The 71558-nt window shown below is 31.9% G+C and overlaps 8 protein-coding genes and 1 long non-coding RNA gene across 11 annotated transcripts in view; 5 read left to right on the plus strand and 4 right to left on the minus strand.

Moving 5' to 3' along the window:
• Positions 1-14046: 14046 nt before the first annotated feature.
• Positions 14047-16704, minus strand: LOC107014142 (galactinol--sucrose galactosyltransferase-like). The gene is made up of 4 exons (XM_015213998.2): positions 15448-16704; positions 15168-15345; positions 14721-15088; positions 14047-14621 (listed from the first exon to the last, which is right to left on the minus strand). Exons 1-4 carry the CDS (start codon positions 16669-16671, stop codon positions 14055-14057), a joined length of 2337 nt encoding a protein of 778 aa, XP_015069484.1. The 5' UTR covers positions 16672-16704; the 3' UTR covers positions 14047-14054.
• A 2361-nt stretch (positions 16705-19065) lies between these two features.
• Positions 19066-24259, plus strand: LOC107015004. Of its 2 annotated transcripts, none has more exons than XM_015215149.2 (10): positions 19066-19331; positions 19492-19597; positions 19707-19848; positions 20564-20624; positions 20707-20831; positions 20910-21002; positions 21534-21806; positions 22462-22682; positions 23335-23553; positions 24019-24259. In XM_015215149.2, exons 1-10 carry the CDS (start codon positions 19240-19242, stop codon positions 24145-24147), a joined length of 1461 nt encoding a protein of 486 aa, XP_015070635.1. In that variant the 5' UTR covers positions 19066-19239; the 3' UTR covers positions 24148-24259. The 2 variants fall into 2 exon arrangements, with proteins under 2 accessions (XP_015070635.1, XP_015070637.1); XM_015215151.2 differs by having other exon boundaries at positions 20567-20624.
• Positions 24260-24332: 73 nt separating this feature from the next.
• Positions 24333-32786, minus strand: LOC107015005 (FKBP12-interacting protein of 37 kDa). Its single transcript, XM_015215152.2, has 14 exons — positions 32622-32786; positions 32478-32520; positions 32342-32403; positions 31956-32026; positions 31820-31856; positions 29882-29969; positions 29375-29439; positions 29200-29277; positions 28489-28536; positions 26624-26677; positions 26102-26263; positions 25824-25893; positions 24983-25038; positions 24333-24883 (listed from the first exon to the last, which is right to left on the minus strand). The coding sequence occupies exons 1-14, from the start codon at positions 32646-32648 to the stop codon at positions 24716-24718; spliced, it is 1029 nt and encodes a 342-aa protein (XP_015070638.1). The 5' UTR covers positions 32649-32786; the 3' UTR covers positions 24333-24715.
• Positions 32787-33529: 743 nt separating this feature from the next.
• Positions 33530-41390, minus strand: LOC107012332 (notchless protein homolog). Its single transcript, XM_015212145.2, has 13 exons — positions 41050-41390; positions 40706-40787; positions 40511-40600; positions 39298-39423; positions 38515-38642; positions 36766-36965; positions 36405-36468; positions 35831-35941; positions 34476-34613; positions 34214-34356; positions 34080-34134; positions 33948-34004; positions 33530-33867 (listed from the first exon to the last, which is right to left on the minus strand). Exons 1-13 carry the CDS (start codon positions 41227-41229, stop codon positions 33784-33786), a joined length of 1458 nt encoding a protein of 485 aa, XP_015067631.1. The 5' UTR covers positions 41230-41390; the 3' UTR covers positions 33530-33783.
• LOC114076572 lies at positions 33726-35753 on the plus strand. The gene is made up of 2 exons (XR_003577587.1): positions 33726-35308; positions 35447-35753. It is a non-coding gene; the product is annotated as an uncharacterized LOC114076572 (long non-coding RNA).
• A 7907-nt stretch (positions 41391-49297) lies between the features above and the next one.
• LOC107012883 (short-chain dehydrogenase TIC 32, chloroplastic) lies at positions 49298-53523 on the plus strand. The gene is made up of 8 exons (XM_015212845.2): positions 49298-49505; positions 50520-50751; positions 50836-50915; positions 51387-51543; positions 51723-51801; positions 52591-52678; positions 52920-52966; positions 53146-53523. The coding sequence occupies exons 1-8, from the start codon at positions 49376-49378 to the stop codon at positions 53329-53331; spliced, it is 999 nt and encodes a 332-aa protein (XP_015068331.1). The 5' UTR covers positions 49298-49375; the 3' UTR covers positions 53332-53523.
• A 615-nt stretch (positions 53524-54138) lies between these two features.
• LOC107012558 (kinetochore protein SPC25 homolog) lies at positions 54139-60701 on the minus strand. Of its 2 annotated transcripts, none has more exons than XM_027915168.1 (8): positions 60386-60701; positions 60133-60201; positions 58428-58574; positions 57305-57418; positions 57032-57121; positions 56830-56952; positions 56139-56368; positions 54139-54639 (listed from the first exon to the last, which is right to left on the minus strand). In XM_027915168.1, the coding sequence occupies exons 1-8, from the start codon at positions 60558-60560 to the stop codon at positions 54628-54630; spliced, it is 960 nt and encodes a 319-aa protein (XP_027770969.1). In that variant the 5' UTR covers positions 60561-60701; the 3' UTR covers positions 54139-54627. The 2 variants fall into 2 exon arrangements, with proteins under 2 accessions (XP_027770969.1, XP_015067916.1); XM_015212430.2 differs by having other exon boundaries at positions 60133-60198; positions 60386-60700.
• Positions 60702-63135: 2434 nt separating this feature from the next.
• LOC107012156 (pentatricopeptide repeat-containing protein At1g80550, mitochondrial) lies at positions 63136-66820 on the plus strand. The gene is made up of 2 exons (XM_015211920.2): positions 63136-63255; positions 64654-66820. Exon 2 carries the CDS (start codon positions 64736-64738, stop codon positions 66137-66139), a length of 1404 nt encoding a protein of 467 aa, XP_015067406.1. The 5' UTR covers positions 63136-63255; positions 64654-64735; the 3' UTR covers positions 66140-66820.
• Positions 66821-68536: 1716 nt separating this feature from the next.
• LOC107012157 overlaps positions 68537-71558 on the plus strand; it is an 8687-nt gene continuing 5665 nt past the window's right edge. The window contains exon 1 of the mRNA XM_015211921.2: positions 68537-68719. Coding sequence (XP_015067407.1) covers positions 68717-68719 — 3 coding nt within the window. The 5' untranslated portion in view covers positions 68537-68716. The remainder of the gene's footprint in view (positions 68720-71558) is intronic.

Here is a 71558-nt window from a genome sequence, read left to right on the forward strand (position 1 = left end):
GACCCGCCCAATTTTATTTTGTGCTCAAATGGGCTAAAAACGGGGGTGGATCTTGACCTGCCCAATTTGACCCGATTAATCTCAATAATTTAACATATTGATATTTAACTTTTATAATCACAATTTGAATTTCAGCTTAAGTTTTTATTTTTAAAGTAACAAATGGATAGATAAACCTAAAAGATGTTAAATAGATAATAATTCATACCTTAAATATAGAAATATATCTTAATAAAAAATTTTAAAAATTGAGTCCAATCTTTAAAATTCTGGATGGGGTTGGGCGGGTTACTATGTTTGGGTTCAATTTTAACACCGCTAATGACATGTATTATCAAATATATGTAATTGTCTATCTATATAAAAGGAGAAGAAAAGCCACATATGATCGCCAACTTTAAATAATAAATAGATAAATATTATATAAATATTTGAATATTATAAATTCAAAGTTTGAAGTAAAATATACATATATCATCAAATAACTGTTATCATTTAAAAAAAAAAAACAGGTTTAATATAATTTTAAAATCCGATTTATAAATTAGAAAAAAATAATTTATTTTATTAGATTATTATGAGGGGGTGGGGGATAAAAAAGGCTTGTGTATTCTTACTCAAAATCATGCACTTAATGAAGAGTATCTGTAGATACGAAGATCTTGTTATCAACAAAGATACATAATGGATATTCTTTATTTTCCCTAGTTTTTGTTAAAAAAATGAGAAAAAAATATATTGAACAAAAAATAATGCCATAGACAAAATTTTAATAATTTAGAACACAATGAATTCTATCCAAATGACAAAAACTACTCTTTATTTTTCCTAATTTCTTAAAAAAAAGGTATTAGAAATTTAATATGACATTTACGAAAATATATTACACAAAAAATAATGTCATGGATAATTGCTTCTTTCTCTTTTTATCGTATAATGCATGTATTTTTGGATCATAAAAACGAGCGATTTTTTTTTTGTAGTTACTGAAATTTAAATGAAGTTGATGGCAATGGTAATGACAATGAAAAGTATGAGATCATAACATGTAATTTATTTTTTAACCTGAAAGTGAAAAATTTATAAATAAATTAGAATTAATTCAACCTCAATATTGAACATGAAAATAAAATTGGAACACTTTTTATAAATATTCATCAAATCATGTAATTTTTATATATACGCAAATTTAGAACAAGAAGAATTCCTAATTTTGTTTTTTAGTAATCATATAAGACAACTTTGTCATCATATTAATCGTGATATTACATCTTTTCACCTTAAAGTGAATAATTCATAAGCAAATTAGAATTAATTCAACCTCAAGTGGATATTGAACATGAATGTTAAATTGAAAACACTTTTTATAAATATTTATCGAATCACATCATTTTAAATATATACACAAATTTAAAATAAGAATAATCCCTAAATTTTTTTGGTAATATATAAAATAATTTGTCATTATATTAAATCGTGATATTACATTTTTTTATCCCTCATAAATGAAAAAGATTTTTTTTAAAGCTAAAATGAATTGTAACATAAAAATGAAAAATATTTGACTTATTAACTTGTAACTATTAAAATTAAAGATCATACAGGTTTATGTAGAAAATGTGATAGCACCACAATAAGTTAACACCACAAAATAAGATAATTTTTATCATTTTAAAATATAAAAATCTTTTATTTATGAAAATATGTTTAAAGGATAAGGAGTATATTCATTTTATGAAAAAAATAAGATAAGAAAAGGAACAAAAAAATATATCATTTTTATTAAAAAAAGATTAAATAAAAAAGGGACCAAAAAAATATTAACTAATAAGAAATATGTAGCTGAAAATGAAATACTGCTTCTTGCATAATAAAGTCTTCCGAAAACAAAATATATTCAATTAGCAAAATTAATTTTAAATTAAAAACGATAACATTAGGAAAAAAACTTGAAACGATTTTGCTCAAACATGTAATCCTCCTTTACGATTTAATTCTTATAATAAACCTAATTACTTATTCATTTGATACCTTTATTCTACGAATTACAATTACATATTATCTATGATAGTAATTTTTTTTTTATAAAAAATAAGTTGTCAAGAAAGATAAATAGTATGTTTAGTAAATTCTGGTGAAATAATAACAATTCAGATACAAATGCATTCAATTTTGTAACCTTACATTGATAAAAGTTGATGTTATCATATGACTATACTATTAATATAATCAATATATTTTTGACAATTTAAATTAGGACAAGAAAAGTAAATAATATAATAAATAATTAGTTATAAAATTTTGTTTATGATCACAATAAACATACTTTATAATATAAAATAGACAAAAAGTCTTTTAGCAACGATGCGAAAGTTATTATCACAATTTTGATAGATTCAATAAATCATAAATAATTTTCAAGAGATCATTATACATATTGGTGTATTGATTGAAATTGAGATGAATATTTGTCATTTATTCAAACATAGATAGAGCCAATAGAGGTTTTTGCTAAAATAATAATATATATTTGATTATTACTCTCTCACGTTATTATTTATTTTGAAGTCATATTACATTTTAATTGTTTTATATTACTAATGGGATTGACATATAAAATAAATTTTTGAAAATTTTGTTTTACATAAAATTAAATTTTATTGCATATATTATAAAATCTTACGATAATTTTAAGTCAAGTGAATGTTTTTTGTTTCTTCTATTATTTTTTAGATTATGACAATCTTTCGATAAAAGCGAAAGATTAAGTCTTCTTTCAGTTAATTTTATCAAGGAACTCAAAAAGATTTTTCACTCATTTGATTTATTATCAAACTGTATTTTGCAACATGATACGCCTCTAATGTCAATTAAAAAAGGGTAAACCAAGAAATAAGAAAAATAATTTTATTTTATGATTTTTCTTGTTTGTATTTTTTTTTATCAGATCTAAGATTTTACTAAATTGAATTTTCTGACAAGCCAGGCGACTAAACAACATTATAGTGAACAACGAAAGCATTGGAGACTACTAGTGATACATGCAAACACAGTAAAGAAACTTAGCATATGAGTAGAACACTCCACTAAATAAAGAAAAAGAAAAAACACATTACTTTACGTCTACATGCACTTATTTAAATTTTCTTAAACTTCAAAGAGTCGTTTGACTATTAGTTGTTTCCGCCGCGGATGTGGAAGGCCATCCTAACAATAAGGTCTTCCCTGTCTCGGAAAAGGGCCCTCCTTTCTTCTTCTAGGGTTTGAATTTGGTTAAGGAGTCGTTGAATGATTTGTTCCACCAACTCCGAAAAAATAGCAGGCACATGCTCTGAAAAAGCATGAAGAGATTGTTGACGTTCGCGCGTTTCATTTTCAACAATTAAAATCCTTTGATTAATTTGAGAAAGTCTTTCGGTGATAGCTGGATCCATATCTTCCTTTACTTTGTCAAATCTTCCATTAATAAGTTCATACATACATTTTTCTTTTTAGTCTTTTGATACCAAATGAATTCCAAATATTGATATTTATATAGACACATGACAAGCGAAAGTGAGAGAAGAGCAATCAACATGTGGCACATACATTTTAAAGTATTTATTACGTTGATGTAAAGTAAACATAATTAAATAATAATAAATAGTTATTATATTTTTCAATATTCTTTTTTTCAAAAGAAACTTATGAAATTTAATACAATAGAAAAATTCACCATTCATTAATTTCTTAAATTTAAAACGAATAAAGTGCAAATGTATTTAAGAATACCAATCATTAATATAGATAATAACTCACTAATAAAATTTAAATTCATTGTGTAACCACATTAATTTCAATTTCTATTGTTGATACAATGAGATTATATATTTAAGAAAGAGAGCAAACACTTTTGAGTTGCTTTTTGTTAATTTTTGAAACTTAGAATATATTTTGTGTAATAAAGAAGTTAAAAAGAAATGTTTGTAAATTAAACATAGCAGTCACTGCACTTGATAATTTTGTCTGATCCAAGATCACTATAATCTTTGACTGACTAATTGTTAAATTTGACATATTAATTTTTCGTTCAAATTATTTGAAAAAAGAAGGTGGAAATATGCAATTACTTTTAATTAAATTCAAAGTGTAAAATAATCTTCATATTGTAAATTATTTCAGCTTATTATTAATGTAAAATTGACGAATAATAAAAATATCTTGACAAGTCCTTCTAGTATAATTAATTTGGAAGAGATAAAGTTAATTGAGATTTATCGTCATAAATATGTAAAAGAAACTCATATGTTTGTCCATTGATATGAAAGAAAACAATCAACTTACTCATATAATTATCAACTTCATTATTATTCGCAGAATACAAATTACACATCGCCTATCATCACACTCATCATGTCATAAATATTTCACCAGCCATAACACCACCACCAATGGATCAACAAATAATATTAAATAATATCATTTTCGATTCCGTTGATCAATCACCCAATTCATGGCTAATCATTAAATGACATTTGCCTTTTGTATGAACAATAATGATTTACTAATGAAAAAATGCCTACTTATTTTATTTTAATTTACATATCACTTAATTTATTCTAAGAGATGTTGAAGTCATTTCATTTACATATATCCAATTATAACTTACAAAAATGTAAATCAATTGAATTATTTAATTTTAAATATTGATATGATGTTTTACGTTAAACAAACTCTTTAGACATATTGTATTACTCCTCTGTACTCCATTTTATCAATCGTGATTGCAATTTATGATTCTAGATATTTTATGATAAGTTCATAGTTATAAAAGTATGTCATTAAAATCGTTAAGTATTTATTGAACTGATAATTAAAAAAAATAGTGTATTCTTTCAATTTAAGTCTTCTTTTAATCAATTATTTTCAAGCAATTAAATAGTTTTTCCACCCATTGATTTATTGCAAAACTACATTTTGCAGCATAATATGTTCCTTATGTCAATTAAAGTAGATTAAATTAAGAAATAACATAAACAACTTTCACTAAATCAACTATTTTTTAGACCTTTTCCTTTTAGTCTTTTGATAACAAATAAAATTCAACCATAATTTTATCTAAACACATGATAAGAAGGAACAAAAAGAGATCAACTTAATGGCTGACATATAATTTAAATCATTTATTATGTTGATGTGAAGTAAACACATAAAAATAATAATAAGTAACTCTTCTATTTCACTTTTTTTTTAAAAACTTGTGAAATATAATACACTAGAAAAATTCACAGCTAATTTATTTAAGTTAAGCGAGTAAAACTCGAATGTGTTTGAGTATATTGGTTATTATTAGAGATAGTAACTCATTGATGAAACTCAAATTCATTGTGCAACCACACAATTTCAAATCCTATTATTGAATCAATGAGATTATTTATGTTATTGTCGATGGACTTGCAATGAATAACGAAGAGATACATTGCACCATTAAAATGCATTGATTTTATTTTATGTTATTTATGTTAATGAAATTTTGAAGTTATTTTTATGTTAGTGCAATTATAATATTAGGTACCTTTTTTCTTTGAAACAATTTAATAAATTTTGTTTTTTATGCTAGACTTTTTTATGAAACTTAATGCTTGGGTTAATAAGCCACTACATAATAAGTAGTCGGGCTTACACATTTTGAAACAATTTACTAATAAATACTTTTCATAACTTATTCATTCAAGAATAAATGAGAGCTCCAAAATCAACTTGTAGATATTCAATACTTCATTCATTGCACAATCAACTTCTTTTAATAATAACTGATCAAAGTTCAAGTTGAATTTAGTTATATATTAATGAAAGAGGACTTTTGAAAAATAAAGTGTAGAATTCAAATGTTTTTTTAATGACAATATTATTTTACCTATTCATTCTTTAATATCGCTCAAAAAAGTAGTGAAAATTAATATTGATATTACAATGCATATCAATGTAAAGTAGACAATAATAAATAACTCTTGCATTCTAAACATAAAAAAAAAAACTTGTGAAATATAACCAGAAAAGTTCATAATTAATTGCTTAAATATAAAACAAACACAACACATATAATGTGTTTGAAAATATTAGTCATGAATAGATAGTGCAACAATATTAATTCAAATCTTTTTAAGAAATCATTTATTTAAGAAAGAGAGAAAAGAAGAGTTTAGAGGTTTGATTCTTTTGCAATTTCATTAAACTTGAGAGTACATTTAAAGTAATAATAAAAGAAGTTGCAAGAATATTTGTAAACTAAACAAAAGAGAGTCATTGCATTTAGCAATTTTTTCTGATCGAAGATCACTGTTATCCTTGATTTACCTGTTGCTAAATTTGGCATATTAGTTAAAATTTTCTTTAAAATTAATTATTTTCTAAAGAAAGGTGGAAACATGTCTTGATAAATTTGGCATACTAGTTAAAATTAATTTTCTTTAAAAGGTGGGAATATGCCATGCTAAATTTGGCATATTAGTTAAAATTTGCTTTGAAATTATTTTCTAAAAAAGGCAGAAATATGCTATATCTAGGTAAATTCAAAGAGTAAAATATCAGCCTCTTAAATTTAATTAAATATTTTATATTAGACATTCAAACGAAATTATATTCCAATTGAACATCTTAACTTCTAATAAAATGTTCTAATTAGACACTTTCAATTCAAATTTTAAAAGAATGATTGGGTGTATTTTCATTCGTCAATTAGACATTTGAGTTAACCAAATTAAACATATCATCTCTTTTAATTATACACATCAATCTAAGTAGAAAATTTTTGGAATTTTACGGTTTATTGGAAATTAAGATATTTAATTAACATATGACTTAATTCAGATATTTAAATAAAATAAACTGACAAATTTAAGGGCTCATTATTGTAAAATTGAAAAAAATCTTCACCTTAGTCATATATTTTAAAAGAGGATAATAATAATCCACATATACAACAAAAAATGTATGTTCTCAACTCCGTGAAATCCTTCATCGTAGAGGAGGAATACATAAAAAAGGAGGAATACATATACAAGTGCACCATGGATATCGGATATATGCTTTTGTCATTATTGTTATTTTGTGCAAGACTTTCATGAAATTTTAATACTAATTGGGCTAAATAGTAAGTACTTATATATGAACTTTTCTTTCAGTATTGTCACTCAACTTTGATTTTATCTCAAGTCACTCAAGTACTGTGAACTTTTCTCTCAAAAAGTTGCTCAATTTTAATTTTAACCCCAAAATCACTCAACTATGCAAACACTCCTCATCGAAACGACTATACCATGTCTGTAGAATATAAGTTGATTAGCATAGAATTCTAGATGTTAGACTTAGTCCTATGGAGTATAAATCCGTGTAGTTTATTCATGTTTCATCTACAAGCACAGAGATATAATTCATGGAAATGCAAGTCATATATAATAAGAGAATGAGTTATTTTAAAAGTTAGCAAAATGGGAGGGCTTAATGAACTAATGATCATTTAATAGGATCGAAAATTATCAAGTTCTACATCAAGATTAATTAATATTTAACCTAATTAATGAGTATACATAAAAAGAATATGATGAAAGCAACAATTATTTTTGTTATTACTTTTTAGATAAAATTACATAATTCAATGAGTGTATTAGATTAGTAAATAGTCACATTTATTTACTTTGGGTATAAGATGTAGTAGGTTTGATAAATCGATGTTAAGATAGTTCTTTCGAATAAAATAATTTTAATAAGGAAATAATAAAGATTTTAGTGATGCTCCACTAATTTTGGTAAATTTAAAGGGCGAAGATCATCCTAACTCAAGAGCTTAAAAGACTTAAGTGATATGAAGAGTTTCTTTGTTCAGGTCAAAGCATTTTTTGACAAGAAATGATTTTTTATCTATCAAAGTTAAGTTTTGATACGATACTTATGAAAACGATTAAAGTGTGTCGATAATCACGTTATAAATTTTTGTTAGAAGTTTTTTTTTTAAAAAATACTGAAGAACTCGGCGAATCAATATTTATATTATGAATTTGATTTTCACTATATAAATATTTATATTATGAATTTGATCTAGTCATAACACCAATAATAATTTTCATTATTCTTACGATAGCGAATAGGTGAAAAAATTTAGTGTTAGCATCACCGTCATTAAGACATATATAATTTCTAATTTTTATGTATGAGAAGATCTTCATTCATATAGATAGTAATTCATTAATGAAACTCATGTTTATCGTGTAACTATACAAATTCAAATTCTATTATTAAATCATTGAATTATTTACTTAAAAAAGAGATAAAATATAGTTTAGAAGTATTTTTACGCTTTTTAAAACTTGAGAGTATATTTAGTATAAATGTAAAAGAGTATTGGTGATTCATTGCACTTGACCTTTTTTTCTTTGTTCAAGATTACTATAATCATTGACTAATCTATTGCTACATTAGACACATTAATTAAAATTTGCCAAAGCGGAAATATGCCATATGCAAGTAAATTCAAAGCCCAAAAAATCTTTATGGTCAATTCATTCTTAGAAAGTTGACCAATAAAATAATATATTTGGTCAATTTTATTCATGGAATGGAATTCAAAAGAAATAAATATTATTTAGGTAGACAAGTTATGGCTATAAATAAGTAGCAGAAGCTCATATTTTTCTCCACTGAATTATAAGAGAAAAACAAAACATCTCTCACATACAATTACCAGTTTTATTTGTACTTAATCATGGCTCGTCTACCACCACGATCACGCTCATCACGCCGTCGTCGTCGACATTTTACCACCATTCCACCACCACCACCGCCACCAGCATCACTGTCACCACCACCACCAGCATCACTGCCGCCATCACCACCACCAGCATCACCACCAGCATCACCACCAATGCCTCAATCGCTTGAATATGAATATACCATTTCCGATTCCACCACCCCAGTATCACCACCATCACCACCACCACCACCACCACCACCAGCATCACCACCAATGCCTCAATCGCTTGCAAATGACGATACCATTTTCGATTTCACCACCCCAGTAGCACCACCACCACCATCAATTCCTCAACCACTCATACTCAACGGTACCATTTCTGATTCCATCACATCCTAAACACATGCATTACCGATTCAAAAAGTAATTTTATAATATTATTTTTATGCAAGGGCAATTATTCATGTATTAGCAGCTAGTTTTATGATTAGTTCATGAAGATTGTTATTTTCTGCTGTTTATGTTGATGCTTATTGTTATTTCCTATGTTTAAGTTCAATGAAATTTTAATATTTGTGGTGGTTAGCCTCTTAATAATAAGTTCTCAGGACTAACAGATTTACTTTTATTAATTATCATGTCATGCATTTCCATATTATTAATTTTTATCTATAAATAAAACAAAGAACAAACTAATTATCCTTTTATCTTTTTAGAATGTGTATGAAATTGCTTAATTATTCATTCTATCGGATTAGTAATTTGTTAAAATTCTTTTATATGAGAAGACTATTCCAACATCGATTAACCAAACATATTACATTTCATACTCAAAATAAATAAAAGAAAAATAGTCAAAAATATCCCTAACATATAGGAAATTGTTTAAAAATACTCTCCGTCCATTTTTTAGGCTAAAATAAGCTTTACTTTTATTTTTGGTCCGAAGATATCCCTAACTTATAGGAAAATGTTTAAAAATACTCTCAGTCCATTTTTTTTAGGCTAAAATATGCTCTACTTTTATTTTTGGTTCAAAAATATCCCTTTTTTCACCTTTTGGTCTACAAATACTCTCTACCCAAATTAATTGATATGGATTCTTTTCTAATTAATTAATTCTTTTATTTCTAAAAGATAATTTTTAATTTGCTCAAATTTTTAATATTAGCTCATCTCAAAATATTTAAGTTTATTATAAAATAACATAAATCATTTATTTTGGAAAAATGAATGACAGAAAATTCTTATTTTTATTATTAAAACAAAAAAAATACTGTACAATGAAACCCGATCTTAATTTAGTCATTAAATTATTGAAATTTAAGCATTCTGTCTCATTTATATATATTGTGGTGCAAACACGACGATCATATAAAATTTTGTCATATTTGTTAGAGTATTGTATCAGCTAATAGAAGTTTAGATCATTGTCCATGGGTAATGGGTTGATTAAAGTTTGTCAACAACCATTAAATGTTTATGTTAAGATTTAATTATATCAATAATTTATTATTATATGTTATTTATTAAAAAGTAAACTAAAAATATAAAAATTATTGATGATTTGAATGTAATTAAAAAATAAATCCAAATACATTAAAAGAAATTTCACAAATTAAAACATAAAAAACAATGTATACATAGTAAAATAAAATAGAGAATTTATTGTGTAAAAATTAATAATGGACTTGCCTTGTCGCACCTATTTTCAGCAGATGACATAATTTTACTATTAAACCTAAACACAGAAAGTTATAATGCGATAAAGAATCTTCATTTTCACAAATTTTAATTAGTACGATGACCAAAATATTCAATATCGTTCTATCATTCGTAACTAATAATAATTTAAATTCATTATAGTATTTAATTTTAGATAAATACATTTTATTGTTGGTCAACTTTATAAGAATGAGTTGAAATAATTTAGACAACATAAAGATTTTAGCAAACTTTGAATTTACTTGCATATTGCATATTCTTCCCTTCCTTTTTAAAATAATTTAAAGGCAAATTTTAATTAATATAACCGATTTACAAATAGATTAGTCAATATTTATAATAATCTAAAACTCTGAAGGTAATAAGAATAAAAGAATTTCCTCATTTAGGTTGTGTTAATTATTTCAACTCATTCTTATCCTCGTTATGAAATTTTTATTTTTTTTCTATTAGTGAACACCATTAGGCAAATATTGTAAAATCAATTATATCTTGTCAGTAAATTTTTACAATGTTACGAAGCATTAAAAGTTTCAAGACGACATTATGGTTTGATTAGTATATCTAAAGACCACTTCATTTGATATTAATGTAAATTATTATACAATTTAGTTAATTTATTTTTGACTATTTAATTATTGTATAGAAATTATGTAGCTGAACAATTAAATCAGATGTCCGAAAGTTTTTCTTGCAGTTACTGACATTATTTTTTTTATTTTATTTTTTTTGCTTTCTTTATTTTGGTTAAAATTGTTTTTCCTTTTCAATCTTTTGATCACAAATAAATCCTAACTATCAATATTTATCCTTAGACACATAACCAGCGGGAGAGGACGAATATCAACTCAGCATATTTACATATACATTTTAAGTATTTATTACATTAATATATAGTAAACATATGAAAAAATTACAAATAAATCGAATATTATTTTTATAAAAAAATTACTTAGTGAAATATAATACACTAATGGAAAATGAATAAAGCTTATATGTGTATGAGAATATCAATCATTCATATAAATAGTAATTCATTAATGAAACTTGGGTTTTGCAACAACACAAATTAAAATTCTATTAATAGATCAGTATATTATTTATTTAGGAAAGAGGCAACACAGAGTTTAGAGGTATTTTTGTAATTTTTTAAAACTTGATAATATATTTAATTTAATGAAAGAAGTTACAAGAAATATTTCTAAATCTAAACTAAATATAAAAGAGTATTTGTGATTTATTGCACTTAACCTTTTTTTAATTCAAGATTACTATAATTATTGACTAATAAATAGCTAACTGGTCATATTAATTAAATTTGCCTTAAAATTATTTGGAAAAGAAGGGAGGAATATGCTATACGCAAGTACAGTGCCGGCTCTTGCCTTAGAAATTTTAGGCCATTGCCTAAGGCCCCCGATTTTTGGGGTCTCAAATTTCTATAATAAATAATAATATATAATTTTTTCATGAAAAAAATAATTATTTATAATAAAAAGTATATATATATATTTTATTTTTTTTAACTCTTTATGCACTCTATTTTTTCAAATTTTTAATAATTAGAGTAATAATCTGTCAAAAATATGAATAAATAGTCGAAAAGTGTTGAACAAAGTAAATTATAACTATTCTTTTTATTTTTTTGTAACTTTTCATATTAAAGTAGGATATACCCAGTTATCAATTTTTTGAATCAGATTATATTATATGATTCTAACTCTTATCTTTATTTAAAATTTATCAACTTATTATTTATAGAACTATATTATCGATTCATATAATAATTGTTTCAATAACATGATGTTTTCAATGTTAAATTGACCAAATCTTGCTTTAAAATAATAATTAAAAAAAGTATTTGAAAAACTCATTTATAACAAAGATATTAAGTACCATTTCCGGTTCCATCACTCCATGGTAGCACCAACAACATCAACAGTTGCATTCCCCAATCAAGAATAACATTAATTATCATATTATATTATACTCAGCTAGTGCAAATATAGTATTAGCTACTAGTTTTATGATTAGTTATTCAATATTGTTATTTTCTCCAATTTATACCAAAGTTTATTGTTATTTTCTGCAATTTATGTTAATTTTTCGTGGATTGTTGATGCTTCTTATGTTAAGTTTATTGTTATTTCTCCCTATCTTTTTAGTATGTGTATAAAATTGCTTAATAATTCATTCTATTGAACAAGCAATAACTAATAGAAATTGGGCTCCCACCATATTGACATGTCTTTGGATGATACAAATATATATCTAATAGAAATTGGGCTCCCATCATATTAACATCTAGTTGTATGCTTTCAAATCACAATGTATAATAGAAATTGGGCTCCCGTCATATTGACATGTCTTTGGATGATACAAATATATATCTAATAGAAATTGGGCTCCCATCATATTAACATCTAGTTGTATGCTTTCAAATCACAATGTACATTCTACTATTGATATTTTTTTATGGTCGAACTTCTAAAATCATCTACTGAACGAAGAATTCATTATGTACTCCAATTATTAGGTTTTTTAAAGTCTCGAGTTTGTGTTGAATCCATTTCATTTTTTGGTCAACTTTAGCTATTCAATTGTTATAAGCAATTGTTAAAAAGGAATAGTATTTGGAGTTAAAATAGAAGATTTGGTGGTTGGTAAATTGGTAAGATTTGCAACCATTTTTGATTTTGCTATATTTACGTATGTCATTAGTGACATATGCATGATTTTATCCTTCTATAAATAGAGCATTCTTGCTCATTTGTACAACACACCAAATTAGAGGGAAAAAACCATTTTGAGAGCAAAGTGAAGTATTCCATAGACTATACAAGAAAAATAGTTTGTAAAGAAAAATAGAGTGTGAGCGATATTTTAGTAAGGAGGAAACCAAAAGAGTGTTGTTCCTTTTGAGTGTGTAGTTGAGTATTGTATTCGTAATTACACTGTGTAAAATTCCTTACTACAGTGATATCAGTTGCTTCTCTTGGCCCGTGATTTTTTCCCTTATTGAGAAGGATTTTCACGTAAATTTCTTGGTGTAGCTATTTTTCCATTTTATTTTCATTACTTTTACCATATATATTTTTGTGTTTATCCGTGTTTTCCCTACAGTTTGAGAGGTCTTCCTTCACCTTTACTTTTACCAAAATTAGTGGAACATCGTCAAGGTCTCCGTTATGTCTTTGTTAAAATTATTTTATCCGAAAGAACTATCCAACATCAATTAATTAACCAAACCTAATACATCTTATACCTAAAATAAATAAATGTGCTATTTCACGACAATAGAACAACGCATTAAATTATATATTTATATCTAAAAAGTGATTACAAAAATAATTGTTGCTCGCATCAAAACCTTCCTAAATACACTCATTAATTAGTCCAACGTAATATAGCTTCCTTAAAAATCATCATGTCTCGAACAATGCAATTATAGTTCAAGAAATATTGGACTAACTTCAAAAGGAAAAAAAAGTTGCCTTGCATCAAATATTAATTGAACTTGATGTAGAAAAATCATGATGCCTCAGCCAAAAAAATCATACTTCTATAGTATTAAAGCTTTTAATTTTCCTGATCTGTTAATTCAAAAGACATACTTAATTCCAGACAATCCTGAAGAATTAGGCCAAGGAACTTGAACTATGACCATATGATCTTCGTAACTAAAATCAACAGAGACTCCATCGATCATACACGATGACGGCTTCTCAGAGGCAAACACCCTCATTTCACCACTCCCTCTCACTCCAATGCTTACTGAACTTTCTTCCTCCTCATCGTAGACGAGAGAGTCGATTGCACCACCAGAATTGAGCATGTTCGCCAATCCAATTGGGGCAAACTGCACTGATTTTTTCGACAACATAGCTACAGGAGTGACTGTTAAGAGCTCATACTCGAAAAGCTGAAGAGTAATCTCCACACTTTCAGATAATTTTAAGAGCTTTAGTTTCTTCTGTCTATACATGTACACCGCGAAAATGTTCACTCCTTCCACACTTACTGGATTTGTTCCATTGCTCCATTCAACATCTTTGGGACTAGCCAAACATGTCACTGCTACTGAATACTTATTCGCGCTTTTATTTTTCCTTGAAACAGGGCACCATCCTCCTCCTTGACAGTTAAATGCTCCAAGAACTCCGGCAAACTATAGTCATTACAACCAGAATAACACAATAAGATAAAATTTTGATCGTACAAATTATCATAATGCATGCATTGCATTGGTAATAAGATTGATGCTTACTTTATTAAGGTTCCAAATCTTGAGCATGGTTTTTCCATCGTGTAAAGGGTCTTCAAACAGGCAATCTTTAGTTGGTAGTGCATAATGTTGGCAACGAAGAATCGAACCATCAGGCAAGGCCAATGTCTTCAGCAACTGGAAGTTGTGTTTCCCAACTGAGTCGCTAACATATACTGGTCCTCCTGAGATGGCTCGAGAGGCGGCATGAAACTCAGCACAAGGGTGAGTAGATTGAAACATGTCCCAATCAGGGTGGATGAAATTTCCCATCCACAGACTATTGTAAGCACAATGTACCATGTGACATCCTTGCAGCCAAAATGTCCCATTGGGATCCCCAGATGGATCGGTGCACCAAAAATCATCTCCTGCAAGCATCAAAAATCATGTTTAGATCAATCAAACAATTTAACTGTAAGAGTTACAAAATTAAGGCTCGAGACATACCTACGCGTCCAAGAGCAATAGTCTCTGTCCCAAGGTACATAAAGTCATTGCAATGTTCCATGCTAGCAATCACACCGTTCCCTTTAAAATGTTTCCTTATTGAATCAGTTAAGGCTTTATAGTATGCTTTAGCAAGTTCCACTCTTCCTCCATAATCTTCTGATAACATCTCCAGCAACTGCTTCGACAAGAAATTGAATATGAACTTCTTAACATTAAATGAAAAGACAAAAGAAAATCATCAATATTTTTTCGAATTTATGAAGTTTCCAGAACTTACATGAATTACATCCACCTTGACTCCATCAATTCCAGCTGATTCAAGATGCGAATGCAATCCTTCATACATTTCATGAACCTTTTCCGGTGGAACCAGTCCAACTCCATTGTTCACAATCTTGTCCACAGCCAAATCCTCCATAGTCATCTGCAAATCTGGTGACAGCTTAGGACTAATTACCTTACAATCCGGCATGTTTGGTATATTAGGCCTAATCCCACCCCAGTACCCACACAACGCGTGCCACACGTAAACATGCTCAATGCTCTTAAATTCGTCCTTTAAGTCCTTCACAAATGCCTTCATCCCCTTCCCCTTTCCCTTTGGAGTACTCTCATACTTCCTAAATTTATAATTCTCTTCAAATTTTATTAACCTACATGGCATCTGTTCACCAGCATCAGTCCTGTTGATTCCTTCTTGATCATCAGTTACCGGATCATCATCGTGACAAATCGATTGCCATCCATCATCAATTAAGACTAATCCTGGAGGGCAACCACCCTCTACTAGGTCCTTAACCCCTTCCATTACCCCTTGTGGATTTACCTTAAGGTAAAAAGCATCCCAAGTACACCAACCAAATTTATCTACTATACCTGGAAGTGACTTCTCTTCAAGCAACTTGAAACTCCCTAAATGTAATCTTATAATCTTCATAGCATTCTTCACCATTTCGTAGGGGTCATTCCCTACGTGCATATAAATGCTAGTCCGAAACCTGGTTTCGCGAACTTTACTTGATCCACTCTCCACACAGACGTCCAAATAGTCGTCGTTTCCAGGCTGGAACGAGGCTCTGAAGGAACCTTCTAGAATAGGAAGTATTAGAACATAAGGACGAAGTCCGTTTTCGGATTTGTCTAAGATTAACATTTGAGTCTCATGTTGGATATCTCTACCGTTTTTGCCTACCCAATGTGTGGTCCACCATACTTTAAATCTGAATAGGCTCATGAATTTTATGTCCCTGAGCTTTCCAATTGGAACCACATGATGGCTTCGGGCCTCGTCGGAGTCAAATCCGACGAAGCAACCGAAGGTAAAATCTTTGGAAATGAATTGTGATGGAGTGAAAATGATGTTAGCAGGAACATGAGTAAGTATAGGATAGCCATTGGCTAAAAACTCAGAGCCCTGAAGCGTTATGGATAAAGGCTTTGTGTTATCATCTATTAGCCCAGCTATCACTTGTGAGGCATTCTTGTTCAAGCTTGGAGCCATTAGAAACAGAGTAAACAGAGGAATTTAAAGGAGTTTTTAGGATACGAAGCAAGTGAGATGATAAAGGCTTATATACAAAACTGTATATATAGACAATTTTCTCACCCACTTTTGCTCCAGAAGTGTGTGTAAGAGTGGAAAAATTAAAGATAATACTGGAAAAGAAATGAAAAATAGTTGGAGCGCTAGTTATTAAGTTATGTTTGGGAACAGTTGGTTAATGAACTGAAAATTTGGCATGTAATATCACATATTAAAAAAAAAATCCGTTCTTTCGAGACCTTTTATTTGATTTCTCTAGATGTTTCAATGGGCCATCACTTGCTTTTAGTGGACAATTATGTTTCTTTTGCATTTTCTGATATAATTGCATCATCAAATGAAGTCAAAAATAAGTGAACACAAGACAAAAGGCATGCAATCATGCATGGTTCCTCTAGAGAGAGAACAAATCAAACTTTTTTCAAGATTTTATTCGTCTTATAACCAAACAAAAAACTAGCACCTAATTTAGCGAAAATATGCAACAATTTAATTTGTATCTATAGAACCTGTTTGATATTATTGCTAAAACTAGTACTTATTTTTAACATAGAGATGTCAATGATCTGTTACACAACTTTTCGGTTCTACTGTATTACTCCCTCCATACTTCATTCTTGTTAGTCAGTAGATTGTTATTGCATTAGGATTGATAAGATAAGTTCCAGTCTCCATTGCTTGCATTTATTCCTATTGAGAATTTATTTCTAATAAAAGGCGCTAGACACTTTGTTTAGTGGTAAATTTGAAAAAGAAAAGTAAAAATTTAAGGAATCCCATAGTGTAATTCAATAATTACACTCTGTCCCGACAAATTTAGTATTTACTAAAAATCCCTTAAAATTGTTGTGTCGTGATACTTTAGACTCTAGTGATACATGGTAAATGATACATGGTAAGTTTAAACTGTTAAGAAAAAAATGGTACATTTAATCTTGTTAACTAAAACAGCTTAATTTACGGTAATAGATCATTAATCAGCATTAAATCAGCACGTAATTGGATATTAATTTCAAATTTTGAAAATCAAAGATTATATCATCTATTTTGAATACATTTTTTATGAACAATCTGTTAAATTTCGAACTGCAGTAATTTTATTGTTGTTACTGTGGATTTTTCAAGATGAATACATCAATTTTGATGAGACATTCCGGAATTTGGGTGAACGAATTGCAGTATGAAAGTTACAAAATCGACGGAATCGTTGTTGGAAATTCAATTTCGTTTTCTAATCTCAAAGCAGCAATTGCAGCTGAGTTGGATATTGATGTATCAGTGCATTGACTAAACATTATAACATGTGTTACATATCTAATACATGTATCAGTGCATCGACTAAACACTGTACACACTGATTCTATATGTATCATCAAGCACAGTTGATGACGCAGTTATTAAACTTAGTTAATGATACATTATAACAATTTTCAAAACCTCATGATACATAGAAAATATTATGATACACAACAAATTCATGTATCAATGCATCATCTAAAACACTATACACACTGATTCAAAATGTATCAGCAAACGCACTTGATGGCGCACTGATACATGATAAAAAATTTAAAAAACCCTTGATACATAGGAAATCATATGATACACATCTAGTTCATGTGTCAAAGCATATGTATTATATGATACACATCTAGTTACATTGAAAATCAACGAAGGCATTATACATTAGTTTAAGAAACAAAATCAACTAGATACATTAAATATGAAATCATATGTATTATAAAGGATGAACTACAAAAATAGAAAAAAAAATCAACAATTGATCTGTTGAAAGCAAAAAGAAACAAATGACCAAGAAATCCCCCTACACTTTTATCTTTGCTCTATACCAACTTCTGTATCTTTGTCTCACTGTCAACAATGGAAAATGATTTCATCAGCAAAAGAGGATCCCTGGAAACGATGATGTTGCAAGGAGCAATGAGGATACATCATCTCTTTCACTTTTTCCTTATATATTTTGTAAATGTGGAAAGGGAGGAGATCTGGTAGTTCTTCGGAAAAAATTGTGAAGCGAAAACTTACTTGGTTCTTGAAAAATCTTATGGAGAGAGAATAAATCTGAAAATTAAAAAATGAAGGAAGTAAAAATTGAGGGAGTGAAAATAGGAAGAGGTTAAAGGGAGTGAAATAGGGAGGGATTAAGGGAGTGAAATTAGGAATAGAAACGTGTGCTTGAATGTGAAACTTAATGTATCTAGAACAATGGAATTTAAAAGGAAAAGAAGGGATTTTGGAGATATTTTAAAATAGTAGGGAATAATGAAAATTATAAAAAATAAAGGTGTGTATTTAAGTAATTTATCCAAGTCCGTCCAACTTATTATTCCACGGACCTTTTATGGGCCTGAAACAGTATTCCCTTTTGCTGTTGCTCCTATGGCAGAACCCCCAAAAGTGTGGTTATTTACAACTAGAATTCAAACTTTTTAACCATTGAAACTCCATTGTTTTTGTAGATTCTGAAGTTAACAAATTCACCATATTGATCTGCAAAGGTTAGTGATGGCGGGAACCGAGAAAGAGAAACTGGAGCTGCACGAATCCGATAATCAGTTCGTTTGGGATGAAACTTCTGAGCTTTACTACCATGCTCGGTGCGATTTTCTTTGTTAATTTAATTTACTTGCTTGACATTTTCTGTGTTCCTCTTTTCGCGGAATTAGGGCTTGAATTTAATCTGAGTTTTTCATAAAATTTGGAGTTCTTTCAGCAATTATATTAATTACTTATTTGAGATCAATCGTTCTTTTGTAGCACTGGATTTTATCATGATCCTAAAGCAGGCTGGTACTACAGCTGTAATGATGGCCTTTATTACAAATTTGATAATGGTACTTATGTACCAATGGAGTCTTCTCAGGTAGAGGGTTTTTTTTTTTTTTTTTGCTTTCAAATTTACAGCATTTAAATGTTAGCTTAGTTGATTTTTGGTTTGATTTATGTTAAGCTAGTTTATTATTGTACGTCAGGATGGTGGTTGTCGTGAAATGAATAGTTGTGAGAGCGTTGCGCCTGTGGAGTCTAACAAAGATGAGGTAGATGCAGACATAAGTATGTCAGGTGAAAATGTGGCTCAAGCAGTGGAACCACTTTGTACTGAGTTCTCTGAAGGTGAATAAGTTTACCAGCCTGTCTATTGTTATAGAAGATAGGATGTGTTTGTGATGAAGTTGTTGCTGCAGTATATATATTTTGTTTCCCCCTTAGAGTTCTATCCAGACCTAATCCTTTTAGCTTTGGGTGATCGAAACATTTTGTTGTAACTTGATGGGTCAAGTAATCTAAACAAAAGTGGATCCAAGATTCTATGTTTATGGCTTGGACAAAAGCTATTAGGTTCTAGTGAACCCATAACTTTAATGGTAGGTCTGACATTCTATCTAAAATATATAGATGTGGAACCATTCTTCTGTTCCCTATATTTTGGTTGGTGAAATACTTTTCATGTCCATCTGGATTTAAATGAATTGCAGCAGTTTCTTGTGAGTTTAGCTGGTTGAGTAATTATCGAATCAGTTTTGCTCATGTTTGCTGATCTATTTAACTTGTGTAAACTGAGAAGTGTTTCATCATGGATGTAAGATGTTTATTCATGCAATTTCTTCACTTATGATATCCATTATTTATTATCTCATTATTGAGCCCCTCTAGCTGTCAGTCTTTTGTCACCGCCAGTAATGTTCTCACCCCAAGTATAATGGTTGTCCTTCGAATTGCTTCATACTTTCAGTAGAGAAATACTTGGGTGTAGTAATTGTTATTTTGATAATTCAGAAGTCATTTGCTCTTGACATTCGCTTACTTTCTCTTTCTATTTTACTCTTAGTAGAGCACTTGGAGGATACCAGTTGCAAGCTTCCAGAAAACCCACCACCACCTTCAGAGTGGTAAAGACTGTGTTTAGTTATCTTGTACTTTTGTTCTTGTAGTTATTTTTCTTTTCCAACGCTGTAATACATCTACTTTCAGGCTCGAAGATACTCTCATTGAACTTTATCTGGCAAATTATACCACTCAAGTTGCCAATACTACTTCAGACATAACAGTGGCTCCGGAAATAAATGACACAGATCACACACATTTGTCAGCAGTTGGTTGGTTTAAAGTTCCTATTTTTCTTATAATATGATTAGATTTACAGCATTGCAAGTCATTCTACCTTGACGGTGCAGGGAATGACAACACATATGAACTCGAGGAAGGTGAATGGATACCAGACGACTGGACGGATTCTGCTGATCCAATTGCAGATGTCATGGATGATGGTTAGTATTGATTATGATACTTGTCTCACTTGGCATTAAGACGTTAGTGTTGAAAATATTGATATGACACCAGAAAGGCAGAAAGCATATGGACATTTCACCAAACTATTAGGAGTTCAAATGGGAAAAATCCTTGTACTGTAATTGCTTCCTTTTCTTTTCTCTTCATCTAGCATATTGTCTACTGATTTTTCTAGTTTTTGTTGTTGCTATCACACCTCTACCCTCCCCAGACCCTACTTAGTGGGACTACACTGGGAATGTTGTTGTTGCTGCCTCTCTCTTATTTTCTTTTGGTAGTTCGAATAAAGTGGGAATTAAGTTGAAGAAAAATCTTTCTTTGACTACCTCATGAATTCCTCTATTCTGTAACTCATTCTAAAAAGATGGAATAGGCTCCTAGCTCAGTGATAAAAGGAAGAAGAGATTAAAGATTTGGCGATTTTGAAATACATATGCTCCTTATTTTGAATGTTTTCATTTTCATGTTTTTTTGGATGCATAAAATTGACTGAAGTTCCCTCACAACAGGCATTTGTTTGGAGGAAGAGAACTGGCGAGCCCAGTATGGTCAAGTTGAACGACCAGTTGAGGATTCTCTGTCACATATTCAGGCTGTTGATTTGTGGGACTGGTCAATGGTTAAAAAGATCAGAAAAGGTCGAAAAAGAAGGGTGGCCAGGCTGGTAGGACGACTGGTGAAGCCCACTGCTAAGCTGCACCCATCAATGCCCTCGAGTGGCCATCTTCTTAAAACTGCCCCAGTATGTGAAGTCCATCTTGATCTGGTACGAGTTACATCAGGTTTGCATTGTCAAACTTTCATTTACAGGGGAACTTCTGCATCCTATCTGTTTACACAGATCAGTTATTGTTAACATGATCCGTTTTAGTTGAGGTTTATAAAATGCTCAGTGAACTGTTGTGACTTACTGTAAAAAAATAAATTTGCGTAATTCCCTTTACTATGTCTATCTATTCAATCCGTGATCTTTTCATTACATATGCCAGAAACTTCCTTCTCTATTTGTTACAACTGAGCAAACTCATGCCTCCCTGGTGACTTCCCTGCAAACCTAAATGGCCAATACTTTCTTTGCATGTTTTGGCCGTCAGCATGTATGCATTCACATTCATTCATGGTCAGACCTACTCAGAATACTGCCAGATTAGACATGCATATTTTGAGATGAAGTCATGTAAGCTACAGTATGTGTATAGACAGTAACAGAGATGTAATGAGGCAAAACATTAGAGGAACAGGGATTTCCAACTTCTTATGAAACATCCATAACTCTCTTTATTCCGTTCAATCCTCCGCATCAGAATATTGTAGAACCTCAATGGCTTATACATGAGAAGATGTTAGTTTCATTTTTTGAGTATGAGATTTTAGTTTGCATCGGCCATCCGTATTCTATCCTTGTTGGCATTCATTTAAAATGTTTACTTACTACAGGTCAGGTGTACAGGTTGAAAAATCCTAGCACACAATATTTGGCTTCTTTGTCAAATTATGATTCTTCCAATCCAACGAAAAATTGGCGCTTTCCTCAAATGTCAATCAACAGAGAAATCCAGACATGCTCACCGGTCACTGAAAGATATAAACCCATAAGCACAACACTTCCTGGTGAGGAGGATGTATCTCTGCAATCGGAGATCAGTGCACCTGAAAAGGTAGTCTACGTCCACTTTATGTTTCAAGAACTTATACAATTTTTGTACTTGGAGATGATTTGGGTTATTGGTCATTAGCGATAAAGTTTCTATATGCAGTCAATTAGGGTGAGTTCTTTAGCAGATTTAGTATCTTAACACTTCTCTGAAAGCTTCACTAGAAAATTTGCTAACTGGGAAATGTAACAAATTGTGTTGAAGTATTTAGAAGGTGAACACAACTAAAAGATAAAGATAAAAAGGCATGCCAGTTTAGCAAACAAACAGCATAGATTGAACCATCTTAGACAATACTGCTAGTTGTGCGCTGTGTTTGGATCTGTGATTATTTCGTTCTCTTAAGTGATAAATTAATCAATCGAAGACAATGGAAGGATAGTCTAGTGGTAAGGACCCTCCACCTCCAGCATAAGGTTATATGCTCGAGTCACGAGGGAACAAAGTGGGAAGGGCCACTATTGAGCTTCTGGATGGAGGAGCTTTTGTTCAGGTTTGGAGGAATTCTACCATGTAAGGGAAAAACAATTGAATCATCTCTAAAGAAAACTTTTTTAATTTTATTGGAGAGATGCTTTCTCCTATTTAGATGGACATGCACAAGGATCTACAATCTCTTACCTATCTATTAAATTGTGTGATTATGCCATTCCAGGACAGAGACCATCTGTACAGGGACAGAGCTGCAGAAAGAAGAGCATTGCATGGTGGGTTTGGCGTTGGTCCAGGTCAAAAAATTTCATCCAACTCTGATGATTCTGTTTCTTTGGAGGCATCTGCTGGTCCAGAGGAAGCTCTTTCCGAATCCTTGAGCAATTCATTTGGAGCTGGTAGCTATGCCAGAAGAATGTTGGAAAACATGGGCTGGAAGGAGGTACAGTTTAAACTTTCACGACTTTAAGAATTATAGTTTTAGCTATAAGTGTCACCGAGGAGGTTTTAGGTAATCTTAAAATGCCTTATCTTTGGATCTCAAGAAAAAGTAGAGACCTATCTAGACTTGTAAAACTCTGAATATTTCCATATTGATGGCCCATCTCTAGGTGTCCATTGGATCTTTTCACTCAGGTGTGAAGGGAAATTTGTCCTCCTTTCATTACTAGATCGTTGTAATAGTTTTAAGTTATTAGAATCCATCTTTTCTCGAGAAGGAAACGTTCACCCCATCTATACTCGGACATTCTTAGATTATCTTATACGAGTAATTTCATGGTTGTGTTGTTTTGAAAGATTAGTTCACCTAGCGATTACATGAGGACCTCTGTGAATGATACTACTTAAGTGAAACTTGGAAATGTAATGACCATATTGTAACCTGATGATTTGGGTGTTTGCACAGGGAGAGGCACTTGGCTGCAGCAACAAGGGGTTAATTGAACCTTTACAGGCTACGGGAAACAAAGGTTCAGCTGGGCTGGGTTGGAACGATGAGCGAAGAAAGCAGTCCATGTACAGTTCTAAAAAATGAGAGATGTAGCTACTTTTTTTGGCAATTTGATAGAATGTGATAAATCTAATGTCACTTGTTTACTATTTGTTGCCTCTTTTACTAGTCATATATCTGCTTCTGACCTACTTTATACACCATATGCTTAAAGGGTACTACCTACATCATGCACTTAACCACATATAAACTAGCTACACTCCACAAGATAAATTACAATTCTACATGATAAATCTTCGGCAAAATTGCAAGAGCATAGTTGATAAAAAGTTCTACGAATCAAAAGAGGCCATAGATCATATTGGTGCAGCAGACATGGATAGGAAACTAAATACACCATGTAATACCCAAAGAAATGGATATACAAATCTAACACGGATTGCAGTTACAAGTACATCGAATGCCTGTCTACAGCTAGTAAAGTTAAGAAAGATATGGCCGTGCTTGTTGCTTTACAAACTGATAGCTCTTGCTTCCAGATCCACAGGCTTATCTTCTGCTTGCTTTACTGTTGTACCATATAAGGATAAAGAGCAGCTTCATGTATGAAGGTAAGGCCTCGAACGTGCTGACCAACTCCAGAAACCTCCCTCTACTCATTCTCTGCCTGAGCTTCTGTACTTGTCATTTCCTCATCATTGGTAGTTTTATCAGGAGTTAATTCGGTTTTCTCCACAACAGTGTTTTTCTCATTCAACTCTTCATTCAGCTTACTGATCTCTTCATCCTTCTCCGCAACTCTATCTTGCAAGATTAGTACCTAGGACAAATACGATTAAAACGTGAAACTACATCTTTCCAAAGTCATCCTAATGTTTGATTTCACTCTAAACAAGAATGGAAACTGTGTGAAAAGCACCATTTCATTTGATCTTTCTACATCGTTCGTCAGTCCCTCTATCTGTTTGCACAGGCCTGCAAGTGGGAATAAAAATTGTTAGAAAGTGAGTGAAACCAAACTACTCATCATTGCAGTTCTGAATAACAATGGCAAGGCAACAGAATTCGGTGAGAACTAAAAGGTAAAATGAACACATGTAATGAAAGATCTATATCAAAATTAGCACAAATATGGATTGCTTATGCAATGAGGGTGCTAACTTTATAGTTATGTCATACCCAACACCCCCCACCCCCCAAAAAAATGTGAAATTAAATACTACAATTCACCATAGTACAAGAAGAAACTACTTTGTTCTACAAACAAATCATGAACTCTGGAGAGAGCAGGCTAATGGGTGAATCAGTGTAGGAATTAACAGTTCCACAGTTTGGGATGGTGTAGGTTTCGCTGACGATGATGAATCAATTCTAATAAAAGCATGCCTTATGTCTGGCATGATTTCACTGTCGTAAGAAGAAGGGCATGCAGATATATGGTAACCACACACAGATCAGGCGACAGCAACTGATTCCTCGAGCACAGACTAGATATGTATTTTAAAATGTAGTATAATTCCTTGTCAACAGCTTTCTTAAGCTAAAAACCCTACCAAAAAGCAAATTATATCTAAGAGTGACTATGTCTTTCTTTACTCAAGAGGATATGCATATATTACCAAAAGTTTCAACATATACGCAAAGCTAAATATCCTCAACAAATATCAATCACTCATCATATCTAGAATGACCAAAACGACCTAGCCCAATCAAAAAGAAAACAGAGGTGTATTTGTAAAACAACTTGAGAGAACATTAACCTTCAAAATGACTTTTGAGTTCAGCATTCTGAGACCTCTGCAAAGCCAGTTTCATTGTTAATTCATGTATCTGCAAGTAAGGAAAGAAACAGAACTTCTGTAACATCTCACATTTATCACCTATAAAGCAACCATCATATTAAAACCAACCTGGAAGAAATAAGCTAGATAACTGAGTAACTTATGAATAAATCACTTTTCCATTTCTAAATTCAGTTTTGAACTAAAAGAGTTTTATAATTTTACACACTTCACTGATCAAGAAAATTGTCTACTACCTTTCCTTCATTAGCCTGGTTTCCAATCTCTTCATTTTCCTCCTGCAGTGTCCTACATTTAGCCATTAACATCTTGCCCATTTTGCTTTGTGGGGTAAAATTGACAGCAGCAATGTTATCATGCAACTCCTTCACTTTCTTATCCTTCTCCTCAACCAAATTCTGTCAATGAAAAACAAGAAAAGATGTAAGCAAGAATGCAATCAGGGCCAGCAAGGCCATAAAGGAACAATGAAAAAGTCAAATAAACTACACACGAGAAGCATCCAAGAATTTAAGCACCAAGCATGCTATATTCATTGGCAACGGGATGCATCATCTGAGCTCATTGAGCAATTCAAAAGGTAACCTGGAATGACTTCACTAACAGTGTGCCTCCCCCATTAAATAAAGAATTCCAGCGAACCATCAAAGAGGCTTGAAAGCACAGTAAAATTAAAGTATGGAACCACTAGATAAGTGTATCAATCTCCTCTCCAGACATTTCAGCTTAAAATTAAAATCAATGTCTAGATAAGTTACCTTCAGCCTAGTGAACTCTTCATGAATAGCTGGATCTAGTAATAGCTTCCGTGCCTGTTAATTTACCCCCAAAAGAAAGGAAAATGAGCAAAATGTGAACAAAGACATTAAAAACAAATGTTAACCCAAAAAAGAAATTAGGAATAGCTACGGTATAAGATGACATTCTCCAGGGAAAAAGGGGAGAGGGGCTCACTGCAGATGCATATTATTGCAGAAAAGAACAAAATGCTACAAAGGTTTGATTATTCAGTGAATCATAGTGCTGTTCTCAGAAAAAAAAAAAGGAAATAAAGAGAAAAAAAACAGAAAGCTTTTAATTCCATAACTCTGGTTGTAACTTCTAAATTTCTGGATTTTTAAAAAAAATTGATAATGTTGTATTCCTCAGCATCAAGGACATGCTGGAGACCTTCAAAAAGAAGCAAAAAGAGAGCAGAAGGAAGCTGTTTCTAAAAAATTAATGGAACTATATGCATTCCTTGAAACTTTGTTCTTAGTATCATCTGTTCTCACCTAACATGAAGATCTCTTAGGCCATTCATTGAGCAAACTTGAACCAAAATCTTAGAGAACTAGTTAAGGGGGCATAAGCATTTACGCATAATACAAACTTGGTAAATTCAACTAGGAATGAATATAAACTTTGAAAAATAGGATATGGGAATAGAAAATAGGAGGAAAAATTTATGATGCTGATGCGGACTGTGAGCATACCCGTCAAAGGAGAGTTGAACTACAAGGAAATCACCACCCATCAAATGCAGTAACAATTCTATCATCTCTCTTTTTGATAATTGTGTGATTATGAATGAGGGTGTTGTTGGAAAATAGTGCAGGCTTCATAAATTAATTACAATAAAAACAGATCTGCCCCTTAATTAGTACCATAGATAGTAAGAAACAAGTAGCCACTGAAGACTCAATCTTTTCGTAAAGACTAAAGACCCAAATCCAGCTGGTAGGATATACATTAGGGTTAAGCAGAATGATTCAAGCAGAGAAGAGGTACAGGCCACCATATGCAGTTCCTAAGGGGATTTATCTTATCAGCCAGTTTGATGGTAGTAAATGCTGCTCTTACCCTTTCGTTATCTTTCCTCCATTAGTCTGGAAGCGAAAAGCTGAACTTGCATCAAAAGTATCAACAAAATAGAAACACAAATGAAACCATTCCGTTTCTTGATTCCCTTGCTAACTTACATTTAACTATAACCAAAAACTGCAGCCTTTGAAACTCAAGGGTGAGGGGGCCACCCCTCTACCTTCTACACTTAAATACTGGAGTAAGTTCACTTGGCACAGCTCAAACTTGTGACCTAAGAAACAAGTCCCTCAACCTTCGTCAATTGAGCTCCCCCCCACCCCCACCCCAAGATACTAACTTACAATTTACAACCCTAACAATATGTCATGTGGTTTTCTAGCATAATGAGTATACTGGGAATTGGTAGGTATTCTAGAACCTTGAGATCAGCACTAGAGTTACAAGTGTTAAAACTAGAATTAGATTCTCAGGCCAATATGTGTGCATAAGGTTGATAGCGGGTTGGAGTAGGAAGTAAGATTCCTTAACTAGAACTAGCACCAGCTAACAATTTTATTATTTAAGCAGAATGCATAAAATTAGCAAAGCAACAACCAAATGACCAGAATGAGCAACTTACTGTGTGAAACAAAAAAAAGCTACATACAACACATAGAGATTACACACATACAACTCCTTTTTAAAGGAGCAAATTGGAAAAATTCACCAAAACAATTGAACAACAGCAGGGAATAGCACATACACACTCTCACAGTCTCTCTCTCTCCCTCCTTTTTTTGGGTTTTATACAATGAGTAAGCAAAGATACTACTACTACCTGCATAGATGGCGGCTTGAGTTGAGCTCTAAGGTCCCGAACTGCAGACTAAAACATTCACCAGTAAAAAGTAAGAAGAAAGAATTGATCAGCACAACGTAAAGAGAAAACAATGAATTGGATATATACATTTTAAAACAAAGGCAACTAAAGATGAAGGAAAGAGCACCCAATACTATATGCTTTACAAGAAAGGATTTAAAAAAAAAAACATTCCATTGCCTTCTTACTCGCCTCACCCCAAGAGAAGAAAGACATGACATCTGATCAGAGGTTCTGTCGAGGAAAAAACTAGATGTATAACATAAGGGCATCTCTAGTATTGATTAGATCACAGATCTCTTCAATTGACAAAAATAAAAAATGAAAGATTATCTGACTAGCAGTAGGCTTTTGTTTACCCTAATATGTAGGTCGCAAGCTTCATTGCACACCATAAAGATGAGACATTTTCTCAGAGTAAAGTACAACATACAGTTGGCAACTTGGATAGCATCTACAAACTCAAAGTTCAATTTCTTAGTGAAATCATTATCTTTTGCTCCATATAGTTTTCTTGCATGGTTGCACCATATAGTAAGATAACATGTTCAAATATCCTGCTCAATTTTGTTGAGATAGCCGCAAAGAAAAACAAATTGTATACAAGATAGTTCAAAATTAATCTGCTATAGAGGCAATCTATCATTTGATGTACATGGACAAGTTTACCTTCAACTCTGCTATCTCCTGCTCTCTTTTGGCAAAAGTAACAATAAATGCAGCCTCCTTTTTCTTTGCTCTTTCCAACTACAGATTGCAAAGATGAGATAATGATTAGAAAAAACTTCAATAATATTTTAGCAATGAACAAACAAAGAGGAATAATCAAAAAAAAAAAAAACACCTGTTCACGCAATGACTCCTCAGATGATCTGAGGTTCTGAAGATAACTGACCACAAACTTGGGTTCTGCAAATAAGCACAGAGTTAATACTCTTCAGAATTAAAGAAACCACTCCGTCTAAATTAACATGAAGATCTTTCCATTTAAAGGGTGGCCCGAAATGTTGAACATGAATGATATCTCGCTCTCTTTTTTAAAAAAAAATAATAATAACACATGGAATTTAAACAATTCAACTTTAAGCAGTGATGTGATGGTGGAAGCCTCACACTAGTCTACTAAGTATTATTTAAAGAACAAGTCAAACTTTCCCATATAACTCCAAACCCTTTCAGAACCATATCATCTAACAAATGGGAGAGGGAACTAAAATACGCTTCTTCTTTTTTCAATGATGTAGGACTCTCAAATATACAGCATCAATTGGGGAAAACACGAAGATAAAAAAAAAAACAAGAAGAAAGGAACAGGATTTTGACTGTGCAGAGATGCTGAAAAGGACAATACCAGGTGTCATGCCAGGAGGTATGAATGGTTCCTTTTCAAACGCAGAGCGCCACTTTAGTATTTCAGATTTTGCAGATTCAAGTTCTGTCTGAAACAAGATAGACAGTTAAGTCAGTAATTAGTTTTAAGAGATTTAAATCAGAATGTTGGTCATTCAACAGCATGATTCAGGCTCCATTAAGTGTGGTGCAGTTCCAAAAGGCCCCCACACAAAGTTTGAACAAACTAGTGAATGCATAAGAATCAAGGAAGGGCCGTAAAACATCAAAGGAAGATTACAAACTGTGAAATTAGACATATTAGCCCCTCGGACATTTTAAGACATGAGTAGCAGAGTCAACTCGAAGGTTGGAAAGGGAAGATAAATTTATGCTGATGCAAGATAGGTAATCAGTAAATCATCACCATCCAGCCAACATGTTAGTTAAAGCATATTATTATCTGAAAGCAAGGGAAGAAAGAGATTTTATCCTATACCACCACAAAAGTATCTAAAATGAATTTTTGAATGATTTGAGTGAAGTATCAGAGAAAACACAAAACAACTTCCCATGAAAGATACTATATGTGCTTACTTCTGCAACTCATGTGGTATTAAACAAGTCCATGGACAACTTAGGATGTCAGCTATTAACTGGTGGAATGTGAAAGGTAAGAATGAGGCTCATGACTGCATACTAAAGTTCCTTCCAATTGCAATATGTTGGGAAATTTGGAAAAATAGATGTAAGCCAGATTTGATGATAAAATGATGCCAACTTGGTACATCATTCAGCAAGTTAAACAACCTCATCAATTTCCAAAATTAACCCTCCCTGATTCTTGGATTGGAAAATGTTATATGATAGACAAGGTGAAACCAATCATCATTCCAAGGCTGTTTGTTCGATTAAACCTCCTCATTTTTGGATAAAACTCAATGTTAATGGTTGTAGCAGGGGAATCCCGGGATCAGCAGGTGGGTGCTATAATCAGGGATCAGACAGGGGCTATGATTCAGGCCTTTGTTGATTACTATGGGCATTGCAGTAACAATACGGCTGAAGCCAAGGCCATGTTGAAAGGGGTGAACATTTGTTGGAGGCTGGACTTACTAATGTTATAGTTGAATCTGATTCTCTCCTTATTATTGACATTCTCAATGGAACCCTGGAAAATCAAGCAGATTACTGAGAAAATAGCTAATTCATCTCGTGCTGGAAACTTTGTTTTTAAGCATATTTTACAGAAGGCAACTCTACTGCTGACCTCCTTGCTAACATGGAGAAGAATCTAAAACTTTTCTAATCTTTACTGAAACTACTTTCGTACCTTTAAAGGTTAGAGCTTCACTGGAGATTGAATTTGATGGACTCCCAAATTTCAGATTTAAGAAGAACAAGTTCGCCATTGATGTCTGCTGACTATTATGAGCCTTTTTTGGTGATTAGCAATAGGTATATAGTATCTAGCTACTTAGATGAGTCTCATACCATCAGTAGCAATGATACTCAACACAATACTCTTTTTTGTTGTACTCAAATGTCTTTAAAGGTCTTTATCAACCTTCACAATGCTACAGAGGCTAAGGTTTATGCCCTCCTACGTGTAATTATTATTTTTGGTACATATACACGTTAGGAGTCTTGCCTAAACTCCTCCATCAGTTAAATGGACCTTCAGGAAAAAAAATTTAAAATCCCTATATAAACATTGAATATTAACTGAGAGAAAGTAAGATAATCAAGCATACCATTCTTAATAAAAACAAAAACAAAATTATAATCCAACATACCATAATAAAAAAAAAATAGAACATCTAAACTTCTAGGCTCTGATAATTATATAATATTTTAAAAAATCATACAGCATGAATACATAATGCTGAAAAAGAGGATGATAGATAATTCTGGATATAACCATGGAAAACAAAAAACAAAAATGAAAGATGATAAAAACCTGAGTTGATGCTAGGTTATCCTTACAGTCCTGTAGACTGCAATAACGAAGCACAAAAGACAGTGAGAAAGTGAAAACATAAGCAATTAAATCCAAAAATGTTCACAGATGTGCAACAAGCATCTAACTACCATACCTCTCGCGAAGAGACAAGATCATCCCTGTTGCTGCACCAGGTGCTGTTTCTTCTACTTTCAACAAATTACCCTAGTATTGAAACATATAAATGATAAATATTGACTTGAGATTGCCATGCTAATAGTCCTTATGACTCCTATTAGTCTAGTTGAAAAGAATCACAGATCAGTCAAGTTAAATATTCTTGAAGGATTTTCAATCCTTGACAGTATCAAAAAGTGCATTTAATTATGTTAAACAATTTATGATGTCTCAAAAGAAGCATATCACATAAATTTTAATTAAGAGAGTGCTTATGAGCAACCCACTAACCTTGTATCCCATGATTGGTTTGCAAGTATGGTTTACAAGACAAACTTAAATAAGAACAAGTAAACAAAACACCTTTTTAGAGCCAAAAATATCGTCCTCATCATCGTCAAGGTCTCCAAAGCTTCTTTTGGTACCTAAAATCACTTGCAATCAAATAATATACTCAAAAGCTTGCAGTAAAGATGACAATGGCGGAGAATTAGCAAACCTGAACGTCCAGTGGCGGCGAAATCTCCACCAAAATCGAGGTCCTGAGAATTCCCCCAAAACGAAAATTCTTCAACATTATAGTATAAAGGAAGTACAAGTTATAAACAACAACTAGAAATTGAAAAGGAAAAAAAGAACTTACATCGTCCATGTGATTATGAGACGCCATTGATAGAATCAATTCAACAAGCTTAAAGTTAAATTTGGAACCCTAAATTTGTTGAAGAATGAGGAGGCTTCAGTGAAAAGAAAGCGGGGAAGGAAGAAAAATGTTTTGTTACATCCGGGTGGGTTTAATTCCTAAGTTTGTAAAACCGAATTTATTTCATTAGACAAATAAAATCAATTGACCTAATTTGAGCAACATAATCTAAAATTCTTTTTTATACTTTATTACTATTTTTTATTATTATTTCGAAATTAATAAGGCATTAAAACATTGCTTTAACCATGGTAGATTAAATCATTTTTTGGCTTCAAAATATGATTCATTCAAATATGATGAAAAAACCTATACATAGAGAAATAAACATTTAACTATAAAAATTAGGAAAAACAAAAGCTAAGTCAAGTTTCTTTTTCACTTCAAAATATATAAATGTGAAATCAATGTGTATACATTTTTGACATTCTTTTTAGTTGTAAAAATTAAGATTTGCTAGAGATGACAATTGGAAGAAAGAAAAAATACTATGATAACCTTGAATACTTCTTTAAAAATTTAAAAATGTACAGAACTTCATTACAAGTATATTATAATCTGATTTTTTTTTTATTAATCCAAAATCATTAGGTTATCAAAAGTTGTTGGGCATTTTTAACTCAGAAAATTAACGTTAAAAGAGGCAACTGGAACTCGATAAGTGAAGTTGGTATTCCAGCTTGTATTTTTCTCCTTAACACTTTTAATTCCAATCTAGATTGTCACCATTTGATTAGACTGAAACAACTCTATTGTGATACACTGTACGAAGAAACTCTTTATAGCCAAACTTAAAAACAAATTGATTAAATTAAAGTTCCGGAGAAAACAAGAGGAAAACTACTTTGTAATGACCTTAACTATCTACCACTCTCATCTATAATTACCACAACCAAATCCCTAAAATACAATATAAAGTAAGAATTATGTGATTAATGGCTGGTAAAAGACTCACGTATATCATTAATATTAATAATAATAAGAATGGCGATTACTACTTGAATTACATATTTTATATCTAATAAATAAAAGTAGGGGCCTTGAATTTTCCAGGGCTAAAAACAAGAGCTTCATTGGTATAGGGCTGGAGTCACCCTTGTTTCTATCCCATCCATAGCTTCAGAACTCTATCTTTACCACCAGATGCTACTTTTTCGCCGTCTGGACTCCAGTCGACCGCGAAAACCTTCCAAGTTCAGAGATAGACAAAGTTATCTAAAAGTTATGTAGAGAAAGAGACTGAAAATGCCTGTGGCAGAAGCTTACCTCGTCAGCATGGCCGGGAAGGTCTTGTTTCAATTTTTTTGTCCGGATATCCCAAACCTAATACAGACATAAATGGTTTTCTTAACGACTTGTTTTTAACAGGACAAGACCAAGAGTAATGCAAACACATACCTTCAAGGTTGAATCTTTGCTCCCGCTCAAAAGTAGCCTACTGTCGGCTGACCAGCTGTGCAAAACAAAAGGATAGTAACTAACAGTTGACTGTTGAAGTAATGGAAGATTTGAGTTTTATGGCAAATTTTAACCTTATCTGATATACAGGTCCAACATGACCTCTGAATGCAGCAACAAATTTTCCTGTGGTTCCATTCCATAATTTTACTGATTTATCGAATGAGGCACTTGCTATCCATTGACCATCCGGAGAAAAATAAACGTGATTAACCAGCTGCAAAAATTGAAATTCATGGTTCGATGCTCAGAACAAAAAATGAAGGCCGTGTTCACCGTCAAAGCACACATGCACACGGAGAAAACCATCCTTTACAGCACAGAAAGATTGTTAACCTGTTGATGACCTGTCATGCGAGTTTTTGGGTGCTTGCTGACAGCAGGCTCCCATAGAAACATTGTGAAATCATCTGATCCTGATACCAACCTCTCAGGGGCATTACCTCTCATTTTGTTGTACCTTTCAAGTGCTACCTGGCAATGAAACAAGAGCAATGTTAAGTACTGTGTGGATGGAGAAATTACAATTTGGAGCAACTAAATAGCATCAAAGATTCTTGTTCTTCATTTGCTCTTTGCCTCTCGTTGGTGTATACTGTTGCCCTGTCACCTGCTAAATGAGAATATGGGATGCTTCGAGATCCACAAGATATAGGCATGCATAATCTCAGTAGTTAAGGAAAGCATAAGGCAAAAGATAGAAGAAGCCCTAAGTTTTAGGTTTAGACCCAGTTCAGTGAAAGACACCAGATTTTGTTAACTTCCATCTGAGTTCCAAGAGTCAAAACAGTGAGGTTCTTTTTCTCTATATGTTAGAGAGGCCCCCAGCTTTTGTACCTTTCTATTTGTTGCCATCGGTTTCCTCACAAATCCTCATATAGTATATGCAGCTTATGTTTTTGTTGATCAACAAAACTGAAAAGATAGATTTATCCTTTTTCTAGCTGGCATCTCTATTGAGGATCTCTTCGGTCACCCTAGCTTTTTAGCAAAATGTAAAAGGTAAAACACAAGGAGGCAAACAATCTTGTACGAGTTGCTTAATTGAGATAAAATCTCACCTCTGCAACTGTTTCAAGTACTGAGCTGGCACTCACTCAAAAAGGATACAAACAATCTTGTACGAGCTGAGATATCTCACCTTTGCAAATGTTTCTAAGGACTAAGCTGTGAGTTCCAAAATTATACAGCCTGCTATTGCTCTAAAAGATTACTACGTTCACTATTGTGTCAACATCTAGTCTCACAAGAAAACCGAAAAAATTGTTGCTAGTTATTATCTGCCATTGAAATTTTTTTTTTTGTAGGAATGAAATGAGTTCAAATGGATAGCTAGGATCATATAGCAGACACCAACGCGGAATTGAGGAGTATTCATCAATGTCATACTGCAGCACTCCCAGACTGAGGAGGTCGTTGAAACTAGCCTACTGGATCATGGATGAGATGAGCTCAGCTTGTATATTTTTGAACATCAAACCTTCCTGTGACTTCTCACTCTCACCATAAGTTTTGAGTTATTATACATAAACATTTCACGCTTCCACAGCAGAGTATCTTCATAAGGATGTATGAGGATGAAGTCTTAATTTAATCCAACTAAAGTTGATATAAGTGAATCCTTGCAATATTGAGGGCAAATTAAATTAAGCACATAAGAAGCTTTCGGACTAGGAATACCAAAAGATTACCTTTTTCATTTCCTCAGGAGATGCGAAGTGTTTATTGGTGTGATCAAAAGCTCCACTTCGAAGAACATATTCAGTGCTCAATGCTAGAGAATTTACCCAATGTCCATGACCCTGCATATCATTAAATGGTAGGAGCATAAATAAGAAACTACCCATCTAGTCATAATTTCCAAGACATCTTACTCCATGGGAGGCGAGAAACTCCAATTTTCATATATGCACATCCACTAGCTTCAAAATCTATAGGAGTACACTTATTCCACCGTAGACAGAGTGTTTCTTAAAATGAAATACAAAGATGCTCAAAAATTGCCCACATGTCAGAATGGACTACAAAGACAAATGATAATATATCACAAGCCTCACTTTTGAGCAATCAGAAAATTTCCTTTCTACTTCAAATGTAAATTGAAAGAAAGCTTCACAGGGATCTCAAGGAAATATAGAAAACCCACCAAGCACATACCAACCTCACTGAATACACTATACAGGTGATGAATAATAAAACAAAGTCACAGCACATGCATCGGAGCAGTTGAAAAGTCCCACAATAATCAAAAGTTATAGACTTCACCTTCAATTCACGTATCAGCTTCCCTTGCGTGGTTTCCCATACCTTGATTGTACAGTCTTGAGATCTGGAATATGAACTAGCAAATGTTACTAACACCATATCAAAGATATCATAAACTAATGTCTGGGTTCAACAGCTCGTTCTCTCTCTGTATACACACACACACACCCCTTCAACGGCTCGTTCTCTCTCTGTGTGTACACACAAAAAAAAGAGAGAACTATGCACCAAAGGAAACAGCAAAGTTCAAGTAATAGATACATCAAGTGGCCCATCACAGTAAGTTGATGCTCGCCACAGAGATCAATATACTACACAAATGACAACAATCTGTAAAATGAAATGCTATAAAGAACTATACCCCGTGTATATAACTCCATCTCCACCCCATTTTACACATGTTATTGCAAGTGTATGGCCAGTGAGACAAATGAGACACTTCCTTGTGGTAACATCCCATATCCGTGCATCGCCATCTTTACTTGCACTTACAAAGCGGCGACATGGAGCACTGAGGTGTACAGGTTCCCAAGAAATACCAGTTATCCATTTCTTGTGGCCCTGCAACATGATAAGGTCAATCAGACTCTTCAAAGAGTTTCTCTTGAACAGTTCACAAAGCACTACACCAAGTCAAAAGGAGCCAACTATTTTGGTATCAGGGACAATTACTTTGACAAAAGCAACAAAGGGAAGATGTGCATGTCACAAAAAGCCACGACTTAAGTCAAGAAAGAAAGAATAGAGGACCTAGGTGTTGTTTCTTAACTCAAGGGCTCTTTACTTGAAAATCTTCATAGGGGTATATGTAGGTATTATGAAATAAGAATAGAAGATAATGTCAAAATTAAAAAGGAAGGAAAGATGAAAAGTTTGAACTGAGCCACTTGGGCAGCATTTAGCAACCATAATTTGACATTGCAGACACTCATAGTCTATAGATACAACTAAAGTAATCAATGATTGATCAAATTATGCATATGCATCCTGTGACATCTACTTTGCATGGTTCAATTGAGGAGTCACCTACACTCCGAATTCTAGCTACCAACAAACATAAGCACATTAGCCAATAATACAGCCTATAGTGGGCAATAATTCTCAATTCATGATAACTCTCAAGCTGGCAGTCATGAGCGTGAAGACCTTCAAACAACTTTCAAGAGCTCGAGGAACTTTTAAGAGAGCCATCTAAGAGGATTTGAAGGCCAACAATATGCTTAAACAGTTATTTACAAGGCGCAAACAAAAACTTATGGGATTTACAACGCAAGAACAAGGCCCAGCTTCTATATGGGATGGTAGTACAAATGTTGGGATAACATAATCCCAGGATCAGTTAACACCTTAAACCGAAACTGGGATAAAGTTAATCACAGATTAATATCCTTATCCCACTACTAAAAATCCCATTAGTATAAATAGTTGTCATAAGGATTTAGTTCATTAACTATGTTTGAATTTGAATTTAGATGATTGAACCTTGTGAGCGTCAAAGGGAAGAACCCTAGTATCTCTCCATTGAACCCCTCCTTACATTCCCCTAGCCCCTAGGTAAGGATTTCCATGAATGAGTTCATTTCTCTTCTCCTACGGATTAAATCTAGTAATTGACTGTTAACTTAAATAATTAGATAGTCCTTTTTTCTTTTTTTAAATAAAAAGAACAGATATTCCTTTCTTTCTTCAATCTATTCCAATTAAAATCTTTTCTCCCTAATTTTCAACAAAGCTCTTGTATGTTTATTTGAGTTCCTTACTTCCAAGACTTTGGTTGCTATCACTTCATACAATATTCAACCTGACTAATAAGTTTCCTTACTTAGCAGAAAAGAAAAATAGAGCCCTTCCACAGATACACTATTTGCACAGACAGTAATTAAACTTTAATAACACTGGTTGCTAGTAGATTATCTGGATTCTATCTTCATCCGGTAAAAAGAAAGATTATCAGGATTTATTGTAACTGAGGCACAATAGACGGCAGTTAACAAGGAAAATGCTGTTTTAGCAGGGATCTTGACCCATAAAGCCCAGCAGGCAAAAACACATAAAATCCATAGTTCTACAATCTCAATAACTACACAAAAACAAGTCTGAGATGACTTACTGTAAGCGGATTCCCTAAAGGCTTCCCAGTCTGAAGGTCCCAACAGATAAGTTCTCCAGCCTTGCTTCCACTAACAAGATGCTTACCATCTGGCGACCATGCAACAGAAAGAACCCAATTTCTGTGCCCTGGAACAAAGAGGATATATAGAGTCACTATTCATTCATGGACATTATTAAACACATAAAGGAAATGTTGGTAAGACCATGATTCGGAAACTTTGGCAAAGGGAACAAGAAGCATTGGCAGAATTATACGCTTTAGAACATAAAACCTGTTTCTTTTCACTTTTCTTTTTGTTGCGTAGCAACTGCAATATATTTGGTTATACAGGTAGCTTGCAGACTCATAACTAGTATTTGATGCTGAAATTTCAAAAGGAAAGAACAGGCAATCCCTGCAGCATTTGTGGCATAAGAATAGAATAAGCAGAACTTTATAGAAAAATAAATGACCTCACAGTCCAATGTTAAAACCACTGTGGAAAGTTAACATACAATATCATCTGACCAGATGCATGATAAATGACCAGTGCCTAAAATGCATTCAAAGTAGCCAAACTAGGATTTAAACAAGAGTATGAGAATGTTGAGGGAGGTACAATATCCAAGTATTAATCCCAGCATATTAAGAAGTTATCATTCGCAAAAGTGGTAATCAGCTAAATAAATTTTGTAAGAGGATACACTTAAAGACCTTTATCATTCAGTTACTATATTTTACGTAAGATAATAAATGAAAAACTGAGACTGCAACTCATGCCTATGAAACTTAGATTCAAACCTTGACATGTAAACAACGGTGTCTGGGTATTTAAATCCCACAAACGAACTGTAGTGTCACCAGATCCACTTGCTAACTGTCGTCCATCAGGACTGAAAGCAACTGAAAGAACAGCTTCAGTATGACCTGCAAGCACAAAACTCAAACGGATTAAAGCAAATGTGAAGGTTCCAGGGTGAAACAGAAAACTAGACAAAGATATACAGAACAAAGATAACGACATGCCGAGAATGTTAGTCAGTACAAAAAACAGAAGTGCATATGAATTGGTTGTAGATCACCGACAAACAAGATTAATAGCTATTTGCATGAACCAAATGCCTCTCGGGTGGAAAATAAAATCCTGACTGTAGAACATATCAAGCATAGAAGTTCATGCAAGGGGGGTTTCACATTCTCTCATAAACATATTAAAACTCCATTGTTTTGGCAACTACCCACCAGCAACACCATTTATTTTTTAATCTTCAATACCTTCCCAAAAATAATGGAAATGTGAAAGGGTAGGTAAAGAGGAGGATTTTTTTTTTGTGAAGCCAAACCAGATGTTTCTTCCGTGATATGTTTCTCCACCCTGCATTATATCCCTCTTCTGGTATTATTGTTCATGCTTTATTATCCCCCCACCCCCTGTTTCTGTTGAGCCGAGGGTCTATCGGATGCAACCCCTCTACCTGAGGTAAGGGTTGTGCACACTTTACCCTCCCCAGACTTCGATCCCTTATGAAACGATCATAGCCATTGAAATTCTGGTAATGTCTGTAGGCTCGGATCCCTCACCCCACCCAAATAGTCTACATAAATTCCCTCTCACCAACAAAGCTTGTTGGAGCTACTCGCAAACTCATTTGAGATTCTCCTCATCGATCTTTAGTTTGCTCATAAAGAGCCTACTGCTTTCAACAAATAAGAACCATCTATTGATGCTCACACTAATGTCTATTAAGTCCAAGGGTGGAAGAACAATCTGTTTTCCATAAAAGCAGATTAAATCAGAATAAAAAATGCACATTTTTCTTTCCATCTTGGAATCAAACACAGTGTTAATTCTCAGATTAGCAACTGGTCAAAGTATTCAATCCGCACTGCCGTTCCACCAACACTAACCCACAGCATAAATTCTTTAAGCCGCACTATCAATTGCCAGAGTAAAAGGATCACAGGGAGAAAATGCTCAGTAGCATAACAACAAGAGAAGTGAATAATTTTGTACCAGCAATTGTGGCCGAACAACGAGTGACAGGGCGGATTCGAAACACTGCTTGTGGTTGATAAACTATTGTCAAGACTTTTTCCACAGACACTGCAATGAAACTCATCAAAGTATCTCCATCAATAATTAGCAAAATAAACATTTCGATAATCACTTATAAGCTCCATAGCATTACAACTCTACTACACAATTTACCTTTATTCTTCTCTAAGTATGATCCAAGCTGCACCACAAGCTCTTCATCTGAGATATAAAATGCATAAGGCAACTTTTCCTCCTGAAAAACTCCAAAAATTTCCTTAGTTACAAGTCAGCATGAAAATTGACACTTATGAAATGATATCTAATACACCATGATTCCTCGTAGTAGTAATTCTCTAGAATCTACTTGTTAACTAATCATTCTGATTCAATTTAAACCATGAAAGCAGTTTAGCTTATAGAATTGTTTATTCTTTAATTTCCTTGGTAATAATTTCAATCTAAATAGGTTGAACTCAAATAAAAATAGAAAGAACATTGAAGTTCTTATTGCTTACATTGCTGAGAAGCTTATTGACAACTTGATTAAGCTCTTTTGGACTAGCGTTTTCAGGGAGGTACAAGGCGGCACCCAACGGATTCCCTTCTGGGTCTGCCAACTGACATATGACACTATTGGTTGCTTCTCTCTCTGCCGCCGCCGCAGCTTCCACTTCCACTTCCATCGTTTCTGCCATTAATCTCCGCTTACGAATTTTTGGTTAAGACTACTTTTGACTCTTTAAGAGGAAAAACAGAGGTTTTAGTAGGGTTTTGAATTTGTTCAGCTTTGCGAAGATTATCAAACTGTCAAAACTGAAAAAGACACACCTTAAGCTTTGTGAAATTTGCACTTCCACCCCTAAGATATATGATCAATATTTTGTTAAAACTTATAATAAGCTTTATCAATTTATAAAAATAGATATTATTGGTATATATACTTTTTATATTGTTTTTTATTATATTTTTTAAATAACATAAAGACTTCACTACTAGAGAAAATAACATTGCCGCACATTTGGCAAAAAGTATGAGAAAATTTTTGCAATGTTATATGAGCTTTTGCGAATTTATTTTATATTTAAAATTAATTATTTATAATTATCTAACTCATCTGACCTCAAAAGAAAGGATTACAATAAATAAAAATAGTAAGCTAATATATCTTGAGATTTCGATATTTTCAGTTATTGGACATATCCATAATTTTTCAGATTTAATTTTAAGGTATGATCGTCCAAATGATGTCTTTGTATTAAAAAAAACATGACTGAAATTTAATTAGCCATAAAACTCAAAATAATGTTTGATTAGTTGAAAGAGGCCTCAAAATAGGCTATATGATACAAAGAGTCCCTCCAGTTCTGGCCCAATTCAAGCTGTGTCAAATATGGGCTTTCTTAGTCCAGTTAAGACTTATATGGCCCATTTCTCACCTATGAGTCTCTTGATCATCTTTAATTCTTTATATTTAGGATGTTTGAATATGACTATTAAGATCTTTCTATTTGTGTAAAAAATTATCTTTTTTTTTGAGAAAAAAATGAACAATGTTAAATTTAATATGAAATGGATATCAAAAATCATAACTTTTATAATATTGTGACAATTTTTTTCTCGCTTCAAAAATCGGCGACAATAATAACTGGTATTGGTTGTTTTTAATAATGATGATTATGGAAGGTAGGTGGTCGTAGATGGTAGACTTGTAATGATTGGGTATAGTTATTGATGGGGGTTGTTCGTGGCGACTGCCTATTAATAGATGATAGTGATGATTTTAAGTTTCGACATTAAAGTGAGAATATTAAAAAACAAAATGAAAATAGAAAGTTAGCTTCACTTTACATAATTTTTTTTAGTAATAACGTTTTATTAAATTTCAAATTATATATCGAAACGACGGAACATTTGTATCTAAAATTATATTTACTAGCTTCATCTAGAAAAATCAAGAATAAAGACGGGCCTCACACAATACAATTATTATGATATATAGACTCGTAGTTCTTGGAATACAATCATTGTATGTTGCAATATTTTTGAATTAAGATTGACAAGCACTACAAAGGAAATCTCTTTATATGACTATCAAAAGATCTATATTTGTACCAATGTCTCAAACTTCATAGCCTATTTACCTTTAGCACATGTTAGAATAGTTCCCTATTTGTTTCCCTTTTAATAGATGCAAAATTATGTATAAATTGACACAAATGGAGCCTTAGTGTCTGAAATCATATATATATATATTACTATAAGCATGGATTTCTTTGGACCAAACAAATGTCGTAAGAAAGCACATACAAGAAACGAGATACATGAGAATTATCTAAATACATTATTATAAGGGTATGACCTGACTTGTTATCTTTCAACCTTGAGGAACAATCAATCATAATAATTTACATCCCTATCGAACTACCCTTCATTCAGAAAATCAAGAATAAAGATTTGACCATTATATATATCCAATTATGATTTTCCATGAAACTCCATCTTCGCCTTATTTATGTGTTCTTTGGAGCATTTAAAATGACTAAGTAAACTATTTAAAGTCATTCATGAAGCTACATGTGTTGGTTCAACAAGGACACAAAACTTCAAATGATCAAATTTTTTATATGTTTATGACCCGATTTATCTCTAGATTTGTATATATTTCATGTTAATCAAGATATTGTACATGCATATTCAATTTAAACTTCCACACAAGCTAGCTATATGCCACCTAAAGATTTGTTCCTAACGTATATATAGACTCATACGTAATTCCAAAAATACAATCATTATAGTCTACAATTTTGAATTAAGTTTCATGAGAACAAGATTAGCAAAGTCCACCATATCCAACACCTAAAGAAACAACAAGAGAAAAGCTTATACATATTTATAATATGTCCACCATTTAGATTGACAAACACTATAAATAAAATCTTTTTATAAAGATTGCCAAAAGATCTTACATTTGTACCAATGTCTCAATTTCACCACTCAAACTCCATAGCCTATTTACCTTTAGCACATGTTAGAATAGTTCCCTATTTGTTTCTCTTTTTATCTTATGACATTAAATGTTGGTCATTAGGAGGTACTTAATATTCAATTTTTCATGGGTTTAATTTTAATTTTTTTTTTTGATAAACCTCTCTTTACTTTTTCATGTTGGATAGAGATGGAATACCACATAAAGACAGAAATTATATTCTCTAATAGTAGTCTAATAATATATATGTAAAGTAAATACAGGACCACCAAATTAAACACTAGTAGCTAATTAAGGTGTTAATTATATTCCTTTCATTGGAAGCTAATTAGTGTGAAAAACTAATCATTTGTATATGTCCCGCTAATTCTCCGTAATTAACTCCTTCTGACACGTGTCATTCAATGGTTGGTTGTGGTCACGTGAGCTAGTAGAAAAAGTTTTAATTTATTTTATGTTTATGGATGTCAATTTTTGTTAGTGTGTTATCATTATTATTTAGTATTAATTAGGAAAAAAGAAAAAAAAATTGTAGCTTTGTCGGCAGTTTTGTCTTTTAACTTTTACTAATGGCATCAAGTCAGGTGGTAAATTTCATTGCTAAAGGGAGACAAAGTAGTACTCTTTGGCCCATGATAGGTTTCATAGTCTCTGTCTTTATTTTTTTTACATTTAATATTTTGTATTTTCACCTTCTTCTTTTTTTGCAAAAAATTTGGAACATTTTCATATTTAATTTCTATTTAGGAGAACTAAGTCTCTTGATTGGATATATATCTTTAGATTATTGCTACTTTTTTTTTATAGCTTTGACTAATTTGAATTTGCGGTGCATCAAGTTTATTAAAGGAAGAAATTGATAAAAAATTGATCTTAAATTTTCTCGATTTCACAAGTTAGCTAATAGATATATAGAAATTATTCAAGATGATATAAAGAGGTCATGTGTATATCCACTCCACAAATGAGGTGGACTCCAATACCCCAAACATCCAATAAATTGATATAGCGCTTGACTCTATTATTACGATAAAGTAATGAATTTTGTACCTGACTCAATTTTTAAAACTAGTTCATGAAGCTAAGAAAAAATATCTCAAGACCATATAAGGAATCCATGTCTTAATTCCACAAACGACGTGGGACTCCAGCGTAAATGTTCTCCATAGGAATTTTTTCGGCTCGAAATCGAAATCTATAGTTAAAAGAAAAAAAATAAAATTGGAAGGACCTTATTTATTCCACTATAAATCTTCATAATTTATATAATTAATATTCACTTATAATTATTAGTGTAAAACTTACTCGCACAGAGTATTACACCAAATTAATGACTATATGTATATATGATTGAGTGATATATATTTTTATTCTGATTCATTAATTTTAAGATTAGTTATTTAGTTAGATATAAATACTCTATGCATAAGTTTTTTATAACCTAATGTGTTCTACTCAAATGAAAAAAAAATTTTGTCCCCTATATTAGTGTATATGCATGTCTTTTGTCAAAAAGTAGCCTAAGAAGATGATGCACAAAAGAGTAATAGGGGATTTGAAATATTTATTTTCCACAATTAAAGTTCAAATATTTAAGTGTGAATGATTTCCAATATCTTTTAGTTTGTCATGCAGTTTTGTCAATATCCCCCAAAACATTCAAAAATGTTTAAAAAGTATGCTTAAATCTTCAAAAATATTAGGAGACAATAAAAAATGAAAATATTAGATTGGAATGTATCTTGGGAATCCACCTTTTCCTCTAAGCATACCCACTTGTTTGGAGGATTACGTATTGCTTCATAATATATATAACATTCTATTATATTATTTTATTATTAAATAATATCACATATTAATAATTAAAAAGATAAACTTATTAGAAAAGTATTACGGTGTAAAATTAGTATAAAAAGTTAAGTTAAATGATACAATAGAATTAATAAATAAGAAACAAAAAAAGAGGAATTAAAATAACGATATGATCATACTAAAATGATCCTTACATAAAATGATTTTTTTCATCGTTACGTAATGATAAATCTAACAACACGATACAGTAAAAGATTAAATGACAATATACAAATATTATATTTAAACTGATTGATATAATACAATACAATATGTAATAGCTACCCAAACAAGATATTAGTCAAACAAACGTATATAATCGAAGGAATTATTAAATCTTAGCTTAAGAGTTGTTAGGATTTTGCAATGAGACCTATTGATTCTTTCCCTTTTTATGTGGATAAGAATTAGTGTAATTAGTTGTTTTATCATAAACTTTCTTTTAATAACTAACGCATGATACACTCCATAATTTTATTATTGCATTACCAATACCTTTCTTGGATTATCTACTTATCTAGAAACAACCCCCAATTTGAGAATATTTTAACTTGCATTTTTATTTTATTACACTTATTAATGACAAGTTTTAATAGCCATAAAATTGGTATGGCATACTTAAAAACTGTAAATTTCAAAATCCTATCTTTTTCCTTCTTGAAAATGAGAAATCATATTAGTAGCTCCAAAGAATAATTTTCATAAGTTTCACTGATTAGAGTTATTTGTCTTTTGTTCCTAATAAGCTTAAATAATCATGTAACATTATAAATGACTTGTGTCTAATCAAACACTAGACGTGTTTGATTTTTTTTAATTAAAATATAACACTCTCTCTAATCCCCTACTTTTGGTGGGGTTGAAATATTGAATGATTTTCTCTGATTATCAACTTGGTGTATAATTAATATTCTTAATGAGATTCGATTAATTCAATTTTTTTGAGCGATATTTTCAATCAGATATTCAAATTCGAAATACGAAGGACAAAATCATTCCACTACAAACCTAGTAATAGAAGAAGAAAAAAAAGAGTCAATATATCACATGTGAAAGTATAAGATAAATGCCTCCAAAAATTGAGGCAAGTTAATGAGAGTTGTTTGCCAATAAGGGAACTCATGGGACAAAAGTGCATAGCCACTCCATAACTCCATTGTTGAGGAGTCAACCTCAATGTTCTTTTTTAGACCTTCTAACCTCCAACATTTGTCATCATTTTTCAAAGTGAAAAAAGGTAAAATCCAGTAAATAATATATTATTTTAGAAAAAAAAAAAAAACCAAAAAAAGGTACTCTAATATATATATATATATTAATGGCACGGTTGCACGCAACAAAAGCTTTGACCTTTTGTACCTAAAGTGGAAATTTCACTCGTTTTTGCCTTCTACTATTTCTCAAATTTCATCATAATATAAGAAGTATTAAGTGTTCTTTTTCCTTTTTCTTTTCAAACTTGTCTACATAAAATAAAGAAATGCAATTATTGTTCATAATATATTTTCTTGGCTCAGCCTATAAATTATCATGGTTTTACTTGATGCCCACGTGTGAGGACTATATAAATATACTTGAAATCAAAGGCCATGCCCTAAGTTTTGAAGAGTCAAGACCACCACATTCTAGAGACTTTTTGTCTTGTTGGGGACAAGTTTATTTGAGTAAAAGTATTTCTTAAGTAAGAAAATTCATGGTGTAAGTATTTTTGATTTTGTATTTATCAAAAATGGATATATTAGAATCAATTTTAAAAAATGTAAAAAGAAAAATATCAAAAGATTTTAAAAACTTGTTGAGATGTTTAAGTAGGCATTCAAACATGAATCGAGCGATACATATAATTGACTAAAGTTGTGTAAATGATAAAAATATTCTGATGAAAACGTCATTCTCAAAATAATTTAGATAAAAAGGATAATTAAGAAACTAATGATGTCATGTTGTAATTTCCACTATTCACTTCTATTGCTTGAAGTTACAAATAAATAGATTGCAATAATGTCATGCCTACTATAATTGAAGAGGAGAAACATAACAAAAACAAGAAAAAATATTCCAAAGTGTGAGTATATATGTTCAACTACAAGTCACCGTCCAAAATAATCTACTTTACAACTACGAATTTGCCTCTTATTTTCTTGACAAATTATGAAAATACTCATCAAATTTTCTTTAATTCAAATGTTCACACACGCAATACTAGACATGCCTTATTGAATTTATCGATGAATAACTAATACAAACAACTAGTTGAATTTATCGATTAATTAACATATTATAGCTAATCCAGACAATTTGTAGTTGAATTAATCGGCCTAACAGATGTATTTATATAAGAAAATAAATTTGACAAATTTCTCAAAGTTAGATAAAACAATATTTAATTTATTTTTCTTGATAAAAGATGTGCAGTTTTCTTTTTTGTAATCATGTGTACGATATATATATATATACAAAGTTCACTCATATTTCTCAGTCATATAATATAACACATTTCTTTGTTCCTTTTTTTTTTTGTTATAGTAATATTTCTTGGACATGACTTTTACCATTTCGAAGGAAGCTAAAAACTGCAAAATAATTGCATTCTTTTATATATTTTATATAAATAAATATAATATACACTCACGTGTAAAGAGAGAAAGAAAAAGCCAACAACGCATTAAGCTTATACATTTAACTCTTTAAATTGATGTTCAATCGTTATATAATGTTCCGTGATTATTTCAGTATTTGAATAAAAATTTATTTTTTATCATGAGTTTTTCTAAGAAATTCGATAAAAATAAAGTGTAAAAATCATATTTTATAATATAATTTTTTATTGATTCGCGATGAGAACAACCTTTAATCTCAGTATAGTGAAAGAAAAAAAGAAAAATACATTCATACAATACAAAAATACTATTGTCATAAGATGGTTGGCCAATCGATAAAATTAACATTAACTATCTATCTATCTATATATATATCATCGATCACTTCCACCAAATATAACCATCCAAACAAAATATATATACAAAAAGAAATGACACATAGGAAGGCACTTCCTTAGCCCATGGAGTTGTACCACAATAATAATATTTTTTAATGCCATTGGTGACATCAAATATGCTTCCATTAATGGGAACTACAATGAAGCCAATAAATCCATAGGCAATATCTGTTAGCCTAACCTAACCCAAATATGTACTCTAAATTAATATATATTATGTTACATTATTCGTTTTGAACTAAACTCGTATGATCTAATTTTCCAAAATTCTTTATATCGTTAAGAGTATCCTAACACATAATATATGACATCCTTTTAACTATAACTATCAATATGAATTTCATAAAACCAAAATAAGAAGAATTAAAGAAAAAAAATATCCTTGGAAACAACAAATTAAAGAGAACATCAAATTTTCCACCTCTCACAAAAAGTAAAGTAAACATGATTTGAAAAGAGAGGAAAAAAATAAAGGAGCGTAAAACAAATAAGGGCAGACAATAATAATTAGAAGTAAGAAAGAAAACTTTCACATAATTACGTGCGTGTGCTATGCAAAAAAGCTTCACAAAAAACATCATTAATTAATACACTTCGTCTCAAATTATCTGTTGTATTTCTCCTTAAAAATATTAATTAATAAAGGGTTTTTAACTATTTTAACCTTATTATTATCTTAAAATATATAATTTATTTAGTATCAAACTTTAAAAATTACGACAGAATAATTTGAGACGGAGGAAATTTTTTATTTTTATTTTTGGTCTCATCCTGACAATATAGTCTACACAATAGGGATCTATTGTTATTGGTTGTAGCCAAAAGATTTGTGCACCCTCAATATCCAATATTATTTTTTATATATTTTTTATTAGAGATAATATTATTATTAATTAGGGGGTAGGTGTATATATATATATATATGGACTTCCACAAGTTTGATAGAGCATTTTATATATACGTGGTTTTCCAATATTGTTATTCAAAATTCCAAAATTTTGGTGCAATGAAGGCAACTCTCAAATATTTGGCTGGCATTGCTGGCCCAAGTGGTTATGGTTCTAAAACAACTGCTGAACAGGCTACTAAAGATTTCTCTAATTCCTCTAATTCTCAACTCACTGCAATTATCACCGGTAATTACGATCTCTCTTTTTATTTCAATTATTTGTCGTGTTTCTGAGTTTGTCGAGACGATTGTAAGACTAAGCAAATTGCTTATGTGTTTAGTTAGAAGCGAGTCTTGATAGGGCAATTATCAGTACTTGTTAAGAATTCTTTAGAAAAAAATATCATTTTTTAATGTTCTTTTTCTTCTTGAAACTTTTGTTTCATTGATGTGTTGTTGTTAGAGAAAATGAGGAATTAAATGGATTTTTTTTAAAAAAAAAAGATTTTGAGTGGTTAATTCTTGGATAATCAAATATTGTGAGATGTGACTATAAGCAATTTAATATTCATCATGGTTTTGGTCGACATGCATTAACTCTATCTTCTTCTTTTTTTTTTTTGTGGAGAATTTTGAAAGGAATATTCTTTGATTTGATTGTTTTACAGTATGAGACTTTTAACATAGCTTGAATTATAGATGTGTTATGATTTTTTATTATTATTTTTTACAAAAAAATGTCTTATAAATCTTCAAATTGTAAAGAGACATGAAGAGGAAGTATAGTACTTTGTTGGACACTTCTTTTTCTTCTCACAATTAATTTTGCAAAAAAAAAAAAAAGTGAGGGTTAAGGGATCATAAATTTTTTATTAAATATTCAATTTGTTCTTCTTTTTAGTGTCTCTTTTTGTTTTTGTAGAAAGAAAAGATATAGTTTTGTCTCTAGTTAGCTATATACTTAATTAATTGTTGGTCAGATGTATAAGATTTCAATCTGGGACAATACTGAATACTAATCATATGCCATGATCTTTAATTAATTAATTAATTAACATAGTAAAGTCCCAACATTAAAAATACTTAAAACAACAACCCCCACTACATAAATTAATATTTTAATCACCATGCATTAATTAGTGCAGAATCCAATATAGAAACCTAATTTAGTAGTATGTCATATAAAGATTAGACAAATCATCATGATGTTAATTAATTTAATTTTTTATTAATTAATTTTATTTTATTGTAAAAATTACAGGCGCAACATCAGGGATTGGAGCAGAAACAGCAAGAGTATTAGCAAAAAGGGGTGTAAGAATAGTGTTACCAGCAAGAGACTTAAAAAAAGCAGAAATTTTGAAGGAATTTATACAAAAAGAAACTCCAATGGCTCAAATTATATTATTAGAAATTGATTTGAGTTCATTTGCTTCAATTCAGAGATTTTGTGCTGAGTTTTTGTCTTTACAACTTCCACTTCACATCCTCATGTATGTATTTTATTTTATTTTTTTTCTAAAAAAAAATTAAAAAAATATTTTGACTGATGATTGGTTTGAATTTTTGTCATATAGAAATAATGCAGGGAAATTTTCACAGAAATTGGAGTTTTCTGAAGACAAAATTGAGATGACTTTTGCTACAAACTACTTAGGTAATTATCTCTAACTAGCCATACTTTGGGACCATATATATATATATATATATATATATATTCTTTATGAGTTCACTTAAAATTTGTTTCATATTAGGACGTTCCGAAAGATAATTATATATGCATAATGAAAATTAACAAGGAAAAAGAAATAATTGATCTATTAGAAACAAACTCTCTACCTTTTAAGATAGAAATTTTGCGTATACTTCACTTTGAATATATTATTATTGTAAAAGCTTTTGAAAAATAATACAAGTTACATGTATAATAAGATATTATAAAAGTTCTTTACACTAGAATGTGTGATTTTTTGATACATAGTATAGATATCTATGAAAATAGTTACTTAAATGTCAGTAGTTTGAATCCATAGTTTTGAAAGTACAACAAGTTATAGTAACAAGAATCTTAAAAAGACTAAATCCGTTAAATTATGAATTCGACTCTGATACGTATATTATTTGGCAGGTCATTTTCTATTGACAGAGTTGTTATTAGAGAAAATGGTGGAGACAGCAGAAGGGTGTGGGATTCAAGGAAGAATAGTGAATGTTACTTCAGTAGTTCATAATTGGGTGAAAAGAGATCAATTCCGTTTCTCCCAATTGCTCAATCCTAAAAAATAGTAAGTATAGTATAATAAAATCCTCCTAACATTTTAATTAGCAAATATTTCATCACTTAGCTTTTTATATTAGATTTAATCTGAGACAATGCTGGTGAGATTATACTGAGTAATTTATTGTTGTTATACGGGATTGATCATTACTTACTCTAACTTAGTATATAATGTGTTCCACACAGTTATAATGGTACTCGTGCATATGCTCAATCAAAATTAGCCAACATTTTACATGCAAAGGAATTGTCAAGACAACTAAAGGTAACTAATTAATTCCCTCATTACACCTTTATTTTACGAGCTTTCATTTGTATGGGATTTAATTTCTTTATTTCCATCACGATAGATAAGACAGTAAATCAATAAATTCTTTTATAACGTAATAATAGCTAGGTTTTCTATGCATCTACCATGAATATATGTGGAGGACGATATAATAAACAAGGCAAAATAATAATTTATTTAGACATCTGAACCAAGATATGTACCTATGGAATGTCTTGATCTGACTTGAAATAGGTATAACCTTTAATCTAGGCGTCTATGAAAAATTCCGACTAATTAAATCTAGAGGGAAGCTTATCTGTTATACCAATATAAGATTAATATGTTCAATTAGTTAAGCAATCAAAACATAATCAGTGTAAAAAGTGTTTAACCCTCTAGTGAAGCAATCAAAACATAGTCAATTCACCAATAATTTTTTCTTGTTGTGGTAATTAAGCAAATCTAATCATGTAATTGGATTTTAATTTGTGCTAAGGTGTTTTTCTTACCACTCAATTACATCATTTGATTAGACAACTCACTGATAAAATTCTATGACAAAACTCAAAGACATGTAAGAAACTAGGGAATTGGATTTAGAATCATGCCAGCTTTTATTTGCACTATTAGTGCTGTACACAAAATGATATTACTTCTTTTTCCTTCATTGGTCACTATATATATATATATTTTCCAATAAATAAATAAATTGTTTTTTGTCTTTATATATTTGTATAGTTGCAAATTGCAATACTGAAATTATAATTATTTGGTGTTGAACAGGCAAGAAATGCAAATGTAACTATCAATGCAGTCCATCCTGGAATTGTAAAAACTGGAATTATCAGAGATCACAAAGGCTTTATCACTGGTATAATGTCTTTTTCCCTTTTTCTATTTTGTTTGGTACGACAAAAAATATTTTTCAATTTTTTCATATTCAAAAAAATACTAATGATTTTTCCACCAGCTCCACACACCCCACTCGCCAAAAGTTTGTTAACTTGTCACGTTAAGAAATTCTTTACTTACTTATCGAACATCAGAAAAATTACTGTACCAAACACTGATAGCTATATTTACTGACTTACATTTTACAAAATCATAAACAGATTCTCTCTATTTTATGGCATCAAAGCTTCTAAAGTCAACATCACAGGTTTGTCCACATATACTTGTCTCTTTTTACTCTATTGAATATTATCCTTTACCATTACATTCCCCATTATTCCACTACCCTCCATAGTAACCAACAAAAATCGAAAAAAAAAATTTATTTATTTTTTAGAAAAAAAACAATAATGAGGTCAATTTTTGTTTTATTTTTGGGTATGGCAGGGTGCAGCAAGCACATGTTATGTAGCATTGAGCCCACAAACAGAAGGGATGAGTGGGAAATACTTTGCAGACTGTAATGAAAGTCACTCTTCAGTTTTAGCAAATGATGAAATTGAAGCTCATAAACTTTGGAAGGGTACTCGTGTTCTTATCCATAGAAGATTTCTACCACATGTAAATTCATGAAGAAAAAAAAAAGATTAGTTATTGTACATGTTAAATTAATAAAAATTGATATACTTTGTTGTATATCCATATAATATATGATGATAGATGAAAATATGATACAAGTATAGTAGTTTGTCCAGTTGTTAGCTAACTGATGGAGTACAAATGTTAAGTGGAAATAATGAAGAATCTTCTTTTAGTGGTCCATTATATATTGGTCTATATGCGTTACGACACGATTTTGCCTTTTTTTTAGTTGGCACTTTTTGCATAATATCCAACATACACTACCACAAATCTCCCCTTTAACAAAAATCGTTTGATACGGAGATATTTTAAGATTAAATTTGGATAGTATAAATTTATCATGCACTTGTTATCTCAACTTATCTCATTGTAGAGTGTGTATTAATAAAATACTTTTGTAAGTACACATGGTCATACAATACCTACCATTTTTAATGCACTAAACCAAACAACGCATACAACTTTATCTTAAAAGGGGATCAAATTCATCACCTTTCGTTCGCATGTGCAATAAGACAATCTGTATTTATTTTTATTTGGATACAGAGTTTAAAGACGAAAATACTTGAAGCATGTGATCTGAAATAAGTCGAACATATGTATACCTTTAAATCATAAGGAAGGTTAATTTCAGAGACCTTCCTTCACATTTTCGCTTCCTCACATATGTATACCAAAAATTCATTAGAGATTGCCTTGTCATCAACATTGCAATATACAGCAATCCCAAATTGATACTAAAGAGAATTTACACATCCCACCAAAATGCAAAAACCAGAATAGAAGTGTTGGCAGCACACCTGTAAAAACTGTTCCACAGAGCATAAGCTCAGATAAATTGAGTATATCATATTCCAAAGCCGCACCAAAACAAGCCTGGTGAAATAAGAGATCAACGGAATGCAAAAAGAATGCAGAATCTAAGTGATCTATATTCTACATTACAAGCATTTGATGATACATTACAATGTACAAAAAGGAAAAGAATCTGTCTTTTGAGGGGAAAAAAAAGTGGAAACATATATAGCTACAAAGATAGAAAATGACTAACTCGAAAGTCATAAGATGGATCATAGAGAAAAGTCAACAGAGCTTGGACATAAGAAATGAAGTCAGCCACCTGAACCGTTTTGCAAAGACAGCAACGCTTTGAACATTTGATCAGGTAGACATTTGACTTGCCGGTTACTGATCCTAACCTTTATGTAGAAGCAAATCAGGTTTTTGCTTATCACGACTCGAGAACTTGACGGCTAAGCAACTTCAAACGAAACTGTGCGACCATTATCATCTTTTGACCTGCCAAAAAGTAAATTTTGCACATTAGAAACCCATGCAGTTTGAGCTGCTAGCTCAAAATTAATCCTAGTTCAATTTATGCAATGATTGTTGAAATGAAGATACTGCACACCAGGTATTTCCTGCCAAAAGAACACATTCACATGAAAGTATAATGATGGAATTGTTCATGAACAGTCTCGTTCAGAAAATTCAGCCATCCAAAGTTGTAAATTAGAGAATCTTTCCATATAAATGCCCTCTGCCAGTGATGTTAGGTCCTTTCTGAGGGACACACTGATATCATCTCAGGCATATGCATGTATGTTGGTCTATAGATGTGTCTATCCAGACACGACAGTGAGAAAAGGTTATCAAGTACAAATGCTTGTGGACCTTTTAAACAGCCCAGTACATAGACCAACGGGATATAATCAGTCTCAATTATATGTTCATATTAACCGTGAGTTTTTCTTGTTTCACTTGGTATCATCAAACAATACTTAGCATGTCAATGAGGGATTAAACATTTCTACATGGTAACATAGGAATTAAGGAAAGAATGCATTTGACGATATGCTTGAGCCTGAAATGTGAAGCCAATAACATTCCCCCAGAATTGCTTATCAAATTTTCTATACGTCCCCCCTCCCCTCAGACAGTTTATGATAAAATTCCTATCCAACTTTTATTATGCAACATCAGTATCCCACAATTCACTTTCATCAGGAGTGTTAACTTTGACTCATAAAAATGGTAACAATGTCCCACCCACACGTCAATAGTTTGGATGAGTAGTATTTACGAGTTCAATTGGTATAGCTCCAATCAACCCATCCAAGAGATTGGATCGACTTGCATAAAATTACTAGCAAATTTTACCCAAATTAACCTGTAAGAGAAATTTGTTGCACATAAAAAGAGGGAAAAAGCAGAAAACTAGTCTTTACCGTAGGGCAATATCACTTTCTTGTACAGTAACTCTTTTGTTATGAACTCAATTGGATAGCAACAGATTAGAAAAAAAAAAACAAAAAAAACAGAGAAGAGGTTTTGAGTTGAGTGGGTTGGCGTATGACCCATTGATCTACCTATCTTGACCCAAGAGTATTTGCGACTGGTTGGGTCAATCACATGTTCTTTGACTCAACACATTGTAACCCATCAGAACTTGACCAAACATTTTCTCCTCCATTTGACACCCCTAATTGATCATATATGCTAACTGGATTCCTTCCAGAACATGTGCATTAAATTATTTCACCCCTATAGCAAGAGAATGGGAACTAAAGCAGAAATTTCATCTCCGATCGGAGGCTAAATTACTCGAGCAAAGTTTCTATCTGCAGCAAGTCTCAAAGATATTAAGAATATTAGAGAGAACACTCGGGGGAAATCATTACTGGCATTCAACGCAAACATTTCTAAGAAATATAGTGTATGTATAAAGAAAAAAGAAAGGAACACTGAAATCAGTTAGAGCTTATTGTCCTTGAACAAGTTATCAAAATTAATCCTACCTTAAAACGAGGAGAACGTCGGAGAGATGATGCAGATCCAGGAGATAGGAGTGCTGCCCTACTCCCTTTGGCACGGTCAACTTTCTTCAAATTTCTGTTATGCTCATCAGATTGATGCTCCTGCTGGGATAAAAACTCACTTCTACTATCAGTTGAAATGGAAGAAACTGGGGCAGACACAGAGATCATGAAAGTGTCTTGATCACGAGATGCCATGTCAGGAAATGTCCCTGGATGCATAGGAAACATAAACATATTCAGAACCATCATAGACATCCCCAATATATTTATTAATCAACTTAACTTTCAAGAGTATATTTATGCACTTATTCATGATCGTGGTTTAAATATAAATTAATCGATCCTGTAGGAAATCCAGGTTACAACAATAAATCTAGTTTCCAAACTGTGAAACGTTTAGTTACTTGAATGCATTAACAAAATCATTTTCTAATTTCTACTAATGATTCGAACAAAAATCCATTTTCGGGTGCAACAAGAGTTTGTATTATGAAATGATATCAAGAGGGATTTGCATTTGTTGTGGAGATTCTTTGCAAGAAGATGCAGTACTCAAGAGGCTTGCTAGCAGCCAATACTCTATGATTTCAAATTAGCTGTATATGGGTCTGATATAAGTAAATAAGGCTCAGAGGATAACATAACATTAGAAATGAAATACAGGGCATACCATGTGTTACGGCTGCTTGAAACTTTTCTCTCATAGTCCTGACGAACTTGAACAGTCCATTGCTTGTATTTAACTCTCTGAGCAGCTCTTTTGCATCATTAAGTTGTGGATCACATTCAATCACTAAAAATCCAAGCCAAATAAGAATTAAAGTACAGAACCATTTTCACTGATGTATAGTTGATAACGGTTCCAGACTTACAAGTATATACATCATTCTCATGACGTATGGTAAAAAAGTACTCCTTATCCTGATTATTGGCATCAATATTGGTAAATACGAATTTCACTCCTGTGGAAGACAAAGGAAATGAATGCTCAGTGGACAAATCTAACAATAGAAGAAAGTTGTTTTCTTTTACTGGAAAAATCCATTATTAATAAGTAGAGCCTGTGGCGGGGTTATATTGTTCAGAAAGCGGAGTCTGCTTCTCTAGAATCTTAAATGAGTACAGAAGTTGAAGGATATACATACCATGGCCACATTCAATACGTAATCCAAGCACCTTATTGTACCACACAATAGCCTCTTCTATATCCTCTCTCTGTTCAGCAGTCTGATTATGCTTTTCTTCACATGCTTTGAGTTCTTTCCCAAACAAACAAAAGAAGAAGACGAAGAAATGCACCGATCAATTACCCAACAGGATATGGTGTCCGTGGTAGAAACAGCAGAAACAGTCACAAAGTTATCGACATAAAAAAGCACCAACATTATTCACAAAAAATAACAACTTTCACAATGAATTACAGGGGAGAGTTTGAAAAGGGGGGCACAAATTAAAAATAAATAAATAAAAAATTAAACTATCACATCCAACATACAACAGTAGTTTTCAAAGGAAGAACAGACGAAGAAACACTATTCCTCAATGCCATCTTCCTACCATATTAGGTGTCTCCTTTTTTTTTGGATGACTATAATCTCTCGATCATTTTCCAAAGCCGAAGTCGAGCGAGAATTAGGTGTCTTCATTTGACCAGGAAAAATCATTTAAACTAGCATTTCTATTTTACTACTGCATTAAACTGGACGTGAATCAACATATAAAGATAAACTACACTTCAGATGAATTTCAAATATAATTGGGTTTCACGTTACTTTAAATGCTCTGGAGGGTGTAAAGAAGAAAGATGGAAGTCCACAAACACCTCTAATCTGAGACAAGGCCAAGTGATAAGACTAGAGCCTAAGGTCATATAAACTTCTTGATAAATCTATTCTCTCTCTTCCCCTTCCGTAAAATCTGTCATATGAATTGGTTTGCATACCATACAGAAACATTCGCGAACTAAGGATGTAGAAATAACTTTTAGGATATCTTTTGTCTTGAAATTTATTCACTAACATCACACAGAAGCAATAAATACTGCAATTGGATTCATGATCGTTAAACCAGTTGGATATAAAAATAAATCATTTCAGCAGTCATCTCATGCGACGACTAAATGGAATATTAGAAAATTGAAATTAAGCATAAATGATTCTTGAAACATCTCTCTATGCTATTTCTCTCATAGAAAAACTCTACATGAAACAAGTATGAGTTTGTCAAATGCATGAAAAGTGGGCAAACTTTTGTAGTGATAGAGTTTACCATCAGCTTGTTGAGATATTATGGCTGCATATTCATCTTTCCTGGCCCTTTGGTTTTCCACCACCCCTCTAAGTTCTTCTACTCTATATTTTGTAGAAGATATTGAGTCTGCTATTGCTATCTGCTTTGCCTCTTTTCGGGTCTTCGCTGCAGATGACATCATGACATACATGTTAGAGTTTTAAATTAATAACAGAGACAAAACAATAATAATCCAATTTTTATAGAGAAAATGATCATTCAAAATCAGTAATACAGAAAAATAAAGGATGAGGAGTAATTCAAAATTTTCCCAAAGGAAATTAGTACAAGTGTACAACAACAACATACCAAGTGAAATCCCACAGGTAGGGATTCAGGAGGTTAGGATGTATGTATACCTTACCCCTACATTATAAGGTCGAAAGGCTATTTTCAAAAGACTCTCGACTCAAAAGGGCAGTGACAGACGGGACCAAGGATATTAGTAGTATACAGAAATTGCAGGATATTCAGGCTGGATAAATGTAATTAGTGGCTGAAATCATTCCTCTTAAGTCTCAAATATGAAAAACAAGTGAACTGAGAGTAAAAAGAAGAGATTTTTGGAAAATACTATGGGTGAGATCCAGCAGATTAAGTAAATAACCTCCAGAATTGTGTGATGAGTACCATGTTGCAGCTACTTTGGATGTGAATCTTCTACACGTACTTCCCATTTTCCGTCAATAAAACAAGATTGCCAGAAACAACAATATCTCGAATAACAAAAACATGCTACAATAAATCCTTTTTAACTTTGGAAGCACTGCTACTCAGAACTTCAGACTGTCAGTGTTTATTGCTCTTATTGTCACTACTATAAGGATCTTCAGAGTTTAAAAAACAGTTTATTCGCATACTTACTACTTAGATCATCACATATGCAAGTTCACTTCTGAAAAAAAGGCAATGAGAAGTTCACCAGCCACTTCAATGAGATTAGAATAACAACCCAACTTCATAATCACAATAACTGTGATATGAAGGCATGTTCCACTGCCAATAACAAAATGATGCTATTTTGATCAAGAAGTTTGTTGTATACAAAATATTTATTTCCTTCATATCAACAATCTTATAGACCATGACATTTTGTTCTAACTGAAAATAAAATCTTCATAATTGCCTGTCATTAAAATCTTACTCTCTTCAGTTCAACTGTACATGTTGTAGAACATAACAATCCTATTCGGCAATAATCATGCTTCATTAGAAAATCCACAAGCAAACACTACATCCATCCTCTTCTCTCAATATTGATAACTATTATGATGAAGTAACAGCAAAATGAACCACCCTCTGAAAGCTTTATCAGAAATGGTAGCACGTAGATAAGCAATAATAGTTCAAACTAAGACACACTATACCCTGAAGGAATGCATACCTAATACCATCCAGCACTGGCAAATGTAGAGTTCAGTCTGTGAGTTCATCTCAACCCAGTACTTCTAATCCGGAACATAAATGCATATGTAAAAATCAACTAAAAATTGCAATAAATAGTAGGTCTGAACCCATAATTTTAAAAAATATAATGGGCTCACTGGCACTGCTAAGAACTTAAATATTGAACTCAAAGTTTAAATCTTTAATCCACCCCAACCATCCAGGGGTTTGAATGTCAGCAAAGAACAATAGCATACATAATGACGAGCATACCAAAAAAATTTAAAGAGTGACACACCTGCAAGTGCTTTCACCAATTTGTCTTCCAACTCCCTCAGCTCAACTTTTAACTTGCCAAGTTTTGCTGCCGCAACCAATCAATTAAATCAAATAACCCAATCAACAAGATCCCAAATGAAGAAAAAGAAATAATCTTCCAGCTACAATTCTTGAGAATGATGCGTAGCTGAAAACCCTAACTTTAGAAAACTAGAAATTCGAGCAAAAATCGTACAAAAGCCACAGAATTTAGCATGCGGGGAAAAACATACACTGTAATTGAAGAGTTTCTTGTGCTTGTGTCTTGGTTGAATCGAGAGATTTTTTGAAGGAACCAGTGGCAGCATCGATTCTCTGCTGTTGAATTAGAATCTCCCTGTCACAAACCAATCTAAGTTCCTCCATTTTGTTCCTGGTAATTTCCCCTACGCTGATCTTCATCTTCATCCCAATCTCAGAAGCTCTCTGCTTGGTTTTCTTTGAGATTTGAACACTGAGACACGATATGCTTAGCCCGCCATTTTCATTACTTTAGTTTGAAAATATATGATGGAATACTCTACACTTTTCTAAAAAGCTTAATGATGATAATAGTTTCTTGTTTTTACGTGCAATATAAAAAATTTAACTCATCCATCCGTTTCAATTATTTATCATTTAAATATATATTTGTTGTCGTTTTGCTAATATGATGCAGCTCTTAATTGAGTAAAAATTTTAAGGGGTTCATTTGGACTATACTATGTATCAATAATCTTTTCTACTTTATATGAAATTTTGGTTCTTTATTTATAATTTTTACATTAACCAATCTGAAATTAGGCATAATTATACCATAGGCTCATGTTTCTACTATTTTAATTTGTATTTACTTGAATGATACTATAAATATTCATCAACTAGCTTAATTTTGAACAAAAGCTTCTTACAATTATTTTTTAAAAAAATAATAAATTCTTTTATAAGCTAAGGTTTTATCAAAATAATTTCTCTGTTTTACAAAAAATGTAAAAATAATATTGGTATAATTCTTACCTTCTCCGAACTTCTCTAATAAAATTACATTAGATATCTTATTATTATTATTATTATTATTATTATATTTTCAATTGCGTATTACTAATAAGGAATTTCTTAAATTGTAAAAAAAAATCAATAAAATAAAAATGACATTTAGTTGTCCAAGCAAGTAGCCTAAAAAAATGACATTTTTCACCAATCTACTATAATAATTGGATATTTTTGTCTATTGATTTGAGTTACAAAACAAATCTTTTTATGTAATTAACTATTTATTTCATTAAGATTGAAATTATTTATTTATTTATATTTCTTGTACCAAAGCAAATATTTGAATCATGTATTATGTAATGTAATACCCAGTTGTATCATCCCTAAGTTCTACGATAAATAAGTTAAAATTCCACAAGTTTATCAATCTATCAATGATTTTTATTCTTATTTTTAAAATAGACGGATAAAACATATATTTCTCTTATTAATGAGCGGCTAATATTGAATTGCTTAGGGTCTAAATATTTGTTTCAGCAGTTGGAAGCATGCAACTCTTTATGGAAGGCTTCTCTAGTGCAGTTGTGAATTTTCTTTTATTTATTTTTAAATTGTTAGATATTTAAAAATTGGATAAAAATATCATAAATCTAATAATTAATAACTTAAAATATTTGAAATTCTTGTATTTTTGAAATATGTTAAATATTTTTTTTAAAAATATGTAAAATATATTACAAATAACAATAATTAACAACTAAATTTTTTTAAATGATTCTCAAATTTCTATCCGAGTCATATAAATTAAGAAAACAACATATATTATTTGAAATTTACGTAAAAGATACTATAAATTATAATAATTAACAACATATTTAATAGACATATAAAAATTTGATTGACTCTCAGAATTTTATATGTGCACGTAAATTGAAACAAAACATATAATATAAATTAATTTAAAATGATGTAAACAAAATATGATAAATCACAATAATTAATAACTTAAAAATTAAAAGACATAAAAAATTTCTACATTCAAAAGAAATTAAGATAGCGAGGATAACATATATTATTAAAAATTAAAAAATACTAATTTATAATAATTAACAACTTTAAATATCTAAAAGACATTAAAAATTGATTAATTCTCTAAAAGTTATTTGTGTCACATAAGTTAAAATAAAAAAATAAACATATATTGAATCTGTTCTGATACAGACACCTATAACTAGTATTGTATAGATAAGAGAAGACATTAATAAGAAAGTTTCATTTATTTTTAAACCGAAAATAAAATTTTTAGAATAGACTAACTGCACAATAACTATAGCACCTATGCATAGATGTAGACAAGTGTAAATATATATATATTATTATTATGAGTTTAAATTTGATGCAAAACTACTTACAAGTGTAAATATATATATTATTATTATGAGTTTAAATTTGATGCAAAACTACTTACTAAGTAAGCATGACACATTTTAATTGTATAGGGAGGGAACCTCAAGAAATGACATTTAACAAATCACTTTTCAAATGTATTTGAAATTTAAAACTTGCAAGTAGAGAGTGATTTTTTCTCTACATGTATTTATGAATATGCTAACTGTCTGTTTTCATTATTGTTTAATATAAAGTCATTATTATATTTCTACACAATAATAATATAATAACGTTATTTATTACTGTAGCTATAATTTTATATTGTCAAAGCCAATTAATTAATAAAATATCTTATAACATGATTTTATCTCAGAATGAAATAAAAAATTTTGACACAATAGATGAAGATAATATTGACAATCACAGATCACAGTGTCAAGCAATGTATCAAGAATATATTAATTTTCATTCTTTTGTAAGGAAAAAAAAAAAGATTATGGTTCTAATTACCAGAAACAAAAGAATAGGGTGCAAATAGTAATAAATATATGTTAGGGGTGCAAAATGCAAAAAAGCTCCATAGAATAATTAGTACTTAGAATTTAGCAGTAATGGAGTCACTCTAGAAAACAACACTACTTCTTCTTCATCGAACCTGTCGGGCTATTCCATCCTTCTTGTGTTGCAGTTTGCGGAGTTAATCTTGGAGACTAATAGATTCTCCTCTACTTGGGGCTCAATGGTATTCTTCTATTATCAGAAAAAGATTTGATCTTGAAGTTAATTTCTCTTCTTTTTTGTTGTTGTTGTTGTTGGTTGGCACCAGTAATTCATCTTTCTTTTAATTTTATTTAATGAAGAAATGATACCTTAATCCTTAAATTTAAATGCAATGTTTCTTGATTTTTACCTGTAAAATTTGTGAAAAGGAATTAGGTTTGTTTCCTGATAATTGCATAATTGATTGAATGCAAATTGTTCTATTCATACCTTCAAATGATTTGAACAGTCCAAGAAAGAATTTTGGGGGGTTCTTTTTACAGACTCTTGCTTATTCTGATTGATTGTTTGGTGTTCCAGTTTGACTAGACCCTAGCTTATTCTCTCTAGTCTTTTCCTCCGCGTTGCGTCTTTCTCTTCGTATTCAGAAGTGTAATTACTTTGTTGCCTAGCATCTCGAGTTCCCCTATTTAGTTATCGGGGAAACAAACATTGCCATGACCATGGTTAGAGACAAGGTGGACCTCCATTTTGTTTAATTTTACTGATGCATAACCTGCACAACAATTTTGTTTATGCCTTACCCATTTGAGCAATCTGCAGACCAATCTTTTTAGTTGTTCGTGCATTTTAAAGAAGAGATTGCAGCTCATTGTATCCATAAGATGTGCTGATAAATATATCTTCATCCATGACGCCAAAAACACACGTTTTGTAGTAAAGTTTCATGTTTTAAGTTGGAAACGGACTGCTATGATCTTGGAAACGATTGAGAGCTTGAGCCATTGGCCATTATGCCTAACTATTTATTCAATTGTCTCTACTTGAGCCTGGAAACTCATGTATGTATAATGTTACGACTGAAAAACGAAACTAGTGTACAAATTATCACAAGATCAATAGTTAAATTGAATTAGGAAATTCCTTTTACTTCTGTGGTTGGCATTGTCAATGGATTGAGGCTTATTATACTTTGCAAAAGCCCTATAGCTCTAACTGGCTGGGTCTAGTGGCTGCAATTACTTCTGAACTTTTGTTTTGCTGAAATTTTGTATTATTCTATAGTTTCGAATTCAAGTACTTACTAGTTTACGTTTTGAAAAATATAAAACCACACCATGTCTTAGTTCAGATGCAATATAGGAGTATATAATAATAAAAAGGCAAAAAATAAAATGTGATAGCTAAATTATGTTTAAAATATAAGAAAGACAACATATAAACAATTATATTTTGATTACATCACTACATTGCCATTACAAGTATCCATAGAAAAACATTAATAAAAATATTTGCAAACATACAATCTTCCATTATAGAATACTGTAAAAATGTAAATAATATTTAATTTTTAGATAATTCTTTCTGAGGTGATGCTAAACTAACAAAACATTTTTGATCATTGTGATTCACTTTGCAGGACAATCTTTACCTCCCGCAGTCCTGTGAACCACACAGTTAGTAGCAGATTATATTCGAAAACTAGTTCCTAATCTTCTAGAATGCTTTCATCAGTTATTTCTCGATCTTCAACTTTCTTACCTTCTTCTTTGCTTCTCGTCCAATTCGAAACCTTGCTTCATCATCATGGTTATCACTCCACCCCCTCCAAAGCCCCAAAATCCACTTCCTTTCCCAACTATGATGACCCAAATTCATCCCCAAGTTCAACAAGTGCTTCCTCTGACCCTCTGAACCCCACCATCGTGCTGGAAACCCTCTCTTGTTACAACAATGACTGGAGAAGAGCTTTAGAGTTCTTCAACTGGGCCGAGACGCAGTGTGGCTTCCATCACACCAGCCAAACGAGCAACCAACTTATTGACATTCTGGGAAAGTTCTTTGAATTTGATGCAGCTTGGAGCTTGATTGAGAAAATGAGAAGTGTATCCTCCATGCCTGACCACACCACTTTCCGGGTCTTGTTCAAACGTTATGTGTCTGCTCACATGGTAAAAGAAGCAATTGATATGTTTGATAAGATGGAGGAATTTAATTTAAAAGATCAAGTTTCATTTTCAAATCTAATTGATGCTTTATGTGAGTATAAGCATGTGATAGAGGCCGAAGACTTGTGCTTCCCTAAGAACAAGAATGATGTGAAATATTCATGTTTTAAGGTTGACACAAAAATATGTAATATGCTTCTTCGTGGGTGGTTCAAGATGAGTTGGTGGGGTAAATGTAGACAGTTTTGGGAAGAGATGGATACAAGGGGTGTGCAGAAGGATCTGTATTCGTACTCTATTTACATGGATGTACAGTGCAAGAGCGGAAAGCCATGGAAAGCTGTAAAATTATACAAAGAAATGAAGAAGAAAGGAATTGATTTGGATGTGATCGCGTATAACACTGTCATCCGTGCTATAGGGATTGCAGATGGTGTTGATGTAGCAGCTAAGCTCTGTCAAGAGATGATTGAGTTGGGGTGCAAACCAAATGTTTCTACGTACAACACACTGATCAAGCTTATGTGTGAAAATGGGAGGTATAGAGATGCATATAAAGTGCTTAATCAAATGCCTCACAAGGGTTGCGAGCCTAATGTCATTACATACAACAGCTTCTTTGGTTGCCTTGAAAAGCCGAGAGAGATTCTCACATTGTTTGATAGAATGATTGAAAGCGGCGTGCGACCTAGGATGGACACCTATGTCATGCTTATGAGGAAATTTGGAAGATGGGAATTTCTTCGACCAGTCTTTATTCTTTGGGAAAAGATGGAAAAACAGGGATTGAGTCCTGATGCGTCTGCTTACAATGCACTAATTGACGCCTTGGTGCAAAAGGGTATGGTTGATATGGCACGTAAATATGATGAAGAGATGTTAGCAAAGGGTCTTTCAGCTAAGCCAAGGGTAGAACTGGGGACAAAGTTGACTAGTGCTGACTGTGAAGGCAGCTAATGTTTTATAGCTGCACATGTGAGACAGTGCAGTTAAGAGGTAAAAGACCCATGTTGAACATCAACTGTTCTTTGTCATCCTTGTGCTTGGTGGAAAGCTGGTTATCCTCCTTTTGGATGTGTCTACAAAGTACAGAAGTGACACCTCATCAATTGACATTCTTTGAGGATACCAGAACTACGTGTTTGTGGCTGCATTGCATCAGGTCTCGTGCATCTAAATCTGGCAAGCCCTCTGCTGACCTCAAGTCATTTCGGTTAAAGAAACAACACGCCAAGAGCAAATTGGAATGCTTGTTTGACCTTACTGGAAAGAGAGAATCAAACCGTGGTCTTTACCCTTTGGGATTCTTTTCGATATATACACGTACCTCAAAAGATGGTGAGTAGTAGCCAAACAGGAGTTGTTTCACATCATCTGTGTTGATTGGGGACCTTGAAAGTCTTGTACCAATTGCAGAAGCAATGGGAGATTCTATTGAACTCAACAAACTTGTGGGTGTATTCTAAGTTGTTTGTTACTAATCTGTTCAAAAGAGTGAGTTAAGACAGGTTATAGCTTGAAATGTTGTTAGTAAATGCTACTGCTATTGCTACTTCTTATCAGTAAGCACGATAAAAACTTATCCGCACCGTTTATTTACGTCAAATCAATAATATCGTGTTCTGTGCATTTTTGTGAGCTGTATTTCTCTTATGGCATATATATATATATATAAATTAATTACTTAATTATATGGTATAATTTTCGGGCAATATTACACGCTACAATAAATAATCCCAACTAGTTGCTTACTTTTTTTGGTGACAAATTTTGTGATGAAATATGTAAAATTTTAGAGAGGAGAAGTTTTATAATTTGCATTTTTTTCCCCTTTGGAATTTTACCCCTCTACCGAAAATATGGTAAATTTGGTTCTCTACTGTTGAAAATTAATTATATTTATCCCTCATTATACTTTTTCAACAAAATTGTTTTTATTATTCGATTATGAATAAATAGTTATTCCTCAATTATTATTTTCTTGGCCCCCACTTGTTTGCTATGTGGCGTTCACGTGGATTTTCATATTTTTAAATTTAAATTATTTTAACATGATTTATTGTTATATCCACGAAATTTGCAACATATAAATCCATCCCGAGTGTTCTCAAACCTTCAATTCTTTTCGGTCATAGGAAACATCGACTAAGGATTCTTGATGATTCTTTGTGTGCGGCTCGGGGCTTCAAAATCTTTTCAACAAGTAAGATTTTTATTGCTTAAACTCTTCACTAAAGCTATTTTTATCATGTTTTACTTCCTAAATTACATGTAATATTACATGTTTGGAATTGAGGAATGAAATCCAAAAGGAATTGAATTTTACAACAATCTAATAGATGACTAGAGTAAAAAATTGTATTAGGAAATATGCTATACAAAAAATCAAACTTGATATGAAGCTAATCAATTCATTTTAACATAAGAAATGCAACCTTGTGCAACTTTGTTTTACTAGGACAAAGATTTATGGGATGGATTTTTAAGCAAATCGAATAATATATATATTTAAATGAGTTTTTTTTTTCCACTCAGTTTATTGATCTGTCACAAAAATTTGATTTTTTTCAAATCATTTGAAACATTAATTAAGCTAGGATCCACCACAAAAGTTCGAAGATTTGAGGAGGGAGTTTTAAGCAAATCAAATAATATATGTATTTGAATGAGCTTTCTTTTTTGGTCATTGGAAACATAGACTAAGCTAGGGTTCTTTGCGATTCTTTATGTGTCGATCGAGGCTTCAAAATCTGCTCAATAAGTAAGATTTTTGTTACTAAAACTAATATTTATCATGTTTTACTTCCTAACTTACATGTAACATTATCGAGATAGATGAACCAAATCCAAAAGGTCTGAGTTCTATGACAATTTAATAGATGCCTTGATAAAAAAAAAAGTTATATAAGAAAACATGCCATCTAAAAAAGTCGAACTTGATATCAAGCTAATCAAATTTGTTTCAACGTTAGAAATGCAACTTTATTTTATAAAATCTATCATAAAAGTTAAAAAATTTGTAGGAAGAATTTTAAATAAACATTACAATATATGTATTTGAATGAGTATATTGTGTTCCATAGCTCATAAGTGAAGTATAAATTCCTAGCTATTAAACTCATCTTTATGTAAATTATGCTATTATACTTATGACATGAAGAATTGGGAGTTTGAGAATTTTTGGGATGTATTTACTTTACAAAATGAATCCGATTAAAATAATTTAAATTGGAATAGTTTTAATCAAGAACACTTTTATTTTTTTTAAAAAAGTATAATAATACTAATTTTAATTTTTCTATAATTAAATTAGAGTTCGACTAAATATAAATATAAGTTATTTCAGAGTGCAATAGGGCAATTTTAACCCTTTTAGTAGATACAAAGAACAGAAGAGCAGAATAGAGTGCTCTCTGCTTCGTCTACAGTGTTCCTCCTTTCAGTTTTGCACTTTTAGCTGAGGAATTTGGCAGCCGGCTCAATTATCATAATAATCCCAAGGAGACCAAGAACTTCTTCTCAATTTGAGACACAATGGTATTCTTTTGATTTCAGTAAATAATTGATTTTGCTATTCTAGCTTCTTCGTTTTCTGCAATTTTTTTTTTGAAAATTACAGCTGGTGTTTGTTTCCGTTTCTCTGTTGTTTGTTTTGCACTTGTATTGCGGAGTTGTGGCTAATTTCGATGAGGACTGAAATTAATTATGTCATGCTGGTGTAGCTTATGGTGGATATTGAAATCTTATTTCACTTGCTTTGATATCTTTGGTTAATTCGTAAGCAAAGATGACACCTTTAGTTAAGAACACAATATTTCTTGAATTTTACTTTTAGGTTTTTGCTTATTCCTTTAGGTGTCCGGCTAGCTCTGGTGCACCTCGACTAATTCCACCTGTACCTGTCATCTTTCACCACCAATAGGTATCTAGAACATATGGGAATAAATCACCTAGTGTGTAGTCTTTTCTGGGATCTGAACCTGAAGACTTCATGGTGCTCAACCCAATACATTGACCATTAGGCCACACCCTGCATGGAAGAAGAAGTCTTTTCCCTTCTGCACTGTTATGTATATAATCAAAGTAGTTCGGAATTTCATGGGAGAGTTACCATTTGGGATATATTCACTATATTTTCTCAAAAAAGACATTGTGGATGCTCGCCTAGTTGAAATTACCTTAATCTTCTCTTCTCCTTAATTGAATAGGCTTATAAATCCATCTTTAGCTCTTATTTGTAGGCCATTTTTTGATGTATAGATCGAATGGCTTCGTGCACCTTTATCCTTATTGGAAGTATATTAATTTATGAGTGTCACTTCCTACCGTTGTGGTATCGATGCTAACCGACTAAAATCTAGTCCATGGTTTTAATATTTGTTTCTCTAAAAGTGGATTTTTGTGTAAATCTTTTTGTGTTACAAAGAACCGGAAAACTAAAAGTTGTCTCCTATTACTTTTTATATTTGCTTCCAGGGTCTTGATTTTTGTTCCTTCTCAAAATCATGTTCATATTACGCATGCATGGGTGTGACCTAGTGATTACTGAAGTTGATTGAGAACCATGAGATTTCAGGTTACATGTCCAACTGAGACAAAAGCACTAGGTAATTTTTTCCCACCTGTCTTAGCCTTGGTGAATAGAGTTACCTAGTACATGTGCCATTAGAAGGTGGCAGGTATCTTATGGAATTAGTTAAAGGGCGTACAAACTTGGCCCCGACACCAAGGTTACAAAAATAGAATCATGTTCTTGTTTCAATGATCTAGATTATTCTCTTTTTCCGATGTTGCGCTCAAATAGTTAAAATCATTGAATCAAACCCGCTTTTAAGCTTCTTAGATCAACAAATATCTTTGGAATTTTACATCCTAGGCAAAATCAAACAATTTCTCTAAGAACTCAAACCAATCCCTCCAGCTTGCTTTATCTCATTGTTATGTCATAGTCTATAGGAGGCTATGTCGAGCTTTAGCATGCTTAAATGATAACTGAAACTCTCATGATCGTTATTTTCTACTTTCATAATCTGACACTTTGGTAGTGTGTCTTCACATGCTTTCATTATCAAAGGATGTTTTTAAGGTGCATTTATTTTTTTATCAATTTTTTGGTTATATATTTAGTTCAACTCTTTCTTCTGTGTTAATTTGTTGATTGCTTTACATTTTACATCATATCATATAGGAGGCCTGTTCCACTTAGAAAATTTTGATAAAATAATCCTATTTATTAGAGTATTAGACTACGGTTTGAACTGTAGGTTTAAGGGGCTTATAAATCTTTGCTTCTTATTGAAAGGCTCCTGTCACATCCTCAGTCTTCAACTAAGTGCGCGTGTGACACTTGACAACTCACTTACGTTCTTACACAATTTGCTCACGATTTCACTATGTCAAGTCAAAGATGGAGGCACTCGAAAAGCAGGTAGGCACTGGCGTGACTAAGACAACAAGAAATGTTGTTGTAACGAGGAAGGCTAAGTTTGGGTCTCCCAAACCACCAGTGTTCAAAAGGGTTATTAATGCACAAGAAGTAGAGAATTTTGTTTGACACTTGGAGAATGTTTTTGGCATCAAAGGTGAGGGAAAACAAAGCCAAGATCAATACTGATGTGTTGAACCTGTCAGAGACCGTTATGCTATGGTGGAGACGAAAAATGGCTGATGCTAAGGGAGGTCTATGCACTATTAGCACGTGGCATCAATTCAAGTGTCAATTCTTCCCAAATAATGTCTTTTACTAGGCAAGGTGCAAACTTCAGGAGTTCAAGCGACGTGGAGCATACACGACTATGTCAAAGAGTTCACCACCCTTATTCTCCAGATCCCCAACCTCACCAGCAATGACTTGTTGTTCCACTTTATGGATCAGTTGCAAAATTGGCTAAGTAGGAGTTGCAATGCCAATAAGTCGCAGATATAAACGAAAGCCATAGTAGAGTCTGATTTTGATGGATTTCTGGCATGATATGTATGACAGGTAAAGGTAATGAGTTAAAAAGTAGTAATGTTAAGGTGGAGGGGATGATTCAAAAAGCTAAAAGACCTATTAATGCCACCAAAAGACTCAAGGATACTAATAAGTTCAATTTCTGGAAGTTGAGTGGCCACCAGAGCTACGTCAAAAAGAAGGGATGCTACACATGTAGAGGGCAACACAGTTTCAGGAAAGTGTGTTTGGGTGCAACACCATTAGGTATGATAGGGCTATGTGGTGCTGTCAAGTAGCAATCTATGCACTCCGACGACAATCGCAATCAGTACATGCATCTCATTATCAATAACAAACCCACTTGTGCACTAGTGGACACTGGATCAATTCATAATTTTATGACTGAGGCTGCAACAAAGAGACTAGAGTTGAAGCTCGCTT

The sequence above is a fragment of the Solanum pennellii genome, chromosome 3, assembly GCF_001406875.1.
Source record: "Solanum pennellii chromosome 3, SPENNV200".
In the NCBI taxonomy this organism is placed as follows: domain Eukaryota; kingdom Viridiplantae; phylum Streptophyta; class Magnoliopsida; order Solanales; family Solanaceae; genus Solanum; species Solanum pennellii.

Coding starts and splice junctions, on each gene's coding strand:
- LOC107015004 (XM_015215149.2), top strand. CDS start 19,240: ATGGCGGGAACCGAGAAAGAGAAACTGGAGCTGCACGAATCCGATAAT. Junction 19,332..19,491: donor GAGCTTTACTACCATGCTCG/GTGCGATTTTCT, acceptor GTTCTTTTGTAG/CACTGGATTTTATCATGATC. Junction 23,554..24,018: donor AAAACATGGGCTGGAAGGAG/GTACAGTTTAAA, acceptor GTGTTTGCACAG/GGAGAGGCACTTGGCTGCAG.
- LOC107014142 (XM_015213998.2), bottom strand. CDS start 16,671: ATGGCTCCAAGCTTGAACAAGAATGCCTCACAAGTGATAGCTGGGCTA. Junction 15,346..15,447: donor TCAAGGTGGATGTAATTCAT/GTAAGTTCTGGA, acceptor TTGTCGAAGCAG/TTGCTGGAGATGTTATCAGA. Junction 14,622..14,720: donor AGATTTGGAACCTTAATAAA/GTAAGCATCAAT, acceptor TAATGACTATAG/TTTGCCGGAGTTCTTGGAGC.
- LOC107012156 (XM_015211920.2), top strand. CDS start 64,736: ATGCTTTCATCAGTTATTTCTCGATCTTCAACTTTCTTACCTTCTTCT.
- LOC107015005 (XM_015215152.2), bottom strand. CDS start 32,648: ATGGCGTCTCATAATCACATGGACGAT. Junction 32,521..32,621: donor CTCATAATCACATGGACGAT/GTAAGTTCTTTT, acceptor GGGAATTCTCAG/GACCTCGATTTTGGTGGAGA. Junction 32,404..32,477: donor CGCCGCCACTGGACGTTCAG/GTTTGCTAATTC, acceptor AAGTGATTTTAG/GTACCAAAAGAAGCTTTGGA.
- LOC107012558 (XM_027915168.1), bottom strand. CDS start 60,560: ATGAAGATGAAGATCAGCGTAGGGGAAATTACCAGGAACAAAATGGAG. Junction 56,953..57,031: donor TGAGAATGATGTATATACTT/GTAAGTCTGGAA, acceptor TTGGATTTTTAG/TGATTGAATGTGATCCACAA. Junction 56,369..56,829: donor TCAAGCAGCCGTAACACATG/GTATGCCCTGTA, acceptor CTATGCATCCAG/GGACATTTCCTGACATGGCA.
- LOC107012332 (XM_015212145.2), bottom strand. CDS start 41,229: ATGGCAGAAACGATGGAAGTGGAAGTGGAAGCTGCGGCGGCGGCAGAG. Junction 38,643..39,297: donor ACCGTTGTTTACATGTCAAG/GTTTGAATCTAA, acceptor TCTTTGTTCCAG/GGCACAGAAATTGGGTTCTT. Junction 34,614..35,830: donor CTCCTGAGGAAATGAAAAAG/GTAATCTTTTGG, acceptor TTTCATTGCCAG/GTAGCACTTGAAAGGTACAA.
- LOC107012883 (XM_015212845.2), top strand. CDS start 49,376: ATGAAGGCAACTCTCAAATATTTGGCTGGCATTGCTGGCCCAAGTGGT. Junction 51,544..51,722: donor TTGCTCAATCCTAAAAAATA/GTAAGTATAGTA, acceptor TGTTCCACACAG/TTATAATGGTACTCGTGCAT. Junction 51,802..52,590: donor AATTGTCAAGACAACTAAAG/GTAACTAATTAA, acceptor GGTGTTGAACAG/GCAAGAAATGCAAATGTAAC.